At 50.4% G+C, this 60,948-nt stretch overlaps 2 protein-coding genes across 2 annotated transcripts; both read left to right on the plus strand.

Moving 5' to 3' along the window:
- Window positions 1–10,353: 10,353 nt before the first annotated feature.
- IFNLR1 (interferon lambda receptor 1) lies at window positions 10,354–31,824 on the plus strand. The gene is given in 8 exon segments (XM_005607353.3): window positions 10,354–10,509; window positions 13,939–14,062; window positions 20,986–21,170; window positions 25,484–25,626; window positions 26,733–26,892; window positions 27,198–27,331; window positions 28,484–28,712; window positions 28,715–31,824. Coding segments are annotated over 8 exon segments (1,557 nt in total). The 5' UTR covers window positions 10,354–10,451; the 3' UTR covers window positions 29,239–31,824.
- Window positions 31,825–38,608: 6,784 nt separating this feature from the next.
- On the plus strand, window positions 38,609–57,767 carry IL22RA1 (interleukin 22 receptor subunit alpha 1). The gene is made up of 7 exons (XM_001501288.6): window positions 38,609–38,744; window positions 42,927–43,059; window positions 43,995–44,173; window positions 46,040–46,215; window positions 50,790–50,928; window positions 54,652–54,773; window positions 55,767–57,767. Exons 1-7 carry the CDS (start codon window positions 38,702–38,704, stop codon window positions 56,718–56,720), a joined length of 1,746 nt encoding a protein of 581 aa, XP_001501338.2. The 5' UTR covers window positions 38,609–38,701; the 3' UTR covers window positions 56,721–57,767.
- Window positions 57,768–60,948: the final 3,181 nt, after the last annotated feature.

Here is a 60,948-nt window from a genome sequence, read left to right on the forward strand (position 1 = left end):
GGTAGGGAGGGAAAGAATGGAGGACTATGAATCTGTGCTATTTTAACTTGTTAAAAGGAAAATGTGTTCATCTATTGCTTGTGTAATTAAAAATTCATTGAAAAGAAAGAGGTGAGAGAAAGAGAGGGAGGGAGGAAGGAAGGGAGGGAGGAGACCCCCAGGAGGATGTAGCACACAGTGGGCCTGCAAGGACAGGCAGACAGGAATGGAGGTCTCAGTGAGATGGAAGAATCCGGGTGGGAGCAGAGGCTCAGGCGCGGAGGTATGCAGCCCGCGGGCCGCAGGTTCGCACAGGGCCCCTTGCCCCCACTTTCCCAGAAGGAGCGGGTGGGCCTCAGGGCCCTAGGCCTGGTCCCGGCACGTGAGGTGTCAGTCCCTACACGCCTGGTGGCCAGCATGCCTGGGAACCACTGTCATGTGCCTGGGGGACTTCGAGGCCTGGAAGTAGCAGATAAAGGCAGATTTGGAAAGAGCCTGGCTGTTCTTACAGGAAAGGGAGAGGGGGCTCTCCAATGAGAGTGGCCCCGCCCCTCCTCTCCCACTCCCTCTCTGCCCTCACCCCCAACCCCATCCGATGGATGAGCAGGCCACACCTGGAGTTTTCCTCAGGGCCCAGAGTGGGCAGCAGGGGAGGCCAAGGCCAGAAGGGAAGAAGGAGCGGGCTTGTCCACAGTTAAGGACTGAGCCAATCACAGACTTTCTCCAGGCTGCCCCTGGTTCAAATCCCAGCTCCACCTCTCTCTCTTTGTGCCCTTAGGAATCTCTCCTTTTTAATTGAAATATAATTCACCTACCATAAAATTCACCCTTTAAAAGTGTACAATGTTTAAGATATCCACAAAGTCATGCAATCATCACCACTATGCAATTCCAGAACATTTTCATCACCTGGAAAAGAAACTCCATACCCACTTGCAGTCACTCCCCCATTCTCCTCCCTTCCCCCAGGCCCTGGCAACCACTAATATACTTAACATCTCTATAGATTTGCCTATTCTGGACATTTCATATAAATGGAATCATACAATACGTGGCCTTTTGTGTCTGGCTTCTTTCACTTAGTGTAATGTTTTCAAAGTTCATCCTTGTTGTAACGTGTTGGTACTTCACTCCTTTTATTGCTAAATAGTATTCCATTGTCTAGATACATCCAATTTTGTTTATCTGTTCATCAGTTGATGGAAAGTTGGGGTGCTTCCGATTTTTGGCTATTATGAATAATGCCGTTATGTACATTCATGTACAGCTTTTGAGTGGACATGTTTTCAATTCTCTTGGATATATACTTAGGATTACAATTGCTGAGTCATATGATAACTCTATGTTTAACTTTTTGAGGAACTGCCAAATTGTTTTCTACAGCAGCTGCACCATATCACATTCTCCAATATTTCTGATTGGTTCTTCTTTATAGTTTCAACCTCTTTTGTGAAGTAGCTCCTGAATTCATTGAACTGTCTATCTGCATTTTCTTTTAACTCACTGAGTTGTTTTTTTTTTTATAATAGCTATTTTGAATTCTCTGCCACTTAGATTATAGATTTCTGTGTCTTCAGGATTGACCTCTGGGTACTTGTCATTTTCTTTCTGGTCTGGTGATTTAATATATGTTTTCATACCACTAGGTGGCGTGAATTTGTGCTTCTGTATTGTGGTAGTATTTGATCGCCACTTCCTCCTGCTGCCACTGGGTGGGGGTCATGAGCTGCATATTCTGAGCCCACCACCATCCACTGCTCATCTCCCCACTGCTGATCTGGGGTGCCAGGCTAGGGGGAGGGGTGCTTTCTTTCTCCTGCTGAATCTTGAGGGCTTCTTCCTCTGCCCTCACTAACTGCTCCCCTGGGGTGTTAGCTTGATGGAGACACCCCCACAATAGCTAGTCACCTCTGTGTGGGGCTTTCCCCCAACTATGAGGGAACTTGGAGGGTGATGGTGTTCCCATGGAGAGCTGCCCCTCCCCACTTTCCTCTTGGAGCTTTGTGTCATCCCTGGGTCACCGCCCTTGGGAGGGAGAGAAGTTTTCTCTTAACTCATTCCACTTCCCAGGAACAGAAGGGTGCTCCAGCGCCTCCAGTTTCCAATGGATGGCTGCATGGGTCTCTCAAAGGTCTTTTGTGTTGTGCAGGTGTCCTCTGCTGGAATATGAATGTCCTTTTCGTTGTTTCTTAAAGGGGAGAGTTTACAGGGAGAGCTCACTCCCCCATGATGCTGATGTCACTCCAGGCCATATCACATTCTCATTAGCTCTGTTTCTTAACCTCTCTGGATCTCAGTTTCCCATTGGGAAAGCATCAGTATTGATCCTTCCATTATAGACTGGCTGGAAGAGTTAGGTGAGATAAAGTAGCACTCAATAAGTAGAATTATTATAATTAGAAAACCCATAAGATTCTGAGCCTGTTCCTTTTGGTTCCCTTCAAATCTGACTGGGCATCTACTCCTCATTATCTCCACTCATTTACCTACTTCTTGAATTTCCCTTGAATAAACTTTACTGTGGAGGAAAATTCCTGCTGCCTGCACACACGCACACACACACACACTCTCTCTCTCTCTCTATTTAATAAAGGCCTAAGCCCAAGCTAAATGGAAAGGTAAAATCCACATACACACACACAACATGGTATGTTAGAGCTGGGATCAACTACTACAATGGTTCGCAAAGTGTGGAACCCAGACTGGCAGCACCTGGGAACTTATTAAAATGCAAATCCTCAGGCCCCACCCCTGAATCAGGACTCTGGGGATGAGGCCCAGCAATCTCTGGTTTAACACATCCTCCAGGTGATTCTAACACACACTAAAGTTCCCAGATTACAGAGGAGAAAACTGAAGCCCAGGGAAAGGATGCAGCTTGCTCAAGCCCAGAAAGTGATAATGAATGAAGGCTCTGGAATTGTGTGGTCCTGGATGGAAATTCCAGCTTCCCCATTTCCAGTTGCGTGACCTTGGGCATGTCCCTTAACCCTTCTTTACTTCAGTATCTGTCTCAGTCGTTTTAGGCTGCTATAACAGAATACCATAGACCGGGTGGCTTAAACAACGTTTATTCCTCCCAGGTCTGGAGGCTGGGAAGCCCAAGATCAAGGCGTCAGCGATTCTCTTCCTGCCGAGAGCACTCTTCCTGGTTCGCAGATGACAGAGGTCTTCTCCTTGTATCCCCACGTGGCGGAGAGAAAAACGATCGCTCGTGTCTCTTCTTGTAAGGATGCTAATGCCATTCCTGAGGGCTGCACTCTCATGATCTTAGTACTTCTCAAAGGCCCCCCCTCAAAATACCATCACTTTGGGAGTTAGGATTTCAACAGGTGAATACTGGGGACACAGTATCTCCACGTCTAAAATTGGGGATTAATACACCTTCTCCGAGGGTGGCCACTCTTCTGCATTAAAGGCACAATGAGGGCGGAGTTCAGGCCTCCTGATGTCCAGGCTGGTGCTCCTATCCGCCAGGAAACTGGCCACCTCTACACCATCTCATAAGAAGGATCCAGAGACCTTAACGCGTGAAAGGCTGAGTGGAGAGGAGGGCTTTGTTTTATTCTGTGAGGCCCCAAAAGGAGATGATTGGGGGAAGTTACAGGGAGGTAGGTCAATTTAAGGGAGATGTTGCTAACTGGAATTGTTCAGAAACAGAATTGGCAGCCCCAAACCGTACTGAGAGCTCATCACTGGAAGATTCCAAGCAGCGTCTGGATGCCATCTTTCCAGGATACTGCAGAGGGGAACCTTTCAGGATAGAAAGTTGGCAGAGATGTTTCTGAGGTCTCTTCATACATAAACCTGTGAAGCAAGCACATACCGTCTTTCTCTGCAGCATTCATTCTTTCGGGAGCTACCCTTCCTCCATTCCACGTGGTTGGGGGGCTGTCAATCAGGGTGCTCCATTCACCCCTCCCATCTCAGGGGAGGGCATACTACCCAGTCTGGCCAATTAGAGTATTCCATCCTCCCTGAGCACACCGATTGGTTCAGGGGACGGCGTATGACTCAAGACAGGCCAATCAGAGTCTTTTCCTGCTAGAGCCGTCACATAGCCACACCCAGCCTTGAATTTCCCAGTCTGTTGAGCGTATAGAATTCGTTTTTTGCTTCAGCCAGTTTAGAGTTTCTGTCTTCGCCGCTGATGAAGTCTTACGTAATACTACCATATAAAAATGGGCCTTCTCCTTCTTGTATTGGAGCCTGCCTCCCCCCTAGCATTGCATCAAAGCGACAACAGCAAGAAAAACAACATAGTTTCAAACCATTTAAAAATGCCTGAAGGGATTCCAGTCCTAACAGAGCAAAAAGTTTTAAATCCATTGTCTCCACCTCTCTCTTCATGCATCTCATACTCACGGCAGCTGGCCCCTCAACTTGCTCCTTTCTTCTCCAAATGCCGGAGCTCCAGTTGCTTCTTAGCTTTTTCCTCCTCTCCTGCCATTTCCAACGTTCATCCATCCAACCTTGCTGGACCCTTTTGTGGGCCCAGACAGGAGAGGAAGAGGCTGTGAATTCTCACACAGTCATGTGGTTTTATACAGGTTATCTCAGGGTCAAGGGAGAGGCGTGGTCGTCAAATTTCATCTATGGAGGGAGACGTGACTGTGAAGTTATACTTTCAGAAGAGATACTGAGGTCTTTTAAGTATGAGTCACACGCCAAGGTTAGCTCAGTAAACATTGCGTGAGTGGCCACCAGGTGCCAGCTAAGAGCCAGGAGTGGGCCTGAGTCATTTGGGGTCTGGAATTGTGGACTGAGCCCCAGACACTGAAGATTCGTTACTCAGTCTTCTTTGGTTGCCTACTATGCGCCAAGCCCTGAGGATGTATCCAGGAAGAAAGATATTAAAGGCACTAAAATGATTTCTATGAAGTGATGATTAAGTTCCACCAAGGAGACATATATGGGGATTGGGAACACATCAAAATCAGGGGTGAAGGAAGGCTCCCTGAGAAAGTGACACATGAGCTGAGTCTGGAAGCAAGACTAGGAATTGGCCAGAAGACTAGAGGGAAGATGAACCTGGGAAGGGGGGAGAGAGAGAGAGGGAGGGAGGAGGGAACAAGCAGGACTCTGTGAGGCTGGATCATGAAGAAGAACTGGAAGGGAGCTTCAAAAGGCAGATGGAGGAACCCCTCACATGAGGGAAACAATAGAAAGAATAAACAAATGGGACTTCATCAGACTAGAGAGCTTCTTCAAGGCAAGGGAAAACAGGATTGAAACAAAAAAACAGCCCACTAATTGGGAAAAAATATTTATAAGTTATTTATCTGACAAAGGGTTAATCTCCATAATATACAAAGAACACACACAACTAAACAATAAAAAATCAAACAACCCAATTACACAATGGGCAGGGGACATGAACAGACATTTCTCCAAAGAAGATATACGGATGGCCAGTAGACACAAGAAAAGATGCTCATCATCACTAATCATCAGGGAAATGCAAATCAAAACTACACTAACTTATCACCTTACACCTGTTAGAATGGCAAAAATATCCAAAACCAAGAGTGACAAATGTTGGAGAGGCTGTGGAGAAAAAGGAACCCTCATACACTGTTGGTGGGAATGCAAACTGGTGCAGCCACTATGGAAAACAGTATAGAGATTCCTCAAAAAGTTAAGAATAGAAATACCTTATGACCCAGCCATCCCACTACTGGGTATCTATCCTAAGAACCTGAAAGCAGCAATTCCAAAAGTCCCATGCACCCCTATGTTCATCGCAGCATTATTCACAATAGCCAAGTCATGGAACCAACCTAAGTGCCCAGCAACTGATGATTGGATAAAGAAGATATGGTATATATACAATGGAATACTACTCAGCCATAAAAAAGGACGAAGTTGTCCCATTCACAACAACATGGATAGATCTTGAGGGTATTATGTTGAGTGAAATAAGCCAGACAGAGAAAGACGAACTCTGTATGACTCCACTCATAGGTGGTAGTTAACATATGGACAAAGAGAACTGATCAGTGGTTACCAGGGGAAAGGAGGGTGGGGGGAGGGCACTAGGGGTGAAGTGGTGTACCTGCAACATGACTAATAATGATGTACAACTGTAATTTCACAAGGTTGTTAACTATCATAACCCTAAACAAAAAGGCAGATGGAGGCTACCGGGAGCCGTGGCTACATCATTTGATCGGCTGTTTGACAGGGTCCAGCCGATTAACGCCTAGGGGTGCAGGGTCGCCCCTTGGTGAAGAATAACCGGCCAGCCTCTCACATAGTTCTGAAACCTGTGCTGCTTCTAATTGCCCTTCATTCCTTTTCCTTTCTTAACCTCCAGTTTTCACTCCTTTGGGTGGCTGCTTGGGAGGCACTACATCCCGGGAAAATTAAATATAGTAAGAGAATGTGACCACCTGCAGGTAACTTTCAAGATATTTTTCAGTTAATTATTGGAGGAGCACACAGTCCCATTTGAGACAAGCAGAAAGGAATCCTGCCCAGATGAGATGTCGAATTAGGTTTATGGCCTCTGTCTGGTTAATGTTTCCTTCTCCCTCCAGTTCTTTGTCTAAATATATATATGCATCGTCCTTCTAAGTTTGCTGGTTAATTGGATAATCAAGAAGTATCTATATATTATTCTTGACCTTCTGCTTTCTGTTAAAATGTTATAGAGGTTTTCTCCTAAAAGCAATAAATAATAAACAATTGTGAGTAGAAGGGCCGAGGGGTGCAGGGATGCCCCTCGGTGAAGAATGGCCGGCCGACACCCCTGATATTTTCTGAATTATATGCATGCTTTCTAGCAAGGTTATGTCTATACTTATTTCTGTTTTTTATTCTTGAAGATATATAGTTTAGCTTAGCTTTTCAGCCCTTTACTTGACTAACAAAATGATACTTTCTCCGGCAGTGTGCTTAAGGGACTGTTAGCTCCACAATCTAAAAGACAAAGGAGTGCTTCCACCCCCTAAAGGGCGCGAAAAAGTAAAGATGTTTAACTGCCCGCTGAGAATGCAGATAGCCCTGGGCATAAGATACCCTGGAATCGCCTTTTGTTCCCATTAACCATCTACACTAATGGCGTAAATGATTGAGGGAGGCAGGCATGGCTCCCCCAGGATGTAAACAGACGGACTGCTGTCCTGTCCGGAGACCTGGACCTTCTCTCTTTGATTTAACTTTACCATGAATTACAACAGGTGTCTAGGTACCTATCTCTTTTTGCTTAGAGACAACAAACACTAGTTAGTTGCGGAGAAGACGATCATTAACCTTATGCTATATAGAATGGAATGCTAATAAATATTCTTGTGCTCTTTTTTTTTACTTCCTTATCTCTCTGAGATATTTGTAGAACCATTTCTGTACTAATCCTGAAAAATATATAAACGACACTTGTGCACAATAAGGGGGACTTGCTAACACCAACCCAAGTCTCACGTCCTCTGTATTTTCCCCTCCCTCAGTTTTTCGCCGACGCTGTCTCTCCCGCGGGAACCTGGACTCTGCGGAGGCTGGACCCCGGCAGGAGGCCATGTTGTAAAGCCTTTGCTGTGGACCAGAGACTTTCAACACGAGCCCCATAGGCCACCTAGGGCGTGGGATGTGGTTGGCTCTAAACTTGGGAAAGCTGAGTTATGGTTCTTTCACCCCATGGTGTGCTGAAGCCAGCTGGTACAAACTTGGGAGAGCTGATTATGTGCATTTCTTCCCAACTCTCTGTTCAGTGACCTCACATTGAAACTGACCATGGTGGAGGTATTTAAAGGGCAGTACAGACAAACGTCACCAAGCAAGGCTTCCTCTGCTGCCCCAGACCCAGTTGTTAAATATTCACCAGCACCATTGCTGCCACCTACTAATCCAGTCCAAAGAGGAACCTGGTGCCCAGCTCCCACGTGGCTGCGCATGAGACTTCAGTGCTCTGATCTTTGCAAACCCGAAAGTGACAGACACAGGGGATTTTTATTTTTGTCGGCCCTTAACCATCTGGAGGCTGAGAAGCAGAAGTTTTAAACCCACAAGTTTTGAGGACAGCCAGCCTGGGGTCTGAATCCCAGCCCTGTCACTAATTAGCTGTGTGACCTTGGGCAAGCAATGCAACTTCTCAGAGTTTGACCTGTTAAAAGGGGATATTGATACCTACCTCATGGGGTTATTGTGCAGATTAAATAAATTTAATATATGTAAATTATGGTGCCTGCTGGATAGCAAGGACTCAATAAATGTTATTGAGTGCTGTTTTAGATAAAAGAGATTTCAACAGAGATATACCCATTTTATTCCAGAATGGATTTATTCTCAGTATTTGAGATACCTGAAAGACACTGGAGCAGCACACTGAGGACCTGTGTACAGGCCGGGTTGTGGTAACTGGCTGAGATTTTCTGACCTGTGTCCATGATGACTTTTTTTTAAAGATTTTGAGAGATGCAACTTGCCTGAGTTTGTGGTCACAAATGTCCTTTTATACTCATGCACCGAGGCATCCAGACACATAATTTCCTAACTTGAAGTTATGTGGTGGAGGGAAAGGGAGCAGAGGAGAACAAGCCTGCAGCAAATTTTGTCAAAAAGAGCAGGTGCCAGATTCAGGCTACCATCACACAAGCAGACGGGGTGGAGCAGGTGCCAGATGAAAACCCCACTGTCCCCCCTGCGGAACTGTTCCAAGTTCAGTGGGATTCTGGGTCTGAAAGAGCTGCAGTTGGTCAGATGAAGTCACGATTTCAGAGAAGGTTCCGAGATACTTAGGCGTGCCTCCCACCTGAGGTCTCCTCCATCTGCCTTGCCTTTGAGGTCCGAGCATGGCCTCTGTGAGCCCCTGTTAAGGAGCGCTGACTGGGCTTGATGCAAATCCCAGAGGCTCCTGGAACTTCCGAGGGTTTGCACCCATGGCCAAACTCAGGGCGAGTTTTGGGTCCACCAAGTTCTGTGAAAATGCATTCTCTCTCCCACAAACTGCTGGGGTCCAAGCTGAGAGCCAGCATCTGCGACAGAGGCGAGCTCCAGGGTTCTCTCTGCTACACGTCTGGTCCTAGTCATGGGCTTGGTCACAACTGACCAACAGTCACCCAGCTGTCAGTGAGACCCAAAGAGTGAACAAAACAGTACCCAGAGGCAGTGTGGCCATGGACTGAATCCAGAATCCAGCACCTGCATAAGTTCTCTGCTTTCTCAGAATGACAGTTTCTTCATCCGTAAAGAGGAAGCAATACCTCCTTCCAGAGTTGTGGAAGGACAGAAAAGACGTTTTTTTTTTTTTTCTTTTGAGAAAGATTAGCCCTGAGCTAACATCTGCTGCCAATCCTCCTCTTTTTACTGAGGAAGACTGTCCCTGAGCTAACATCCGTGCCCATCTTCCTCTACTTTACACGTAGGACGCCTGCCGCAGCATGGCTTGACAAGCAGCGCGTAGCTCGGCACCGGCCACCCAGGCCAGCCCGAATATGGGCCATGGAAGTGGAATGTGCGAACTTAACCACTGTGCCACCAGGCCAGCCCCAGAAAAGACCATATTTAACAAATGAGAGCTATGATTATTTTTAGAATAAAAGTGACTTTTCTTGGTGGAAAAGCAATACATATAAATTATTGAAAAACACAGAAACTAATCATGAACAGAAAGAAAACTTTAAAAAAAAAAAATCCTCACCACCCAGAGATACCCACCATTAACACATTGGTGTTATATCCTTCCAAATCCATCGATGCCTAAAGACAGTTTTTAATGGGCCCATATTTTGGTACTTGCTTTTCCCCTACTGAGCCGGTATTGTAAACATCCCCAGTCACTACATATGCCCCCAAATATCCTTTTTAATGGCTGTAGACTATTCTGCGGGGGCGACTGGTTCCATTATTTGGAAGCGATTACTCCAGGTGACTGGTCACACCCCGCAGGCTTCGGTGTCGGAGGGACCCGCTTTCTCAACAAGCCATTACGCTCTGGAGGCTGCCACTCCCCATGTGAACAATGTAGAGAATAAGACGGCCGACCCACCGGACTCTCGCGGACATTAAAGTAGATAATGTGTAAAAAGTGCTTGGTTTAGTACCTGGCACGTAGAACACGCTTAAATACCGTGGCCAGTGCTATTTGAGACTGTAGTCAAACGCTCTGAACGCTTCTCTTAGTCCTGTCCAAGAGTCCCATCTTGGAATTCCTAACTGTGGTTATTGATAACAGAGTTTCTCTCCCCACCCCTCCCCTCCCCCCATCAGTGATTTACTCCCCACCTCCCCGCCTCCCGGGATGGAGCAGAAGTGGAGGTACTGGGAAGCTACGGGCGGTTTTGCAGGTTTTCCAGCACAGGCGGCACCGGGAGCCAGTGCGGCGCCTCCCTCTGGGCGGGGCTGCCCCGGGGGGAAACCCTCGCAGAGTCCTGGCCCGCGAGGGGCGGGCCCGCGGCTCGCCCGCCCATCACCCGCCCGGCGGAGGGGCGGGAGCCGGGACGTGACCCCGCCGGGCTGGCCGCGGAAGGGCCGACATGGCGGGGTCCCGACAGTGGGCCCCCCTGCTCCTGTGCTTGCTGCAGTGCGCTCCAGGTGAGGCCGCGGGGCGCGGGGTCCGGGGCGCGGGGAGGGCCAGGGGCTGCGGGCTGCGGGGTGCCCCGACCGGGCCGTGCCCATTCTCAGACCCGGAGCTCCGAGGAGGGAGGGAGGGACGTGGTCCTCAGCCCGCCCGCAGCTTCGGGAGCTGGGTGCGAAATCGGCCCTGCCCACCCACCACCAGTTTTGTTCCAGGGGCTAAACAGACCTACAAGAGTCTTTGAAATTCCTTTCTGGGAGGAAAGTGATCCAGTAATTTCCTCATGCCAGTTGAGCATCGGGAGAACGGGGGAAAAAGAGACAGTGGCAGTTTAAAAAGCAGTTCCATTTATTTAAAAAGTGCTTTTTAAGGTTTTTTTGAAAGCCCAGTCCGCTGGCATTAATACCACATTTACCCTCGCTAGTAGGGGCAATCAGACGGAAGTGCCCCGCCCTCCCCCGCAGCCTGCTCGCGTTCCTCTGCTCCCTTCCTTCCTGGGGCTGGGAGTGTCAGATGCTCCGCCAGACCTGAGGCAACCGAGCTCTTACTTGAGCCTGTGCCCTGCTCTTGTTCTGTCAAGCCACCTTTTTTCTGAGCCCCCACTGACAGATTACAAAATACCTTGAAATAAGACCCAACCACCAAGGCCCAACCACTCCAGGGAGAAGGTCCCAAGATTGCCCCCAGGATGTCCTCCTAGTCTTAGACTCACAATTTAAGAGCTAGCAGGGCCCTCCGACATAATCTAATAGTAACATCAAAAGCCAGCATTGATTGAGCAACTTCTTTGTGCTGGCTCCACATTATCCTATTTAAGCGTCACAACCCAACTGTCTTATGAAATAGGTGTTATTTGCTCCCTTTTCAGCTGGGGAAACTGAGGCTCAGAGCAATTAAGGGAATTACCCAAGAAGGAAAGCAGAGGTGAGACACACAGACCAGAGAAGACTGAGGCTGAAACCAGCATGGCCAGCTTTGGTCGTAGAGTGAGAAGCTGGAGCAGGACCATCCATCCAGCTCAGGGATGCCCCAGCCCCTGGTGTCCCGGCAGCAGTGAGTGTCATTGCAGCTGATGAGGGACAGTGTTTCTGTGGTGAGGTGGAGGGGGTAGTCTGTGCCCCTGTTTCACTGTCAAACTCAATAGTTTTCCTGCCTGGACTTAGCTGTGCTTTGACCCAGGGATGTTTTCTGTGTGCGACACAAACTGTCGTGTGATGGTTTAGGGTGGTGCACAGCCAGATCCAGGTTCAAATCCTGGCTTCCCCACAATCTGGCTGTGTGGCCTCAAGCGAATTATTTACCATCAGTCTCTGAGCCTAGTGCTGCTGCGTGAAAGGGGAATGACACCCACCCCATCAAGTGGTTTGTCTTGAGGATTGAATGAGGCTTTGTGTATAAGTGCCAAACTGTTGCCTGGCACCCTTTGAAGGCTCCATTGGGTAACTCTTCTAGCTGCTACTTCTCCACTGTGGCCAAGCTCAGACTTTGGGCCTGTCCTGCCTGCGGGATACCTTATAAGCCGCTTACAGACACACTTTGGCCTCTTGCTAGTCACCTGCTAGAAAGCCCAGAAGCAGGGAGCAATGACAGCATTGGCATCCTGGTGATCCAGTTCCAGCTAGAGGACACAGGATGGGGTGGAAGTGAGCACCCATATTTGGTCTAAAAGGCCATGGGTGGGAGCCGAGCTGAGAACCATCAGAACTGGCCCCTCTCTCCCTGATGCCATTCTGTAACCTGTATGATTTCCGTCATGGCCCACGTAACACTGCAGGGCACTGAATTCTCCATAGGATCGTGAGCTCCTAAAAGGCAGGAATGGAGTTGTATTCCTCTTTGAAAGGTCTGGCACACAGTGGTCAATAGATCTCATTGACCAATAGTGGCCCACAGATGTTAGAAGAATAAAGCTGAACAGGCCCCAAAAGAACCCAGAGGAGGAAGTGTGGTCAAGAGCTCAGACTTTGGAGTCGGCTGGGCCTCCATTTGAATTCTGATTCTATAACTTATTAGCTGAGAGGGCCTCAGTTTCCTCATCTGTAATGCTCATAATTAGTACCTGCCTCTTAGGGATGTGGGGAGGATTGAAGGAGAAAATGCAGGTGCCTAGTGCCCGACGCATAGTTAGGGCACAGTACACGTTAGCTGCTCAGTATTAGCAGCAGCATCACCACCACTTCTTCAAGAAGTCAGGGAAGACTCCCCGGAGGAAGTGACATTTGAATCCAGTCTTTAAAAGATTAGATGGTGAATACCAGGAAGTCAGAGATACCCAGGTTCGAAGACACCCACAGGAATGCAGTGGTTTGAGAAGGGCGAGGAGGAAGGTTGGCCACAGCCCGGTGAGCGTGTCAGGGAGATGTCAGAAGAGGCCAGTGAGATGGGCCGGCCAGGCCACACTGGGCAGGGCCTCACGGACCTCGATCAGGAGCGTGGACTTTATTCCGAGGGCAGGGGAAGGGCATGAAACTGGGAGTGGTGTAATCAGATGCTTATTTCAGAAGATGAGGGTGAGCAGTGGGAAGGGGGAGGTGCCAAGGAGGGGAAGTAGAAGCCTGTTAAAGGTGACAGCGACGTCTGAGCAGTGGTGCGAAGGAAGCAGAGGAGTGAGTCACGTGGATATCCAGGGGGAGAACAGTCCAGGAAGAGGAAACAGCTCGGGAAAAGACCTCGAGTTGGGAGCGTGCCTGGCGTGCTCTAGGAACAGCAGAAAGGCCAGTGCGACAGGAGACGGGGCACAAGGGGCAGAGTCACGGTCAGACTGGGTAGCGTCTTGTGGGTGATTGTAAAGACTTCAGATCTTACCTTGAGTGAAGTGAAGGCCATTAGACAGTGAAAAGCCGAGGAGTGACACGATCTTTCCTTCTAGCCCTTGCTGCCATGTAGAGAATGGATTGAGGGGGCAAGGCTGGAAGCAGGGCCGCCAGTTAGGAGGCCTTTGGAATAATGCGGGTTATCACAATATTCGTTCATTCACCCCCCACACATTAGTTGTGCATCTGCTGTGTGCCAGGCTCCATTGCAGGCAGGCTCTGGGGACGTGGCTGAGACCAAGACAAAGCCCCTCCTCCTTGAGACCCTCAATCCTCAGGGCTGTTCCCTCCTGGAGTCCGGGGATCCACTAGGTGGATCCTGTCCTGCGGTGTTCTGCTGGGACCCTCAGCTACCAGAGTGGGCCGGAGCTTCCTTTCATGGCACAGACGGGCACCGAGGCCCGGGGAGGGGAAGGGGGGGCAGTTCAGCCGGTCAGAGGCACGGCTGTGACTGGAATCCTGACCCCCGGGTTCCCAGCCTGCATCATGTCCCCAACGCTTCAGCCGCCCCAGATGACCCCTGGTTCTCAAACTCAGCAAGCACGTGACTGTGCGCTGTGCCCTCTTCAGCTCCGCTTGGCCATGTAAAGACCAGCCAGGAGCTCCAGCTTCATGACCTCTTTCTCTCCACAGGGAGGCCCTCTCTGGCCCCTCCCCAGAACGTGACGCTGCTCTCCCGGAACTTCAGCATGTACCTGACGTGGCTCCCAGGGCCTGGCAACCCCCAGGACGTGACCTATTTTGTGGCCTATCAGAGGTAGAGGGGAGCCTCCAGGCTAGCGGGTGGGGAGAACGAGGAGGTGGGCAGGGGCCAGAGGGCCCACTCTGGGATGGCTGCATTCACTGTGGCAGCATTTGCTGATTCTCAGGGTTCCGTGGGTGACAGCATGTGGCAGGTATTTAGGGAGGGCATTTGGTAAAGGAAGTGGGAATGATATTGAATGGAGAACAGGGCACTGGTGACAGGCCTGCCGGGAGTGGGGTGGATCTTTGAGAAAAGTCCCAGGGGGCTTGGGTGGAGCTTTGAGGGCCAGGATGTGGTGCTTGGACTTGTTCTAGAAGATAAGAGAGGGCAGATGTATGTCCTGCAGAGCCGTGCCAGGCATCGCTGGATGATCACACTTTTCCCCACGGAGCCTGCACAGAACCTCGGGGTCCTTCTCAACTTGGCAGCCCAGGCAGCCACTCTTAATCCAGATAAATCTGCAAATGGAAGCAGATTCACCATCCATGCCCGTAGGTGGGAATCATTTGAAGTTCTTAAGTAGGAGAGTACAATGATAAGAGCAGATACTCAGGAGGATTCGTCTAGAATTGGTGACGAGAAAGAAATCAGAAGGGGAGGGCACTGCTGTGTACTCAGGACCCACCCTGCGCCAGGCTGAGTGCTAAGGGCCTTACATGGTTATTTCACTTCTCCCTCCCAGGATCGCTGCATTTCCCCTATTTCAGAGATGAGGAAACTGAGCTCAGAGAGGTGGCATGACTTGCCCAAGGAAGCTGGTGATGGAGCCAGAAGAAAAACCCAAGTCTGTCTGACTCCAAAGCTTGCGCTCTTCCTGTTCCATCACCGTCCCTCCATCTGGTGCATCCAGATGTGGGTGATGGGGGCCTGACTTGCAGGACAGACTGCAAGAGAGCTTTCAAAAGAAAGAACTGTATAGAACTATGTTGGAGGCAGAAAACACTGAACGTGTGCTGTGTGTTTGCTGTGTGTCAGCACTGTCAATACACGAAATGTACTTACTTAATCTCGCATAGCCCTGTGAGGTAGGATTTGGTAGAGGAAATTGAGGGATCGAGAAGGTATTTTGCTCAATCACACAGCTGGGAATAGTGGAGCTGGGATAAATTTATTAAAGGGTTGAACGCCCATCCTCTGGACCTTTATATTTTCCTTCTCTTTTATGCTTTTTAAACACCTGTGAGGGTTGCAAAATGGTGATATTCTAATTGTATTCTTTTTTCCTTTGTTCATTGGAATTATTTTATAAAGAGATGTCTCCTCTCATATGGTATTTGATATTCAGTGGTACGATTCAAATAGGCAAGACAAAATAAATGCTTGATTTTTTTTTCCTTCTATCTACCAGTTTTCAAGATAATGAATTGGTTCCCTATCATCTCCCACGGGTGATCGATTCATTTTTCTTTTTATCATTATGAATTCAGCTATTTAAACATGTCTGATGGTTTCAATCCACTGCAACTCATTCTGCTCATTGAAGCTTGAATCGTCCCATCTTTGGCCAATGAAAGTCTCTTCAAGTTGGCTCCTGAATCCTTTTAACTTGGCCCCAGTTCGTTGTTATCTTTATTGCTGTCTGTTATGATAACATGTTCCAGGCTCACTTGCACAATTCCTGACCTAAAACCTGAAAGCAGCCATTTCTCCATTTAGTAGGAAGTGGTTTTAAAGAGCTCAATCTGTGTGCTAGCTGTGCGGATCACTACATAGCTGCTGCTTTTAGGCCTTTTCAGTGTACAGAGTTATGGTGTATATATTGTTATATATATGTGTATGTATGTACATGTATAATAACCCATCTCTGTTCCTGGCTTCTACCAAGGTGGCTAATTAAGCCCATGAGTCACACCCAAGATCTCGTTATCAAATGATTTTCCAGCCACAGCCTTGGGGTTCTCTCCAGAACATGCTTTCTTATTTTTTTGCAGAATATGTACGCTGAGAATTTTCCAGTCTTCAAGTTCTGGTTCCTTTGTGCATAGCAATTCCTTCTATTTATTTCTCTCCTCTCTCATTTTACTACAAACAGTGAGGAGAATCCTGGTCACATCTTTGCTTAGAAATCTCAGCCAAATATCCAACTTCATCATTTTTAACTCCTACTTTCTGCAAAACACTCGACCAGAATTCAGCCAAGTTCTTTGCCACTTTTTAACAAGGATCACCTTTCCTCCAGTTTCCAGTAAGACGTTCCTCCTTCCTATATGAGATCTCCCCAGAATCACCTTTAACATCCATGTTCCTATGAGGAGTCTTTCCAAAATAGGCTTTTTCTAACATACACCTCAAAACTCTTCCAGCCTCTACCCATCACCCAGTTTCAAAGCCACTTCCACATTTTTAGCTATCTGTTACGTTAGCACCCTATTTATGGTACCAAAATCTGTATTCGTTTGCTAGGCTGCCGTAACAAAATATCACGGACTGGGGCGCTGAAACAATGGACGTCTGTTTCTCACAGTTCTGGAGGCTGGAAGTCCAAGGTCAGGGTGTCAGCAGGTTTGCTTTCTCCTGAGGCCTCTCTCCTTGGTTTGCAGATGGCCACCCTCTGACTGTGTGCTCACATGGCCCTTTCTCTGTGTGTGAGCATCCTTGGGGGCCCTTCATCTTCTTAGAAAGACACCAGTCCTGTTGGGTTAGGGCCCCACCCTTATGACCTCATTTAATCTTAATTACCTCTTTAAAGGCCCTGTCTCCTAATCCAGTCATATGGTATGAATTTAGGGGGAGTTCAATTTAGTCCATAATACCTGATAAACTGGAGTTCATCAAATTTAAAACTTTTCCTCTTCAAAAAAAAGCCTGAGGAAAATGAAAAGGACAGTCACCAAGAAAAAAATATTCTCACGATATAGACACTGACAAAGGACTTGTATCCAAAATAGATAAAGAACTCCTACTTCTCAGTAATAAGGAGACAAATCACCCAAAAAGATTTGAATAGTCACTTCACTAAAGAAGGTATATGAATGGCCAATAAGCACGTGAAAAGATGTCCAACGTTACTCGTCATTAGGGAAATGCACATTCAAACCACAGTGAGTTACTGCTACACGCTCCCTAGAAGGGTTAAAATGAAAAGACTGACAATACTAAGTATCGCCAAGCATGTGGAGTCACCAGAGCTCTCGTATACTGTTGGTGGGAGTATACAGTGGTACAGCCACTCTGGAAAACAGCTCGACAGTTTCTTGTAAAGGTACACGTTCGGTTACCAGATCGCCCAGATTCTACTCCTAGATGTTGATCCGAGAGAAATGGAAACGTGTCCATACAAAGACTTGTGCATGAACGTTCATAGCAGCTTAACTCACTAGCCCAGTTATGGACTGAATTGTGTTCCCCCATATTCTTTCCTGTGTGGAAGCCCTAACCTCCACCCATGCGACTATTTTTAGACAGGGCCTTTAAAGAGGTAATTAAGATTAAATGAGGGGGCCGGCTCCGCGAGTGGTTAAGTTCGCGCACTCACCCTGCGGCGGCCCAGGGTTCGGATCCTGGGCGCAGACATGGCACCGCTCGTCAGGCCACGTTGAGGCAGCGTCCCACATCCCACAACCAGAAGGACGCGCAACCAAGATATACAACTGTGTACAGGGGGGGTTTGGGGAGACAAAGCAGAAAAGAAGAAAAAAAAGATTGGCAACAGTTGTTAGCCCAGGTGCCAATCTTTAAAAAAAAAAAGATTAAATGAGGTCATAAGGGTGGGGCCCTAACCCAATAGGACTGGTGTCTTTCTAAGAAGAGGAAGGGACCCAGGAGAAGGGACCCCATGCTCACACAGAGAAAAGGCCACGTGAGGACACGATGAGAAGGTGGCCAACCACAAGCCAAGGAGAGAAGCCTGAGGAGAAAGCAGACGTGCCGACGTCTTGACCTCAGACTTTCAGCCTCTGGAAATGGGAGAAATAAATGGCCGTTGTTTGAGCCCCCGCCTGGTAGTTTGTCACGGCAGCTCTAGCAGACTCATACGTCCAGTTTCTTTTCTTCAGTAGCAAAAGCTTTTGGTGTTCTGAGAAATATTTGCCCGACTCAGCATCATGAAGATACTCTTCTATGCTTTTTTCTAGAAGTTTCGTAATTTTAGTATTTAAATTTGTTTCCTTTTTATTTTTAAAACTTTCCTTCTTTTCACTTTCTATTTCTTTTAAGGCATAATCTGTTATTAATTTGCTCTTGTATTCCTTCTAATTTATTCTTCATTTCTGAAATGAGGGGTTTTTTTTGAATATCTGGTTCTTTCCTGCTACCTCCTTTCTGTTCTGCTCTCTCCTTTCTGAGTTTCTCTAATTCTGTTTCGTATTGTTCTTTCATGTCTAGTATCATTTTTAAGTGTCTCTTACCCCATTTTGGAGTAGTAGGTTACAGGGTTTTTTGTTTGTTTTTTTTTTGAGGAAGATTAGCCCTGAGCTAACATCCACTGCCAGTCCTCCTCTTTTTCCTGAGGAAGACTGGCCCTGAGCTAACATCCGTGCCCATCTTCCTCTACTTTATATGTGGGACGCCTACCACAGCATGGCTTTTGTCAAGCTGTGCCATGTCCACACCCGGCATCTGAACCGCCAAACCCCGAGCAGCGGAAGTGGAAGGTGTGCACTTAACCGCTGCGCCACTGGGCCCGCCCCTAGGTTACAGTTTTACTCTGTTTATGGATGTGGTTTTTGATGTGTGTTTCTGACTTCAGTTGATTGCTTAGTTTATTAATTTCTGTCCTTTCTTATTTTCTGTTATAAGTATTTGAAGCTATATATATTCCTCTGAAAATTTTTATTTCTATTATTTTTGTGGTCAGTTTTAGGTATTTACTAATTCCCATCATAATTCTTTCTGTTTTTTCTGTTTTTTTTTTTTTAAGATTGGCACCTGAGCTAACATCTGTTGCCAACCTTTTTTTTCTTCTTCTCCCCAAAGCCCCCCAGTACATAGTTGCATATTCTAGTTGCAGGTCCTTCTAGTTGTGGCATGTGGGACGCGGCCTCAGCATGGCTTGATGAGCAGTGCTAGGTCCACGCCCAGGATCCGAACCGGCAAAACCCTGGGCCACTGAAGCGGAGCGCGTGAACTTAACCACTCAGCCACGGGGCCAGCCCCATAGTTCTCTCTTTAATCCATGAGTTATTTTAAAACATTTAAAAATTTTCAAACTTTCCTTAGTTTTCTTTCATTAGTGACGTTTAACTGGGTTATGTGGAGTCAGAGGGAATAGTGAGATGACTATTCTTTGAAATTTCTTGAGAGTTGCTTTATTTTGGTTAATGCTCATTAACATTTTGTTACTGTGTTGTTAATGTTCATGTGTGGCTCACCCAGTTTCTTCAGTTTGTTCTATATATGTTCACTAGATCAACTTTGATAATTATGTTGTTCATTTTTTTGACATATTGACTATTTTTCTTTGCTCAATCGTCAGTTACTGAGTGAAGTGTATTAAAATTTTCTCATTGTAATTGGGGCTTCTCTGTTACTCCCTGTAGTTTTGTCTGTTTCTGCTGTATAGAGTGTGAAGTTATTGAGTAGGCACATATGAGTTAGAATTTTTATATCTTCCTGGTAAATGGAATCATTTATCATTATGCAATGATTCTTCTCAAGCTTTAGTATTGCTCTGGACTTTGAAGTCTGTATTTTGTCTAATATTAGTATAACCACACCAGTCTCTTTTTTTGTTAGCGTTTACATAGTATAGCTCCACCAAGAAACAAAACAGAGGGATTCTCCCCCATAATCTGTCTTCTTTGCCTGCATCTCAGCTCTCCCCATTCACCCATTGCTCAGTCCCCAGACCCAGGAGTAACCCTTCATTCTCCTTCTCCTCACGTTCCACCCCCAATCCGTGAGCAAGTCCTGTTGGCTTTACCGGCAAAATATGTCCGGCATCCAACCCCTTCTCGCCATCTCCACACCGTTCTCTCTTGGACCACGGCTGCAGCCTCCCAGCTGGTTTATCAGAGTGGTCTTTTAAAAATATAAATCAGATCACCTCAGTTCCCCTATTTAGAACCTTCCAGTAGCTTCCTGTCACACCTGGAATAAAATCCAAACTCCTTACTGGGAAGGCGAGGTCCTCTCACTGCCCACCCCGCTCTCCACCTGCGTCTCCAGTCTGTCCATACTGCCCCTCCCCGTCCACTGGGCTTTGCCACATTGGCCTCCTTGCTTTTTTCTGGACAGGTCAGCTGCTTCCCTTCCTAGGGCTTTCGTTCTTGCTGTCCCTTCCCCTAAGCCTTCTCTTGGCTCCCTTGTCATCATCACAGCCTTGGCTTCAGTACCATCTTCCTGGCCTTTCCCGAGCCACCTTTGGAAAGCAGTCGCTCCCACGCTACCCGTGTCGCTGCACTTACCAGCTCCTGGATTTGTCTCGTTCATGTGATGATTGTCTCCCTTCCCCTCCCACCAGAGTGTCAGTTCCCAAGGGCAGGCCCTCATCTGTCATGCCTTGCCGATTCGCCAAGAATACTGCCCAGCGCACAGGTCCCTTCTTTGGATCTCAGTGTTCTTAGGACGTGGGACATGCATGTTCCCCTCTGACACCCACACAGCACCCAGCGTGGTGCCTGGCACACGGCAGGTGGTCCACAGATGCGTGAATGGATGAACATGTGGAAAAGGGTTACGAGCGCCAAGAATAGCGGCTGCCGCCGCAGCCCTGTGAGGGAGGCATGACAGAGGAGGAGCCTGAGGTTTAAGGGCAGTGACCTGCGTGAGGCCCCAGAGCTAGTGAGGAGCAGAGCCAAGAGTCCCGCTACGACTCTCACTCCAGAGCCTGAGCTCCTAACTGGACCTGCTCTTTCTGGCTCGGCCGATGGCTGGCTGAGCAGATGGACAGATAGACGATCAGGCAGAGTGGAGGGAGGAGTGCTCACCTGTTCCCCAAGTCCCCTGGCCCCGAGAGGCTGAGTCCGTGGCCCACGCTCTCCTGTCTCCTCCCTCAGCAATCCAATCACCAGACGGTGGCGAAAAGTGGAAAAGTGTGCAGGAATCAAAGAGCTGGCCTGTCCTCTGATGTGCCTGAAGAGACAGGACCTGTACAACAAACTCAAGGGGCGCGTCCGGGTGGTTTCTCCCAGCGCCAAGTCCTCCTGGGCGGAGTCCGAGTTGCTGGAATACCTTTTTGAAGGTAGGTAAGGGACCTGCGGGAGGCTCCCTGTCCAAGAACCTGGCTCTGTGGTGCTGCTCTCCTGGCCATCTGTCTCCTCCCCCCAGAGCAGAGGGCAGCCCTCTGGGGCAGCCGCCGTGGGCCCCGGCCGTGTCTGAGGAGCCTGACTTCGTGGCTGGGAGCTGCAGAGTGCCACCAGCACCAGCCAGTCAGTTTGTCCCTCCTCTGATCACGTTCGTTATCTTCAGTTGAGCATGACCTTGGTCGTGGACCACACAAGGCATTTTATAGACTTATTCCTGTTTTTCTTATGTTCAACCTCCCTCTTTAAGAAGCAATTTTTTAAAATTCTGGTTGCAAAAGTAATTTCTATACACTGTAGAAATTTGGGGCAAGGGGAAGAAGACGAAAATAGAGAGGAAAACATTCCCCATGCTCACCACATCCAGGAATCACCAGTGTTAACGGTGAGTGAGGAGAGTACTTTTTTTTTTTCCAATGCATTTTATTTCTAATTCTCAAAACAAACTGAGGTTTGTTTTCATCAACCCATTTTTAACAAGTAAATGAAGCAGGATTCACGGAAGTTAAGTAACTTGCCAGGATGGGCAGCTAGTAAGTGTGGAGATGGGATGTGAATCTGGATCTTTCTGATCTTGGATGAGGCACTGGGCCAGATCAAGAGTGCGGTGGGGTGGTGAGAAGGAGAGAATAAATACTCAGGCAGTTGCCTCCTGGAGCTTAGGTCTGTAACTTGTTGTCCAGGCTTCTCAAAATGTTTGAGGGCAAAATAGAGCTTGAAGGGAGAGGAGGAAGAGATTGAATGAAGGATGGCAGGAAAGGAAGAAGAGATGATTCGGATGGGAAGAAGCTGGCTGGGTGGATGGATAAAAGGAAGACAAAGGTGGATGGGTAAGAAGAAAGGAAGCATGGAGAGGATAGAGGCAGAAATGATGGAGGAGTGGGAAGGAAGAAGGCTAGGTGGAAGGACAAATGCTTCCTAGGAAGGAAGCAGTGTGGATGGAGAGATGGCGGATAGGAAGAAAGGCAGAGGGATGGAACCGTGGGTGGATAGTGTAAAAGGAAGGTTGGCTGCCTGGGAAAGGACAGAAGAGCAGGAGGGAAGGAGAGGCAAAGGAGGAAGGCAGGCAGGCAGGAAGGAGAGATGTATGGAAAGAAATGAAGAATGGATGGATGGGGAGGATGGAGGAGTAGAAAAGCAGGCTAACTGGCCAGATAAAAGGAAGGAAGAAAGTATAAATGAACAGGAAGAAAGGCTGGAGAGGAAGGAAGGAATATTGGTTGGAAAGGAAGGAAGGAAGGATGGTCGGCAAGCTTGGATAGATGGATGGGAAGGCTGTCTGGCTAGAATGAGGGATGAATGACTGCAATGGGTGGATGGATAGGAATAAGACATTGGAACGATAGAGGGAAAGATGCAGAGAGGTTAATTTTTTTTTAATTTTTTTTTCTTCCTCCTCCTTGAAGCTCTCCTGGTTCTTCCGTAGCACAGCCCAAGCCTGAATGATGCTTCCTGCCTTCTTCTGCCCCCAGCTGTGCCCCTGGTCACTTTTTGTCTTCAGTTTTGGTAGCTTGCATATTTCATTTCCCCCTAATTTCCTCCGACTCCTGGAGGTCAAGATTCCTGGAACCCTCATCTCCCCATTCCCCTCATCTCCTCGCACGGCTTAGTACATATCAGTGTCCAGTGGATATTTCCTGAACACATAAGGAGTGGCATCTCAGGGAAGCCACATCTTTGCCCTGAGCACATAGATGAGGCAAGGGTGACCAGTGTGGTCGGAGCTCCTTGCTGGCTGGGAGTCAGAGGATGTTGCCTGGAAAAAGCAGCATTTCAGCTGGACCTTGAACAATGGTGTGTTGATTTTCTCTTACTGCCTTATTCCTTGTCACTTGCCCCCTCTATCTTCAAACCACTGGGCAGGCCTGGATGATCTTGACATCAAGCCTAGACGATCTTGACATCGAGCCTAGATGATCTTGACATCGAGCCTAGATGATCTTGAACAGACTGTCAGGAGAAATGTGGACATTAAAGACTGTGCCATTGAGGGCTCAGAAGGCAGTGAGGAGCCTTGCAGAGACAACGCAAATCTCCTTTAAGAATACTTAAATCATCGTGAACAGATTGTTGGTAGAAGTATGGATGTTAAAGGTGCTGCCTCACGGAAGGAAGTAAGGAATATGTTACTGAAAACTTGAGGAAGCGATCTCTTAGATACTGGCAGAAAGCTTGGCTGCATTGTGTCCTGCAGGTGTGTGGAAAGTAGGACTTGTGAATGATGAATTTGGATATTTATCAAGGCGATTTCTAAGCAAAGTGTTGAAGGCATGGCCTGCTTTCTTCTTGCTACTTACAGCAAAATGCAGAGAGAGAGGGAGAGAAATTGAGGGAAGAACCTAAACAAAAAGGCACCAGGATTTGATGATTTGGGAAATTCTCAACTTATCCAGATGGCAAAAGATGCTAAAATTAAGAAACTGCTTCCAAAAGTGTGACATAAAGAAATAGCTAAGTTTGTGGTTCTAGAGTCTTTCGCTAAAATCTCAGGAAGATCAAAAGATCAAAGTGTTCCGTCAAGGAATTCTCTTGGAAAAGATTCAAGAGTGTGAGTCACAGTTCCGCTCAGTCAAATCAAGGGTCCTCCACAAAGCTGAGGAGTGTTATCCCTCAGCCATCTCAGCTAAAGCCAAACATAGAGAAGGGCTATCTCAAAACGATTTGTGGACCTGGCTTCCGTCTAATGGAGTGGAGCCCCATCACATCCACAGGAGACCCATGAAGTTCTTGAGAATCTTATATCAGCAGAAACACTGCCAGCTTGGACTAAAAGGGACAGAGAGAGTAGGAAGTGAAGGAAGGCTATTGGACTCCCAGCTTCTACTGGCAAGAAGTGACTGGTAAAGCTACTTACCTGCAAATACTTGCTTCCTTTCATGAAAAGGAAGGATGATCCACAGGGCAGAACCAAGAGCCCAGAGAGCAGTGCTAAGAGCCCAGGAGAAGTCTCCCAGGCCTTGAAACCTAATGGAGTTCCCCTGGCTGGATTTCAAAACTGCTTTGGACCAGTAACTCCTTCTTACCTTCTATTTCTCCCTGTTTGAACCAGAATGTCTGTAACTGTTATCCTGTGCCTGTCCCACCTTTTCGTATTAGGGGGCAGATAACTTGTTCTTTGCTTTCACTGGCCCAACAGTGGATGGGAATTGTGTCCCAGGAGGTGGACTGAATGGATTGTACACAGATTCTCACCTGAACCTGATTTTGATGCTTTAGATGATGGAATTGTGGAATTCGAGTTGATGCTGTATGGGATGAGACCTTGGGGGAACTTGGGATGGGGTGCATGTATTGTGCACTTGAGAGGGACATGAATTTTGGGGGTCCGAGGGAGGACCATGATAGGCAGAATGACCACCCCAAAGATGTTCATGCCCTGACCCCTGGGACCTGTGAATATACTAGATGTTAATATTACACGGCAAAAAGGATTTTAGTACGGGGCCAGCCCTGTGGCCGAGTGGTTAAGTTCACACGCTCCGCAGCAGGCGGCCCAGTGTTTCGTTGGTTCGAATCCTGGGCACAGACATGGCACCGCTCGTCAGGCCACGCTGAGGCGGCGTCCCACATGCTACAACTAGAAGGACCCATAACTAAAATATACAACTATGTACCGGGGGGGCTTTGGGGATAAAAAGGAAAAAAAAAAAAAATCTTAAAAAAATAAAATAAAAAATAAAAGATTCCTATTTTTTTAAAAAAAGGGATTTTAATAAAGTTTATGGACCTTAAAATAGTGAGATTATCTTAGATTATCCAAATGGACCCGATCTGATCCCGTAAGCCCTTAAAAGCAGAGAACTTTGCAGCCGGAGACAGAATGGATGGAGAGGAAGGAAAAGCAGAGGGATCTGTACTGTGAGAAGGACTCAGCATGGCGTTTCTAGTTTGAAGATGGAGGGGCAACTTGCTGAGAAACGCAGGTGCCTTCGGGAGCTGTGGGGGGCTCCAAGCTCACAACCAGCGAGGACACAGGCCTCAGCCCTGCAGCCACGAGGAACTGAACTCTGCCAACACCTGATGGGCAGAGGTGAATTCTCCCCTGAGGTTCCTGAGAAGAGCCCAGGCCGCCCAGCACCTTGATTTCAGCCTCATGAGACCCAGAGCAGTAGGTGTTTGACAGACACTGGTGCTGCTTTCCCCTTTCCAGAGAGCTCTCTGGGCTGGGTGAGGAGCAGGCCTGCCTGGAGGCAGGGGCCGGACGCACTGTGGCCCCCAGAGTATACTGACGGATCCTATTCTGTTTCTGCAGTGGAGCCGGCCCCGCCCATCCTCGTGGTCAACCGGACAGAGAGGATGCTGAGCGTCAATGCCACATACCAGCTGCCCCTCTGCATGCACCAGCCAGATCTGAAGTATGAGGTGGATTTCTGGAAGGAGGGCACCAGGAACAAGGTGGGAAGTCCCTTTCCTGTCCCCAGGCTGGGCCCTCCTGCCCCACTGCCCCACCAAACCCCAATGCTCCTCACCCCGCCAGCCTCCTCCCTGTAGCCTCCTCCAGGAAGCTTTCCCCACATACCCCTCACTCCTGGCAGTCACCCCGCTACTCTGTACCGTGCAATTAGCCTGTGGCCCACCTCTGCCCTTCTCTACCTTTGCAAGAGGCCAAGTGCAGCGCATCCTGTCCCTGTTACAAGTAGTGACAGCACAGCACTTTTCTACCTAATATATTTTTTAAATTTATGAAAGCCTTTTTTTTCCCCCATAAAATCTGATTGAAGTACGATGAGCTACAGGAGGCCTGCTTGCCCAGGCAGCGCTCTGGATCCTAAGGATATAGATGGTCCAATGTGGTCCCTGCCTTCCAGGACCTCACAGATAGTCCAGACCAGCCCTGCCCCATAGAAATCTACTGCGAGCCACACGTGTAATTTTCAATGCGCTACATTAAACTAAGTAAAAGAAACAGGTGAATTTAATTTTCATAATAGATTTTATTTCATCCACCAGAATGTTATCATCATTTCAACTTGTAATTAATATAGAAACTATTGAAATGTTTTGGTTTTTTTTTCACTCAGTCTTTGAAAGCCAGTGTGTGTTTTATACTTAGAGCACATCTGAGTTTGGACCAGCCACACGTCAAGTGCTCAATAGCCACGTGGGGCCAGTGGCTACTGTATTGAACAGGGCAGCCCTGGAGTTTTCTGTGTCTGTAATGGCTGAACAATCCTCCCCTCCTCCCCTAATAGATTGGGAGGCCCTGAAGGTAGGAAGCCTGAGGAATCTGCCCCTCCAGGTGAGGAGCAGCAGGCCCTGGGGGTGCGCACAGGACTGACCCTGAGCGTCAGGCTGAACCCAGACCATCATCCTGACCTTGAGACTCAGTGGAAAAGAAACCAGGTCGTGTTGGGAAGTGCTCTCTTAACACTTACACTTTAATGCAGGCAAAGAAGATGCAGGATCACAGCTGTATCCTGCCTGCCGACCACACGCCATCCCGGCTGTCTAGAGCTGGTCCCCACACGTATCTGCTCATCCCTGCTTCTCTCTCCACACAGACCCACTTTCCTGCCACTCCCCATGGCCAGCCCGTCCAGATCCCCCTCCAGCCAGCTGCCAGCGGACGCCACTGCCTCAGCGCCAGAACCATCTACACCTACGGTGCCTCGAAATACAGCGAGTTCTCCGAGCCCACCTGCTTCTCCCTGGAGGGGCCTGGTGGGTGTCAAGTGATAGAGAAGCAGCGACTTTTCCCCTGGGCCTCAGGATCTACATGATAGGATGCTTAAGAGCATGAGTCTGGAGACAGACTCGCCTCCATTAAAATCCCAGCTCCACCACACTCACTGTGTATCTTTGGACAGCTTACATGACCTCTCTGAACCTTGGATTTCAGTCTGTAGGATGGGTTTATTCTTAGGAGGATTAAATAGGGCAATGTGTGTGAAGCCCTCAGCACATACGCAGTTGGTAGACAGGAGCCATTGTTGTCTCCCTCGTTGTTGTGATTTCTCCTTCCTTAGGAGCCAGCTGGACCTTCCTGGTGCTGCTTCTGCTTCTGCTGCCACTGCTTGTGGTCATTGCCACCGGGCGTGTGATCTGGAAGAGCTTCACAGGGAACCTCTGTTTGCAGCGGGCCAAGATGCCACAGGCCCTGGTATGGCCAATCTGGGGGTGTGCGACGAGGGGGAGGGCTGTTCAAGAGGAAGGGACCGAGGTTAGACTTAGAGGTAGTTCAGGTAGACTATCAAGATGGTCCAGCCTGCAAAACAGCTCCTATCTTCATGTCTAAATTTCCACCATTAGTGATTCATTCCTTTGGCATCAAATGCAAATAGCAAATATACCTAGGAGGGAGGAGTGCCTTAAGTCCCTTTAGTTAAATAATTTCATCTCTGCTAAGGATTTGTCAGGGGCCCAGAGCAGAGCCCCCAGCCTTGAGATTCAGGAGAGATGCCCAGAAGGGGAGGGGGAGAGGGGTGGTGCCAAAAGAGAACGTCTTGAAGGATCCCAACACTTAATTCACAGTTTGACCGAGGGTGAGTCTTGCCCAAGCCAACCCTGAAATTTCTCACTTGTCTTCTGGCTCACTCCCTTAGAAGGTGGGGGCCGGCTGGGGCGGGGGAAGCCTGGAGAGGTCAGATGGGTCAGACTTGTTCAAATGAGGGCCCGGCAAGGTAGACTGAGCCTTGGGTGTCGCTCAGTGGGCACTAGGGTCGGGTAGGGGCCGTGGGCATGGATTCTGAGTGTCCCTGCCCAGGGAAGTATTTTCACAGTTCCTGGCTTCGGGACCTGCAGGGAAGTCACACTAAAGAATGAAAATCTCTGTGTTAGGCGCGTCTGCACCCTGCCCCATCGCTCCGCCTTCCCATTGCATGGAAAGTCGCCAGCTTGACCTCTAGTAGCCAGCACCTGCATCCTGGGGGCTGTCTCTGGCGTGTGGTGTCCACTCTGGCCATGCACGTGGCAGGCTGCAAGTGTCAGGAAGTTAGCACCATCACACCCCTTCCACCCGTCACCCGATGTGCTCTGAGGAGTGTGCGCTGCGGGCTCCCTGAGTCCCCAGCAGGGCAGGGTTCAGCTCCAGCTGCTGTGGGGGGAACTCGCCTGATAACACCCCTCTATTGGCTGCTCCCCCCCGCTCCTGTCGCATTTTTCCACTCCCTCGCTGGCGTTTCCTGGGATCAGTTCCCAAAGAAACTGCTTATGTTTGAATCTTTGTCTCAGGGTGTTTCCGGGGGAACCCACATTAGAGCCATCCTATTTCAGGAAAGCCTGAATTTCCGTTCTTCTCTCCTCCCCAAATCAGGACTTTTCTGGACACAGACACCCAGTGCCAACCTTTCAGCCCAGTGACCCAGTGTCTCCAGATGACCTGATCCTCTGTCCCCAAAAGGAACTGACCAGAAGGGTCAGGGTGACCCCTGGAGTCAGAGCCCCAGCCACCGTCCAGGCAGGATCAGAGGACGGTGCTGAGCAGGAGGAGGACGACGAGGAGGACACAGACGACAATGTCAGCTTCCAGCCTTACATGGACCACCTTCCTTCCTGGGGCAAGAGCACCAGATCCTGGAACCCACTGAAGCAGGGGGCTCCTGGACTCTCCTGGTCCAGGCTGAAGGCTCGTCTGGTTGTGATTGTTCAGACAGAAGCTGCACCAGCACTGGGGGCTCCTCCCCCTGGGATGAGGCTGGGTCCTCTGGCTGTTTGGCCAAGAAGGGGCCAGGCCAAGGGCCGGGTGGGGACGAGTGTCAGGAGCCTTTCCCACGACCCAAATCCTCTGAGGATTCGGGTTCCCTGGCCGAGCCGCTGAGAGAGGACCTCTCCTGGGCCAGCTGGGGCTCCTCGTCACCAGGTCTGAAGCTCCTCCCCGAGGAGCCCCCAGTTTCTCTTGGGACACTGATCTTCGGCTGGGACAGCAGCGCCGAGGAGGAGGAGGAGGAGGAAGAAGAGGGTGGGAGGGAATCGGAAATTGAGGACAACAGTGCCGGCAGCTGGGGGGCTGACGGCTTCCAGAGGACCGAGGTCAGGGGCAGTACACTGGGGCATTACATGGCCAGGTGAGCTGTCGCCCAGCTTCCCACCGAGTCTGGTGCTGCCGAGCTTCCCAAGGACCCAAGATGCCACCGAGACCTGAGGGACTGGGAGCGGCATCGCTGAGGTGCAGCCCCAGCTCAAGGCTGTTTGTCTGTTGGGTTGAGCATTAAGAAGCCACCCCACCCTATGACCAACCGGCTTTGGACTGAGCTCCAAGACGGATGGAGACAAGGATGGGCTGAGGTCAGAGGCTGGGTGGGAGTCAGATCACCCCATTGTCCCTGGGCTGATAGGCCAGGTGGAAACGTCATCGCTGGACAGTGTGAAACAGGTGAGGTCAGTCACACTGGACATCAAGAGCTGCCACCACAAGGGGCCATCTGGCTTTGGGGGAAGGAAATTCGGAGGCACGTCTGTATCAGAGTCGTGCCTTTCTCCAGCACCCACTGAGGTCCCTCCTCCCTTGATACTTAGACTCCTGATTCCTGAGTGTGGGCCCTGGTAAAGGAAAATCCAGTTAGCTGAGAGCGTGGGAGGGGAAGGGAAAGGGTGGTCATCATTCAAACTGCAGTCTCTGAGTCATGGAATTGCACAGTTTTTAATATCAGACAGACCTGGGTTCAAGTCCCAGCTCTGCCATTTACTCGTTGTGCGACACTGGGTTAGCCACCTTCTCTCTACCTCAGTTTCCTCATCTGTAACTACCACCTGGGGTGTGATGAGGGTTCCAAGAGAGAGATGTGTATAGCATGTGCCTGCTGCGTCGTTGGCACTCTGCATCGTGGCTGGAGGATTCTCCAACCCACCCAGGCTCTGAGGAGATGGCTGGGCGTCTGCCACCTGTGACCCCTAACCTCAGAGCGACTGGAAGCGGCGACCTCTCAGCTTGTCCGCTTCTAGTCTACCTCCTTTCTTCCACCCTCGCTGCCTCTCCCCATCACGAAACGAAGCTCTCAGAAGGCAGAGCCCAGCCAAGGGGGACCCTGGTCCCTCTCCTTTTTCCCAGCAAAGAAAGAACCAAATGGTCCACCTTCCAGGGGGTGGGGTGGCAACCTGGCAAGGCATTGGACTCCTGCGCTTGGCATCCCTGTTTCAGACAGAACTTGAGACCCTTTGGTTGATGACTGTGGTTGTAAAGAAATCCCATTTTCCCTTCCAGTTCTGAGAAGCCAGTGTCTTCTGGAAACGGTGGCTGTCCTTACCTGGGGGTATGATGGGTGTTCTCAACGCGTTTGTTAACCTGCACCCACCAGTGTATGGATGAGCCCAGCCGAGTTTTCAGCCACAGGGACCAAGATTTTTGTCAGTTGTGTGGCCGGAGAGCTGAACAATCTTGGCTTTGCCATTTAATCTGCCGGATTTACATTTCTCCATTTGTGAGAAAAGCATCTTTGTATCCGTTTTACTCACAGAGCTGTGGTGTTTTGAAGCCAGTATGAGAGTATAGCATTAAATGAAAGATGTGGAAAAGCTGCTCGAGGGCGTCTGGTCTGGGGCTTCTCAAACCATGTTCCCAGAAGGCCTCAGCTTTCGTGGGGACAACTCTCAGTTGCAGGGGCAGCCATGGACTATAGGACCCCCTGACTTCCCCCAGAGTGGTTGCCCTGGGCTCTGATTTACTCCAGCGGCCTTCCACATGAGGTTGTGCTTTGGCTCTTCCGCTGCTAAAGAAAAAGTTAGCAAACCACTTTTTAAATGGAACACCTGTCTTTATTTCAGACAAAGAAGCTGAAATGGTGGCTTACTATGCATATCCTTAAGGGTGAGATCTTTGGTCTCTGGCCAGCTGGCACAACCTTTATGCCCTTGGCCTTGTCGACACGGTACCGAGGTCTCAGCAAGGATTTCTGAGGGGCACTGAGCTGACAGGAGGCCTTCACCACTGCTGGGCCTCACACACACGCACACATGCACACACACGTGTGTGCATTTCTACACCTTCCACGGAACATTCTCTGGCTGGCCTTGCAAACCCACTGAGCACAGGGGAGGCAGGACAAACCCTGGAACTGGGGAGAGCTGCAGCTCAGGGCCAGTTCCCCGGAAGATGCCTAGACCAAGGCTGATGTTCTTTCTGGAACCCAGCCTAGCTGCTTCCTGGAGGTAATTTTGAAAAACTAAAAGCTATCATCGCTGTGCTCTCAGGCTTGTGTGACGGAACCACTTTATTCTTAAACTTTGCTTTTCTTTTTTAAACATTTTTTCCAAAGTTTCATTTCTGAGAGAAGCTGAGCTCTCTAGGAATTCTAAATTTTAGCTCCTTTAAGGTCATTAAGTCATTCATGAAAAGCGGTGGGAGGCATTACCAAAGGGCATGGCCATCGATATAATACCTAACTGTTTACAAAGCCCCTTTCGCCTACAGGGGCCTGGGGAACTGCGGAGCGGGAGCCCCGGGGCCACCCTTAAAGGCCATGGGGGAAACATGGGTGCTGCCTTAGGCGAGAGCAACAGTGTAAGTCGTCAGAGTACTGAGAAGATTATATGTTGTTCTTAGATATTTGTATTTATTGTGAATTTTGTTTATATCGTATTTAAATAATTCCCTAATTCTTTTTGGTATCTACCCTAGACTGTTTTCAATAAAGAGCTCTATTTTTAGAGAAAAAGGCAGAATTGAATGGAAAAGTGTGTGCTCATTTCTCAAAGGCTCCTCCCCACTCATCTGGCTGCTGAGACTACAAGGGGCTTGGAGTGGGTTCCCAGCAGCAGATCCAGAGACCAGGACGTGGGGGTATAAAGTAGGGCAGTGATTCCAGAAAGCGCGGGGAGACTGAGGGAAGGCAGCCGGTTACTGCTCTGGGCAGCTGGGCCCTGTCCCCCTGGGGGGCTTTGGGAGTTCGCTGTCGGACCCTCCAGATTTGTTCCCCTGCCAGGGGCAGGAGCTGGGGGATTTACCCACCTCCTCCCTCAGTCTGTCCTGGGTGGAGGGCCGCTCCCTCCCACAGAGTGGCAGGTACTTGCAGTTGGAGTCCCCCAAGCTGAGTACAGGAAAGGTGAGTGCCATGGGGGTGGGAATAGGACACCCACATCGCCTGCTACAGTGAGGCCGGAGCTGTGCCCACCACCCTGGCAGCTCACCCTATTGCAGCCATGGTCCAGGGAAGGACACAGAACATTCTCTTTGCCTGGCCTTGCACACCCAAACTCATTCCGGTAGGTTTCTCCCACAGTAATGGCCCAGCCCTGTGGTTGCAGATTGTCATCGTTTCCTGGTGCCAGGGCAGGTGCTAGACCCAAGCTGAGCTGATTCACCAAGTTCCTTTCCCCGGAATTCCTGTCTTCCTGGCTGGCTGCAACAGGTTGTGTTCCAACCTGCTATGGCCCTGTTTTCCCACTCTGAGGAATGGGAAAGCCCGGTATGCAGAATGGGGCCACCACATGAGCTGCCAAGATGAGAAGTGATAAACCCTGATTCTGGTCCACTCCTGAGGCCCAGCTGCAGCCATCGCCTCGGCTTTCCTGCGTCCTGGTTTTTTAAGCCATCTCCCAGGGCCTTTTGTTGCTTGGAACCAAATATCCTTGTCAATGCACATTGCGTGCACATTGCAGCTGGTGGTCAGGTTGGGCCATCTGTCCCCTTGAATGGATGTGCGGTAGGTCCTTTCCAAAAAACTGGGCAGAACTTCATCCCCAGGTGACTCCCAGCCATCTCCCAGCCTGCCTCCCGCGACTGGTCACCTTTTGAGCCTTTCTTGGCCTGTTTGCTGCCACCTTCTGGACAGTGGTGGGATAGCAGGGCTGCAGGATTGCAAGGGTTCTTACCTGATCGGAGCTAAGGGCAGCTCGGAGAGAAAGAGTTGGGGCAATGGATGTTATGTCCTGAGAGCTCCTTTAGGGAAGGGACCCTTTTCCTCCTGGCACCAGCACCTGGCACAGCATGCGAGTTTTGGTCTTAAACAAGTGAATGAATGGATGGGTGAGTGAATTGTATGAATCGGAGTCAGTAAGGGGCTGGCTGCAGCTGACTTACGTGTAAGGTGGCTGGAGATCTTGCATTAGACTCTATCCCAGATCCCAAATTCCTGTCCCATGCAGATGATCATCCTCCCTCAACCCAGCATCTTCTCAGAAGGGGGATCAGTCCTGCTCCGTGAGTGAGATGGCAAGAGAGGAGACAGAAGTGGGGGACAAACCAGTACCTTAATCCCCCAATGGTAACTTGCTGTTTTCCGTATGAGTTAGCACTTGGTCAACGGCTGCTTGCTTACAGTTTCCTTGAGCTCATTCCTGAGTGCACAAAATGGGACTAAAGTGATGAGAGTTTCAAGGGTTAAAAAAAAAAAACAGACCAGAAGGTATATCTGTATCTAAATGAGTGAGTCAGTTCCATGAGTCAATTACTCCAGAAACACTGGTTGGCACCAGGACCTGTTCCAGCCCGGGGAGCCCCACCTCTCGGCAAGTGATGATACAGCGTACAGAGGTGTGACAGCTTTTATAAATGATGAAGTCTTTTTTTCCCCTTTACTGTTAGTTGTGAGTTGGGAGGAGAAGCTGGGGGTCCTGAGGCAGGAACACCTCAGAGTACACCGTCCTGGTGGGAAAAACCATCAGCAGGTGGTGGGAGGCCCCTTGCAGGCCTCCAAGGTGAGTTCTTGCACAGCATAACCTAAGGGAACACTTGTCACTGCCCTCATCGCCCCCTCCTGCACCCCCACGCCTGCACACCCAGGAGTCTGGGTTCTCGCAAAAGTTTTTAAGGAAACTCACTTGGTCCTGGGTTCCTCATCTCTTAACAGAGGAGACTCAGTGCAGGAGGTCTCCTCCTCAGAAACTGTCCAGAGACATCGACTCCTTGAATTCACCCAGCAGTACTGAGTAGAGACTAATATTTCCCTCTTGTAGATGAGGAAGCTGAGGGTGAGAGATGAAGCGAACTGCACACTGTGGGCAAGTGGCAGAGCCGGGATTCGAAGCCGGGTCTGTGCCCAAAGCCCATATTCTGTTCACTGCTTGGTGTCCAGGGGCCATATGAAACTGTTCCCTCAATCCTGGCGTGAGACACAGGATCTTCTTAATATTTTTAAGAAGGATGGTCTTAGAAGCGTGTAACACGCTTCAGCAACTCCTTACCCTGAGAGGGAGCTGAAATTGTAGGCAGAGTGGAATAAGTGCTGAGCTGAATTTGTGCTTGTGTCACCAACCATTGCCTTGAAGGGAATTCTGCGATGTCAGGGGAGGTTTCCAACCCCAAAGTGACATGGATGCAAAGGCCACTTGAGCTCCAAGGGCCCTTGGAGGCCTTCTAGACCACGACTCCTGTACAGACAGAGAAACTGAGGCCCAGAGAAGGGACAAGACTACTCGAGGTCACCTGGAGTCAGGTGCAGGATTGGGACCAGACCCAGCCTCCCTACATGGGACATCTGAGTCAATGTCCCTGATTGACACAGCCCAGGCTTAGAGCCAGATGGACTCAGAGGGGGTCTGATTCCCAGGCTTTTCTCTAAGAAGAGGGTCCAGGGTGGGTTGCCAAAGCTTTGCTCCTTGCTCCTCCTGTCCAGGAAGGGCCAGGGACCCCCCCCCCCCCTTCAGGCTCTCTCACTGCTGTGTCACCAACCTCTCCCCTCCAAAGTACACCCCACTGCCTTTTGATGTTCATGCTTCTGCAGAACAGGTTCCCGCATCCCTGGGTGTTGAAAGAAGGGACAGGAGCAGCTCACATTCCTAAGTATTTGTCATTTTAGGATATGCTTTTTCTGCAGCTTAGGAATGTCCCACGGGCAGTGTTGAAGCCCTGGCCAGCTCCCCCCAGCACACTCATTCACTCAGCAAATATTACTAGGTACTCGCTCTATGCCAACTCATGCTGGACACTGAGATATCAAAAAGAGCAGGTTACACGCCTTGGCCCCGGAGTCGGCAATGGGGCGAAACAAATAACATGGTGCGATACACACTAGGATGGGGCAGCTTCAGGGGCCACTGGAGCACAGAGCTGGGGCTCCTAACCCAACCCCATGAGCGGCTCACATAGGGAAGCTTCCTGGAGGAAGTGAATTTGAGAAGAGATCTGAAAAATGAACAGGAATCAGACAGGAAAAGGGAGTGGAAAGCATGTTCCGGGCGCCGGGTGCAGCCTGGACAAAGGCTCAGAGGCAAGACAACACAAGGTGCATCAGAGAAATTTATCAGAGAGAAAAGAAGTGCGTTTTCCTGGCAGTCTGAGCCAGAGGGAATCGGCAGGGTGACTCTGCTGCTGTGAAGGCCAATTCTGTATAAGTCAGTGTTGGATAATTGCTCTCTATTCAGTCACGTGGAGAGAACAGAGAAATGCAAGGGCTGCTCTTTGCTCTGAACGTTTTCTGCCTCGCTGGGGAGACAAGGACCATTGGATTTTACAGACCAGAGAATGCGATTGTCTAGCAAACAGCTACCAGTGGTCACAACCACTCACCAAATCCCCCCAGTAACCAAGAGCAGCGCATCCTAACGTCAGCCTCCCCATTGTAGCGAGAGCTATTTCCTTAAATCAGAAGAAATTTGCCTCCCTAAGATGTCCCCTCTCTGCACCCCGGTTTTCCTGTTTAGAGGTAGTTACAGAAGGCGGAGAGATCCTTCTCATGCAACAGCCCTCCGACATTTGAAGATGCTGCTGGTGTCTCACCTCCGCCTGGCCTGAGTTGCTCCTTTCCAGTCTTCAACATGAGCACAGCTGAAGAATAATATTGGACGATGCCCGATGCGCAGCAGACGGGAGCTCTAGAAGGATTTTTAAATTAAGACTGCGGTGAGCTGGAGCTGTCATGAGCATCTTGCAGGAGGAGAAATCATCCCAGACGGCTTTGAAGAAGAGGGAATTTAGCTAAGGGAGAGGAGACGGCATTCGAGGACGGGGTACAGCCCAGACAAAGACTCTTCTTTAATGCCTATTTGTTTTGTTCAGTAACCTTGCGTTTCCTTAATGTAAAATAATATATTTCCTATAAAAGCTGTAGAAAGTCCAGATGTGGGGCCAGCCCGGCGGTGTAGCGGTTGGGTTCATGTGCTCCACTTCAGCAGCCCAGGGTTCACAGGTTCAGATCCCAGGCGTGGACTTTCACACTGCTCATTAAGCCATGCTGAGATGGGGTCCCACTTATAAAATAGAGGAAAACTGGCACAGATGTTAGCTCAGCGACAATCTGTCTCACCAAAAAAAGAAAAGAGAGAGAAAGAGAGAGAGAAGAAAGTACAGATGAGCAATGGAAGGAAAATAAAAACCACCTGTAATTGTATTGCCACCCAGGGATAACTCCATTAATATTTTCGCATTATAATTACATCCTTCAAGACTTTTTTCTCTGCATGTGTATGAATGTGTTTTAACCAGGCTCGTACTAGACATAGTTTATGCCATGCTTCTTTTCATTTGGCAAAATATAGAGAATCTTTGCCAGGCCACAAATCTCTTTTCTCCAGCATCATTTGGAAGGCTGCATTCATCTTGCATCGGGTGGACAGACTGTTATTCATTTAAGCAAACTCATGTTGTTGGACATGAAAGCTGTTCTCTTTTTTTTCACTATTAGAAATGAAGTCTGGATGTTCCCAGTTCCTTAACAATCCAGGCAGGTTCCTTCCCGTTAATTCCCACATAACCAGAGGCTCTCACAGCTATGGGGAGTCTTCTTCTTCCATCCAGCTCTCTCCCCCAGGTGTTCTCGGAGTGGCCAAAGAAGGCTTCCCGTTCCACGGAACTAACTTCCTCTCGGACAGCCAGCCAAGATTGCTCCAGATTGCTCTTCCCCCTACAGGTCACTTCTCGCCATTTTGTGACCTGTTTCTCTGCCCATGATCTCTCCACACCACCTTGTCCCTAAAGTTATCAAAGGCCCCGTATCCATCATGGTCCATTCAGGAGCACAGAAACCTCTCGAGGCTTTCAAACCAAAGGAGTTTCATACAAAGGGGTTGGTTACCCGGGTGATGGAAGAGCTGAGAATCCATTCAGGGACCTGGAGGCAGCCCAGAGATGGGCCACAGCAAAAAGTTGCCTCATCCTTCGAGTTAAAGGGAAAAATGGCGGGGTGCGGGGACGTTGTTACCAGAGCCCAGGAGCTGGCCACCTGACAGAAAGATGGTGGTGGCTGCCTGGCCAGAGGGAACTGGAGCTCCAAAGGACACACAGCCATTGCTGGGGTGCCACTCAGGGCAGAGAAAGAGGGGTAGGACTACCCCGACTTCTCTCCTCCGCTCTCCTGGCTTCCTCCAGTGCCTCCCGTTGGGTGAACCCATCAAGAAGCAGTTAACAAAGGAGTCTGAGAAACATAATTTCCTGCAATTACAGGAAATGACCGGCCCAAGCCGTACCTTAATCCCTCAAACCATAGCTCAAATTCGACTGCTTTGTCAAACAAACCTGGCCAAAGACTCAGGGCTGATGGAAAACAATTACAACATAGAAAAGAACAACTTGAATACAGCTCCCTGGATATCACGGCCTACTACATCTGAAAGCTAGACCCAATCGGGTCCCTTAGCCAGCTCTCCTGCTATCAGGCTCAGCCTGCCGTTGTGTGACTGGGACCAGCCAAACTCTCCCCAGGGGCAGAGGGCTTTGATTGTGTCCACCCTAACCAGAGTTCAGGCTCCTTCAACCTTCTCTGAGGCCCAGCAAGGAGAAAATAATTCCCTAAACACCCATCCCAGTGGATTTCACAATAGTCCCTGTGGATACAGCTCTGTAGGGCAGTATACCGGGTGAGCAGTTTGAATCTACACAGTCCTAAACCAAAGGTCCATTCATGAATTTTACTCCCCATCTCTAGCACAGTAGAGTCACTAACGTTTCGGATCTGTTTTTTCCTAACCTTTTGCAGGTCCCAGACTCCAAAGGCTCAAGGTCAGGGTGCCTGGGCTTCTCAGACTGTCTAGGAGGACAGCTATCCCCAAGCCCATCATCCAGGCTGGGGGACCTGCTTTGATACGGGGCACAAAGAGGGGCAGCAGCATCCTATATGTGCTCCTGCCAGAACGAAGCCAAGGAGTCATAGCTTTTCCTTTGCCACAAGGAACATTCTGGAATGTATTTTCTGCTCCCTTGTCCAGTTATTTTCCTCAGGGTAAATCCCTGAGAACAGAATCACTGGGGCAAAAGATATGCACGTGTTTCAGGCTTTTGATACACGGTGCCAAACTGCTCTCTGATAAGGCTGTACATCATGGATGATTTTTGCCTTTTCTGCCTCTCGGTTCCCTGATAAACCACTAAAGAGTCTTAAGATGAATCAGCTGCCAGACCAGATAAACAAGCCGACCTGTCACTGTGGCTGTTTTCTGCAACTAGGAAGGGAACTCCCTCGGTTCCCGCCCAGGCCCTGGAATTTCAAAGCACGTAGGCCAGGCACCTTTGTACCCCACTCTCCACTGCTCTGGTCCCACCCTCCCCTTCTTTCCCCGCCCCCGTGCCCGGGTGGAGCCAGCTGCCAAGGCGGCAAAGCTTCCCAGCCCTCCCTCGGTGCTCGGCCCACAGTGGAGGCCCAAAGAGGGCTCTGTGCCCGGCCCGATGAGGATGCTACTGACCATCCTGGCTGTGGGATCCCTGGTCGGTGAGTGCCCCAACACCCTGTGGTCAGACTCCTTCCCACCCCAGGGGCCCATGATCAGGGTTGTCTCCCCCACACCCCACCCAGCCTCAGGACAGGCAGTTTCAGTTTCTCCTCTGCTAAGGGCTGAACTGGGTGCCGAGTTTCCTTGGAGAAGTGGATGCCAACTCAGGTTATGGGGGAGGATGAGAGGGTCTCCCTCAGACCCTGGGTTCTTCCAGAGACTCAACTGACCTCAAGACTCAGGGAGGCAGCCAGCTGTCTGAACAGGGGGTGCTGGATCCCCTGCCGCAGAAGATAAAGAACTGGCTTGAGGGAAGCCGGCATCCTTTGATCCTCAGAATGTTCTGGTAGAAGTTGTGCCATCCATTCTCTGCTTCTGGCTGGCACTGACCTGACAAGGGGAGGCAGGGGAGGGACCGGATGGATAAAGCTTGAGTCTGGCCCTTGACTCCCTTCACGCCGCTCCAGGGGCCTCTTCCAGCCCCTCTTGCTAGATCTAAAAGAGCATTTTCTCCCACAGTGGCCAGGTCTGCTGCATTCATAGGTCCTAAAACACCAGGGTCCTTTTGAAAACAGGACTAAAGGGCACCATTTTCAAATCCAACAAAGTGGATTTTGTTGATCCACCGTTAAGGAGAAATTTCAGACAGACACGTGAGATCCTAGATCGTGTCTCTGCTCCCTGAGAAATTTAATAAAATTCAGGCAGCTTTCTCGAGAAGTGAAAGCATAGTCCTGACTGAAGAGGAGGAGAGATGGCCTCTACAAGGCCCTTTCTAGCTCACGTGCAGAATGAGGCCCATGAAGCCCCAGAGCATCCCGGTCGCCTGTACTCACGTCCCCAGCCAGTGCTGACTGGATCCACAGTGTTTCCAGCTGCTTCCTGGGCACTTCTAGCATCACACTAGGCCCTCCACTCCACACTGGGCTCGTGAGAAGCTCAGGAGACTTGATGTGTCCCCAAGAGACCCCAAAATATGTTCCTTTAGACCCCCACTCATTCCGGTTGAGAGTCTTGGAGGCTCCTGACCCTTTAAGATGAGGGACCCACAGGAAACAGCCCTTGAAAGACGGCTACGAGTCTTTAATCTCCCTCAGGGGACCCAGTTCCCCATCCCACCATGCCTAGGCTGATTGATGAGCATGTCGAGTTGTTTCTGTGTGTTTGTTTTTCCTTAGCTTCTCAACTGGTTGACACAGAATTGCTTTTTCATGCAAGTAGGAAAACTTCCTTTTATCGAATCTGTCGGTCTGTTGGTCTCTGGACAGCACGGGTCTCCTCAGGATTTCACAGTGTAGACGTTCATCTGGGACGTGCAGAAATGACACGGGCTGAGGAACGATGGTTTTGAGGAGGAAAAGGATCAAATACGGTGGGAGGAGAGGGGAGATCTTGTTAGCCCTCAACACCTCCTAAAAGAGGGGGACCAGCCAAGGTCTGTGCACCCCAGTTCAGGAAGCCAGTTTCAGCTCCTTCCTGGAAAGTGGTGCCAACCTCCACCTGACCTGGGCCCTTTCCCTCCTGAGCATGTCCCAGCCTCAGCCTCACCCCGATCCACATAGCCTGCCCAGGATACTGACCCCCAACCAGCAACCTTCCCACTGCAGACCCTAACCTACCACTAGGAGAAGCTAAGCCCACCCCCAGACAGACCCTGGCCCTCTCTCAAATCCCACCCTCTCTCTCTCCTGCCCTTGACCCCCTGCCCTAAGCCCCCATGACTTTCTGACCCCACGTGGACTCCTTCCCTCAATTTAAGACCCAGCCTTGAATCCAGGATCCTCCCTCCAGAACTGCCCCCAATGCTGCCCTCATTCAGATTCAGACAAGATGTCAACCACACCTTGGGGCTCAGCAGCATAGCCATCACACTGAGTAGATGCCGTAAGACCCTGGCAGTCCCCAAGACCCCATGCTGGGGGCTCCAGGAATCCTAGAAGACAAATATCTCTGCAGCTTCTAGGGCTGACCAACCCAGAGTCAGAGAGGAGTGCAGCCTTAGATTTCGCCAGTGGGTGCACAGCAGGGTGGACTGTCCTAACAGTGTTTCCCACCCCCACAGGTGCCTCTCCAAGCCTGTGGGCCCCTCTTGCAGAAACACTGCATGCACACTCGGAGCAGGGGAATAAGCAGCTATCCACTGCCTCACAGCTTGGGCTGCTGGTGGTCACGGTCATGTCCAGGAGGAGCACACACACATCAAAGGCACACATATACACAAGGCCTCCAGGCCTCCACTCAACTGCATCTGCAGTTGTTTACTTCCCGCCCCAGCCAACCAGACCCTTCTGAGCATGCTCAGAGCCACTGCTGGCTCTGGCCGCCATTTTCCTGCACCCTCTTCCTCTCCACAGACCTAGCTTGGAGGGCTGAGGGGAGCGTTTTACAAGTCAAAAGCTCTTATTTCCGATGAAGATCGCTTCAGAGGCAGCAGCCCCTCCGTAGTCCCCTTCCTCGGCCTCTGGCCTTTACTACCCTTTCCTTGACATAACCAACAGTAGACTTGGCAGAGGCCTAGGCTGGAAGAGGTGGCTGTGAACTCTTCAGGGCCAGCTTCTCCTCTCCTCTCTCCTCCCTTCGCTGGGCCTATTATCAGGGGCTCAGGCCACCGAAACTCCCCAGGCGGAAGAAAGAGTAAACAGGACAGACCCCTCCCTATACCGTGAGTCTCTTGCTTTCCCAGATCCCCTGTCCTCGCACTCAACACACACATATAAGGACTTCCTACGTGCTAAAGGCTCTCATAGACGTTGCCTGTTGCATCCACCCCACAACCAGTCCAGCACTGCGATGGATAGTGTAGGCTCTGTCACTCCCTAACAGTGATACTGGGCAAATAACCTTCTCTGAGCCTCAGTTTTATCACCCACAAAATGGAGATAATGATAGTAGCTGCCTCATCAGGTCTTCAGGAGGCTTTAATGAAGTAAGAGCCCTGTGTCCCTGTGCATTTGAGGTCCATTTCATACACGTCAGCTGCCGGTGGTGTTATTATTTGTATTTAGTAAGTCAAATCACTCCCATTTTAGAGACGAAGAAATTAAAGTTCTAATAGCTTTAACAGCAAGGCCGCCCTGCCTGTATATGGCCTCAGTCAGCATCCGTCCGCACTACGAAGTCCACAGAGCTGCCAGGTGCCTCCGCCTTCCTGAGAAGGCACGGGGTGGGTGGGCAGGGATGGGTTCCGCCAGCAGAGAGGCAGGAATTCACAGACATCTTCTCCACCCTTGTTTGAAGTTATTGACTCTGGCCAAGTTACTGCTTAGACATCTGAGCTGACTCTCTCTAAAATACGGTGCCACTCTCTCTAAAACACCAACTTCAGGTGGCGTTAAGAGGTGAGTGAGAGACGATAACGAGTATTGGCAAGGAGGCGGGATCACTGGACCACTCAGACATTGCTGTGGGCCTGTAAGATGGTGCAGCCACTTTGGAAAACAGTTTGTTAGTTCTTCAAATAGTTAAACATAGAATCAGCATATGACCCAGACAGTCCACTCCCAGCTGTACACCCAAGAGAACGGAAAACATATGTCCACTTAAAAACTGGTACACAAATGTTCACAGCAGCATTATTCATAATAGCTGAAGAGTGGAAACAACCCAGATGTCCATCAACCAAGGAATGGATAAATTAAACGTGGTATAGCCACACAATGGAATATTATTCATCCTTAAAAAGGAAATGAGTGTTGATTCGAGCCACAATATGGATGAACCTTGAAAACATGATGCTACATGAAAGCAGTCAGACAGAGAAAAGGCCACATATTGTGTAACTCTGTGTGAAAAGTCCAAATAGGCAGATCCATGGAGACAGAAAGCAGAGTAGTGGTTTCCCAGGGCTGGGGGAGGAATAGAAAGTGACTGCCTGTGGACACAGGGTTTCTTTTTCGGGTGATGAAAACATTCTGGAATTAGAAAGTGGTCACAGTTGCACAACTTTGTGAATATGCTGAGAAACCACTGAATTGTACACTTTAAAATGGTGAATTTTGTGGAATGTGAATCATAGCTCAATGGAAAGAAAAATAAGCAGGCCGGAGAGCAGCGATGGGTGGTGGACCCAGGCTTTCGTGAGTGGGTACTACCACTCACTCTCCCTCACTGGACAGTCTGTTAGGAGGCTGGGGGGCAGGGCCCACGAGCCCACCGGCTCACAGTGCTCCCACTTCCCGCAGGTGACATTGCTGAGGACACCTTGGATCTTCTTCAGCACGTCAAATTCCAGTCCAGCAACTTTGAAAACATCCTGACGTGGGACAGCGGGCTGGAGAGCGCCCCAGACACGGTCTACAGTGTCGAGTACAAGACGTAGGCTTCCCTCCCAGCATGACCTCTTTCGACTCTGCTCTGGAACCAACCCCTCCAAGAAAATCGCCCCCTTCCATGAGTCCCCACAGCCCCCACCTGGATTGGTGTTACACAGCTCCCCCCTCCTACTCAGCTATAGCTTTGCTCCTGTATGTTTTTTGCGGAGGGAGGAGAAAATCATGGATAAAAGTGCAGGCTCTGGCGTCAGACAGCCCTGGCTTGAACTCCAGCTCTCGCCTATATAACTTTGGGCAGTTGGGTAACCTCACCAGGCCTCAGTTTCCCCATCTGTAACCTAAAAATAGCGATAGTACTTTCATCATAGGGCTGTTAGGTAGATTAAATAAGGTGGTCATTAGCACTTGTGCCTGGCAAATTATAAGCTACTGATAATTGTTTTATTATTATTGGTGAACATAGGTCAACAGAAAGTTGTGCCCACCGCCTCAGGCCCATGCCCCCATTCCCCTCCCTTGCAGCAAGTAGGGCTGGCATGGGCTCAGGAGTCTGCAAACCTGGGTTCCATCCCTGGTCCTGCCACTTCGTCCTGTGTCTAGTCACTTTCCCTCTCTGAGCCTCAGTCCCCTTATCTGTAAAATGGGGATAACAATGCCCACCTCAAAGGGTTGTGGTGATGACAGGCCCAGAACGTGGACTCAGACTGGCTGGGTTCAAATCCTGGTTCCCCACAGGCGTGCTTCAAACCCCTGGGCAAATTCTACTTCTAAGCCTGAGCTTCCCTGTTTGAACAGGAGGGAGGATAATGTCTGAGCATCACAGATCATGGTGAGGACTAACAGATCGCCCACACAAAGGGCCTGGGCCACAGAACGTGCTGAGTAAATATTAGCTATCGTTATCGTTATTAATAAGCCGCAGGCCCAGTGCCAGGCCTGCTCAATAAAGGGGCGCTCCGTCCCCTTCCTCACCTGCAGGTACGGAGAGAGAGAGTGGCTGGCAAAGGAGGGCTGCCAGCAGATCACCCGGAAATCCTGCAACCTGACCGTGGAGACCGGCAACGTCACAGAGCTCTATTACGCCAGGGTGACCGCCACCAGCGCAGGGGGCCGGTCAGCCACCAAGATGACCGACCGCTTCAGTTCGCTGCAACACAGTGAGTAGGAGCCGCTCTTATTTCCGGGGATGGCCCAGAAGGGACTGTGGGGGGATGGGAGGGCAGTCAGGGCTGTGACTTTTACAGAGCATCCCTGTGAGGTTGTTCGTCTTTCTCCATCTCTATCCCCATCTCCCTGGTTGAGACCACCTTCATCTTGCCTCTCAACTACAACCAAGGCCTCGAACTCCGTCCCCCCAGTCCCGCCTTGACTCTTCCAATCCATAGTCTTGGTCTCGGTTTTGGTGTCACCTCCTAAGTGAGCGTCCCCACTCCCAGCCCTGACAACCCGATTTCACTAGGCCACCACCTGTTATTTTCTGTCATAATAAACTCTTCATTGTCTTCACAGCTCATATCACAATCTGCGATTATGGTGTTTGCATACACATGTATCAGCTGCCTCCCCCTCTGACACATTAGCTCCACGACGGCGTGTGTGGGTGTAGAACCCACCATGTTCCCAGCCCCTAGCATAGTGCCTGGCACGTGGGAGATGCTCCATACATAATGGATGAATGAACGAATATGAGCTGCCGAACTCCCCACCCAAGTTAAGCAGGTGGTGACGTTCACCAATTGACTTAAAAGCCACATGGTTTTTTGAGAAAACAAAAAAATGAAATTAAACAGATTATTTTTTTCTTGGCTTGTTCATTAATACATGTTTATTATAGAAAATTTGGAAAATACAGAAATACACAAAGAAAAATAAAAGGAGCCCAGAATAACCTGAACAGTAAACATAACTGCAGAGACTAGCAACTGTGTCTACTCTTGTAATCTGGTTGGTTGTCTCTCTGAACATTTGCCTGTGTCAGTAAATATTTTTCCACAACGTGATATTTCGTGGCTGCAAGATGATCCGTTCTGTGGGGGCACTCTGATTTACCTCCCTCCTTCCTTTTTTGAGGGCATTTAACTCAGTTCTTCAATTTTATAAAGAACATGACGGTGAGCAGTCTGCTAGCTAAGCTGTTTTTAATGTTGGAGGTCAATGGACCCTTGAGGGATTTTTATAAATTAGCTTCAGCAGAAGTGGGGTTCATGAATCCCTGAAATTGGGTGCAGGATTTCTATACATGTACATTTTCGGGGAGACAAGATCCACAGCATTGGGGCCGGCCCGGTGGCCGAGTGGTTAAGTTCGCGCGCTCTGCTTCGGCTGCCCAGGGTTTCGCCGGTTCAAATCCTGGGCGCGGACATGGCACTGCTCATCAAGCCATGCTGAGGCGGCGTCCCACATGCCACAACTAGAAGGACCCACAACTAAAAACATACAACTATGTACCAGGGGGCTTTGGGAAGGAAAAGGAAAAATAAAACCTTTAAAAAGAAATAAAAGATCCATAGCATTTATCAAATTCCCAAAGGGGTCTGTAAACCAGTAAAGGTCATTTAGTTATTTGGAAAATTCCATCTCGAGAGAGACTGAAGTCTTAGGCGTGGCCTTTGAGGCTGAGTCAATAACAATGGGTGCCCAAACAGTGTTTAGGATATGTGGTTGAACCGTCAGTCCCCAAAGCTGCCATTGCTGATAGACCAGGGGAAGGGTGCTCCGGGCAGACTCAAGTGGGCATGTGGAGGGGCTGGGGCAAGAGCCTGATCCACATAGGGGGCTGGTGCCCCTCTCCCTGGCTCTTCCCACCGACCCTCAGTCATCCCTTTGGCAGCCTTCAAGCCAAACACCAGTTCTTGCAGAACTGTCCTCTTCTCACTGCTGGCTTAGCTGATGCTTTCAGAAGCGTAGCTGGGGTCCGGTGGGAGGAGAGCAGAAGCAGTCATTCCTCCCAGCCCAGGGCAGCCTGGGACATTACTGGCTGATTCTGACTTTTTCTCTTCTCTTTTCTCTCTCTCTTTTTCCAGCTACCATCAAACCACCTGATGTGACCTGTATCCCCAAGGTGAGATCCATCCAGATGATTATCCATCCCACCTCCACGCCCATCCTCACAGGGGACGGCCGCCGGCTGACCCTGGAGGACATCTTCAAAGATCTCTTCTACCGCTTAGAGCTCCACGTCAACCAGACCTACCAAATGGTAAGTACATGTGCCGCCCCGGTCCTTCCCGGCCTGGGAAAACCGTGTCCCTCTCAGTTAGAGTGGCATTGCTTTAAGTCAAACGGAGCTGTGTTATATAAGTCAGCATTCCACAAAACACATCCACAGCCTCCCTCTTGTCGATTCACACGCACATAACATGCTAAAGTCCCTGACAAGTCCTGCAAAGCCGAGACTCCAGTTTAACCTGTTTGGCCCAACTTCTCTGAAATTTATTTGACCAGAGAAACTCCTTTTGTTTTGCATTATATTTATCTTTTTTCCTTTTTTTTTTTTTACTTTATTTTTTGCCTAATGCCTTCTAACATCCTGGGAAACAACCTCTATTAAAATCCTAAAGTGTCCACTTTAGAAAATGCTACGATTAGTTTCTACCGCTGTGGTTCTTTTTGCTGGTTCCCCACTATTATTGGAAACTGGATAGAGGCAGTGTCTTAAGATCAGTAATAATGAAAGATGGAAGGCAAGGGCATAAACTGTCAAATGATATACAAGTTATTTCTTTTTGTATTCACAAAATATGCGGTGTTTTCCCCCAGCATGTGCCACTAATCCATAATTCCACTGAATGACTCCTCCTGCACTCAAGGAGTTTATAATCTAGTGCGTGTGGGAGGAATTAAAACAAGAATTCAAACAGCTACAGGTAGAGGGACATAAGGTTATTGTGTGGGGCTGAGCAGGGGGATGAGAGAGAGGAGATGTCAACTTAGAGAGATCTAGAAAGACTTCCAGAAAACTTTCTGGTGCCAATACCAATTTCCACTATGCCAGGTATCTAGATATGCATATTATGTCATTTAATTCTCACCGTGAGGTAGGCACTATTACCTCCATTTTCCAGATGAGAAAACAGAGGCTCAGAGAGGTTAAGTCACTTGCTCAAGATTGTTCAGCAAATAGTATAGTCAGGATTCAAATTCAGCTCTGTTCAAAGCCCACATTTGCCTCCCCCCCCCGCCCCCTCCCCCCTCCCGGCTTACACAATCCCACCACGATCAAAGAGAAAAGCAGGAAAACTTAGGACATTGTCAGAAAGCACAAAACTGCCCAGTTTGGCTGGAGCACAGGGACATGTAGAGCAGTTTCTCAAAACTTGGTTCCAAACCAACACCATCAGAATCTCCTGTAGCTGTTGTCGAAATGCAGGTTCAGGGCCGGCCCGGTGGCGCAGCAGTTAAGTGTGCACGTTCTGCTTCGGTGGCCCAGGTTCACCGGTTCAGATCCCGGATGCGGACATGGCACCGCGTGGCAAGCCATGCTGTGGTAGGCGTCCCACATATAAAGTAGAAGAAGATGGGCACGGATGTTAGCTCAGGGCCAGTCTTCCTCAGCAAAAAGAGGAGAATTGGCAGCAGATGTTAGCCCAGGACTAATCTTCCTCAAAAAACAAAAAAGTTTAAAAAGAAAAAGAAAATGCAGGTTCTGGGGCCCCTTCCAATCTACTTAATCAGATTCTACGGTTGCACCCCTGGGACCTGAATTTTAGTGCTTCTTACTCACCCTGAAGTTTGAGAACCACCGAGGGAGAGGAACCATGGGAGGTAACCCTGAGAAGACAGGCGGGGCCGTGCTGACGAGCTCCGCGGTGATGGATGGAGGAATTTTTGTTTATTTCAGTAATCGGAGGAGGCAATTAGAGATTACTGAGTTGGGAGAGTCCTTATCACAACTACATTTGGGAAAATATTTGGGGTTTTACGAAATATTTCATTGTTATTGATTTCCGATTTGACTCAGTTCGTGGTGAGAGAACACACTCTGTATGATTTCAGTCCTTATAAACTTACGGGGACTTGCTTTATGGCCCAGCATATGGCCTATCTTGGTGAACGTTCCATGTGCACTTGACAAGAATGTGTATCTTGCAGGTGTTGGTGGAGTGCTCTATAAATATCGATTAGATAAAGGGGACTAATAGTGTTGTTCAGATCTTCTATTTCTTTCCTGCTTTGGGGGAGGTCTGTTGTTCTTTTAATTGCTGAGAGTATTAAAATCTCCAGGGAAGATCGTGGATTTGTCTTTGTGCCCCTTTAATTTTGTGTGTAATTGAAACTCCATGCTCAGACACATACACGTCTACGATCGTTACGGCCTCCTGATAAATTGACCCTTTCATCATGATGAAATGTCCTTTTTTATCTCTAGTCATACTCTTTGTAGGGAAGACTATTTTATCTGCTATTATATGGCAACCCCAGCCTTCTTATAGTTTGCATCGTTTATCTTTTTGCACCCATCTGTGGACCTCTCTGGTCTGCGGTTTCTCCCCTTGCTTTCCAGCTGCTGTGACTGCCCTGACTCCCTCTTCTGCTTATTCAAGCCAGTAAGATTACAGAGGTGCTGCCTAGGTTTCAGCCATCTCATACGGTATAGACGAGAGGCCTGCTTTCAGGCTAAAAGACCAAAAAAGGGGGACATTCTCCCAGTGTCATTTCCTTCCTCCTTTCTCCAATATCTGCCCGCTTTTGCTTACTTTCCAATGCCTGTAGGAAGTCTTTATTCTGGCCAGAGTTTGTAGTTGTTATTTTAGGGAGGGTTGGTCCAATAGAAATGATAAATTACCGAGAGCAGAAGGGAGAGAAATTGAACGTGGGAATAAAAGAGAGATCAGGTGGGAAGTCAGGGGGGCTATTGCGATGGTGTAGGCCGGAAGTAATAAGGGGCTGAACCAGGATGGAGGCAGTAAAAACGTGGGGGAAGGAGGACGCTCAGGGCCCTGGCAACTCCACTGGCCTTGTATCACGTGATATTTAAAGTGTGCAGTTTAACCACATGAGTTTCACAAAACAGTAAGTTGTAAAATCAGTTTATGTACTTCTTCACCCAACTTCATCCCTCTCAAAGGAAAAACCAACAAAGAACCACAAACTTTGGCCTCTTTGTGGCTGGAAAAGGCAAGGCATAGCCGAAATGCAAAGAACCAAAGAAGATTCTTAGCTTTTGAACTCCCAGGAGCACAGCTTGTGGCCCTTTAAATGATGGTTTATGGATCATTTCAGAGCATTAGGTACAAAGGGTGTGAGGGGCATTGGTCAAAAGTGGCTTTAAGGGTTGGGCCTTGGGTATTATAACAAGAAAGTCTCTTTTAACAGAATTAAGGAATCAAGAGCAGGGGTGGGGTTGGGGTTGGGGATGGGGCAGGACCCACAGAGAGGAGATCAGCATGTTCGGCCACGGTGAGGCAGAGATGCCCAGAGAGTGCTGTCCAGGAGGGAGCCAGCAGAGCGCGTTAGGAACTCCACAACTCTCAGTGAGATGGGCTTGGGAGTTATCCACACCCTGGCGATCACAGGAGCCACGGGTCCAGATAAGACCACCAAGTAAGAGCGGATGTGGAGAGAGTAGAAAAAGTGGACGAGGAGCGAATCCCGCAGAACAACACTCAGGGGCTGAAACCAGTGAAAGAGCAATCAGAGAGGTGGGGGAGAGCTGGAATGATGGACTGAGGCAGCCGAGGGAGGAGTTCAAGGTCAAAGAGGCTAGAGCCATACGGGAAGGTGAGAACTGGAAAGCAGCTCCAGCAGAAGGGTCTGCAGACGCAAAGGAGCACGGGCTTGCTTCCGCAAGCAAGGCGTTTGCAGGAGAGACAGGCGTGCCGCATCACCAGGGCCCAAAGGGCCAGCTGGGCTCTAGAGAGAGAGGAATGGGCAGGAGGCAGGGACCAGGATTTTATCCTGCAGTGTAGGCCAGGCCCTCAAATGATTTTGAATAGAGGAGCGTTGTAATTATATTAATCCTTTAGAAAGATCACTGTGGCACCAGGATGGATATGGAAGTGGACAGGGGCAAAAGCAGAGACAGGCGACCAGTTAGGAGGCCACTGCAAAAGTCCGGGCTAAAGATGTCGAGGCCCAGTTAAGGCAGAAGCTACGAAGAAGGCAAGAGAGGGGGGCCAACCCGGTGGCTGAGCGGTTAAGTGTGCACGTTCTGCTTCAGCAGCCTGGGGCTCGCCAGTTTAGATCCCAGGTGCGGACGTGGCACCACTTGGCAAGCCATGCTGTGGTAGGCTTCCCACATACAAAGTAGAGGAAGATGGGCACGGGTGTTAGCTCAGGGCCAGTCTTCCTCAGCAAAAAGAGGAGGATTGGCAGTAGATGTTAGCTCAGGGCCGATCTTCCTCAAAAAAAAAAAAAAGAAGGTAAGAGAGGGATGGATATTCAAAGGCGTTTTGATGTCTAATAAAGAAGAAAGAGGAAGAGAGGAGGAGAACTCGAAGAAGGAGGGATGATGGTGATGGTAGTGATGGTGGCGGTGCTGCTGATGGCGGTGATCATAGCAGCAGCTAGTACTTATGGAGTGCTTACTACAAATTTCCTGGAGTGCCAGGAAAGTGCGTGGAGCTTGGCAACTGACTGGATTTGGGGCTGAAGCACAAGGTAGGGGAATGGGAATGGAGTATTGGAGACTGACCCCCGGTTTCTGGTTTGGCCAGCTGGTGGCACCATTTCAGCAAGTGTGGTGACCCAGGCAGGGGCCTGAGCACGCGTACTTGGGCTCTCTAGGGAGCTTGGCTTGTAAGAGAGTCACTCTGGGTTCTCTGTCAAATTCAGTACCTTGCAGGGCCGAAGAAAGAATACGAGTTCATGGGCCTGACCCCTGACACGGAGTTCCTTGGGACCATCACGATCTCTGTTCCAACCTGGTCCAAAGAGAGCGCCCCCTACGTGTGCCGAGTGAAGACGCTGCCAGGTAAGGAGCTGAGGCCAGAGGGAGGCGGGCTCCTGAAGTCAAGTCCTGCCTCTGCGCTTTCCTCCCTGTAAGCAAGGGGAGGATGGCGGTGCTCTAAAAACCTGCACGATTTATTAGTTATTAGTGTATTATTGAATTCAAGCTTTGTTTATCCATAAATGAGCTAGCTGATGGGTTATCATGGCACATGTTTGATCTCCACCTTCCAGCTTGTATCTGGATTTCCTCTCTCTGGCAAGCTTTGTGTGTACCCTGGCAAGGCAAATTTACCTTAATATTAACCCAAGTGAGATATACTGGAAAATAGTCTGCATAAGGGGGAGCAGAGACGATAAAAAGATCCCTCAATATCTTCCAAAGTCAAATAACAATCACAGTGATGGTAACTAGCATTTCTGCAGGGCCAGCCAGGACCCGGCTCTACTGAGCGCAATCCTCGTGAGCAATCTATGGGGCAGGTATTATTAGCATCTCCGTTTTACTGGGGTAAGTGAGGTTCAGAGTAGTTAAGTAACTTGCCTAAGGTCGCACAGGTGGTGAGGGCTAGAACTGGGTCTCGTTCTGGAGACCACATTCTCGCCACTGCGTCACCATAGAAACAGTTTTGAGTCATTGCTAGTGAAGTGGTGTGCCGTGCTCCCTTCCTCTAGCACACTGACACTCGACTCTTCATAAGCATCATGGTCTTGTTCTTAGTGCTATCTTCCTAGAGATAGGAATGTTGTAATGCTCAGGGCCGCACGTCTAGACGATGGAAGTGATAGCAGTGGCCTGGGTGGATTTGGAGAAACAGCCTCCCCCTTAGTCATCGTGCTCAGATGGATGATGTCAGTAGGTGATTTCTAGTCTCATGAACAGAGCGAGGTGCTTGCTACAGGCTGGGCCCTAGGGTGTAACTGCAGCTGCATCGAATCATCATCGAGTAGCTTCTGGTCCTCACCTTTGTTCAGAAACTCAACTCATCCGTTTCCCCAAGAGGCTCCGGGACACTGATCTCTCCCCCCGAGTCCCAGGGCATTAATTTTCAGGGAACGTTATACCTGGCCTCCTGCTCGGGGCACGCCCTCCTGGGGAACGGGCTGCTGGGGAGACCAGAATAGAACTTGGCAGGAGGACGAGAGGAAGGAAACCAACTCTACAGACACTCAGCTGGGAGAATACACGTGACTTGGGATCCTCTGCCCCTGACTGTACCAGACAAATCTCGCCCATTCCTGCCCCGCCCCTGCCCCGCCTGCTTTTTGACCACATGCAGACTCTCCATCCTTATCTTTCCGTTGCCTTGTCCTTACGTGACCTAGCTCATGATATCATACTATTTTTTTCTAAGACTTTAGCTGCCTTTATATATATATCACATTTCTTGGTGGCTATTTCTTGCTGACATATAGAAGGCACTTTATCCTTAAAAAGAAAGTATGTTAATAATTCCTACCATTTATTAAGTACCTATTGCCAAGCACTGTGTTAAATGCTTTACCTATATTATCCCATTTAATCTTTAGAACAATCCTGCAAGTTGAGTAGCATCATCCCCATTTGACAGAGGAGGAACGCTGGCTCAGAGAGGTTAAGCAACTTGCCCGTGATCACACAGCTGGTCAGTGAACCTACTTAGGGCCATTCGATCCTGAAGCCTGGGCTTTAACTACCACTTTGCAATTTTGTTTACAGCTGGTCCCCTCTGCTGCACACTTCCCCCTCTTACTTCCATTTCGGAGTGATGTGTCCTGCCCTTGACCTGTATTCTGAGGTCTATCTTATCCCCAGAGCCCAGAATCCCCACTTTATCTACCTCTGTGGTCATGGAGCATCACCAAGAATCATCCCGGCATCTTGATGCTGGAAAGGGCTCTAGGTGCCCCAGCCTAATTTTACAGATGAGGGAACTGAGGCATCACTGTGTCGTGGCTGTGAGGATGAGCTTTGCAGTTATACATGTCAATCCGGGATTCTCCACTGAGTAGCTGTGTGACCTTGGTCAAGCCACTTAACCTCTCTGAGATTCAGCTTCATTATCTGTACGAAGGGAGCATCCCTGGCCCTCTGTATTTGGTGGGATAACATAGGTAGAGCACCGCGCACAGGGCATGGCATGTAACAAGAATTCAATAACCGCTGGATACTGTTATTAATAAATGGGAGACCAGAGAGGGTCGTGAAGCAGAGAGAAGGATGATCAGCATATGCATATCTGGCTGAGCCAAACCTCTAATACCCTACACTCCTTACTCCCAGGCCAGTGTAATTTTTATTATTCCATCCCGCCTCCCCAACGGTGACGTGGTGTATGGGAATGTTCTAAGTTCTGATCCTGTCCTGGGACAAGGAGCAGTAACATTAGGCATGTCATGTAGAGCCATTCAGGTCCTATCTTCTCCCTGGTGCAGGGACAGAAGTATCACCTGACAGGGGACAGGGAATCACTGACGCACGAAGCTGACCCAGAGAGGCCTGCGCCACAGGGCGGGGGGGAGCAGCGAGGAGTGGGCTACAAGTAGAGGCTCCCGCAGTTCTCAGGGGTCACAGTTGCCAAGGTCATTGGCAGCTGGAGGCCAACTTCCCAAGCTGAAGTCCCATGGGGGCCAGGAATGGAAGGAGGGTGACTTGGAGAGTCAAGACCCCTGCATGATACAAATTGCCAGTTTTAACAAAAACTCCAACTACGTCTTCCTTACCAAGCCCCTCACCAGTCCCACTTGGGCTGGTGACAGGAAGTGTGTTGTGCTAAGAGCTGGCTGCTGCCTGCAGGGCCACAGGGAGAAGGCTCTCCGCTGAAGCCCTCAGCGGTCGCTCTCCTTTTGCGGAAGGGCAGTGCCTCTCCAGGCCCCTCCTGAGCAAGGTCTTCCCTGATGCCCAGCCCACGACCTTGGTGGGAGGTAGGGAGGACAGGCCCTTCCTGCTGCCACCTCTCTCCTCGGTCTGCCTCTGCCCTGCACCGCCTGCAGGGAGGTGAGACTGTCCTCAGACCCAGGCAAGAGGGCCCCACTTTAGAAGGCCCTGCCCCGGCCCTGCTCTGGCCACGGCCCTCCCCACAAGATGATGGGTCCTTAAGTCCAAGTGGGCAGATGCTCCTGGAGCCTGTGGTCTCCTTTCCAGACCACGCTCTGAACACCTGAGACCCTGAAACTCCCCGTTCAAATGTCCTGTGTCCAGTTCAGGCAGATCTCTTCCTTGGGTCCTTCTTCTGGAGGGCAGACGCTCTGTTGATGGGCAGACCCTGGGCCCAATGGGTGGCCAACGAGCGGCTATTTGTCGGGGGCATGGATGAGCTTGGCTGTGTGGTCTGGGGGTCCGTATCCCTGTGCGCCAGGCCCCTGGAAGTGTGGGATGGAGCCAGGATGGGCGAAGGGCCTGTGGCAGGCTCTCCCCGCACCTCCGCATCTCAGCACAGTGCCCTGAGGGGCCAAGAATTCAAACTTCAAAGCTGGCCTTCCAGGGTGTGATGAAAAGTCTATTTATCAAGGTGGGAGTGTAGAACATATTTTATAGGACCGTGTAAAACATGATTTATAAGTTTTGAATATTTAGACATGTGGTACGTGACCCTCCATCTGTACTGTGGCCCGGCCCTGCAAATGTCGGGGGTAAGAGAGGCCTTCCCAAGCCTGGCCCAAGAGGGCAGGAGAGGAAAAGGCCAGGTCTGCAGCACCCACACTTAGGACGGGGTCCAGGTCAGATGCCAGCCTCACCCTCCCTGCCCTGTGCTCTTTGCTCGCCCAGACCGGACATGGACCTACGCCTTCTCAGGTGCCATCCTGTTCTCCACGGGCTTCCTCGTCGCAGGGCTCTGCTACCTGAGCTACAGATATGTCACCAAGCCGCCTTTGCCTCCCAACGCCCTGGTGAGCAGTCGCACCTGGCAGGGGGAAGGGAGGTCCAGGGAGGGCATGGGCCCAGGGATTATGGCTCTTCCTGAAGTGCAGGGACCAGCCCGCAAAGCAGGGAACTAGGCCTCATTCCTCCCTTCCAACCCAGAATCCACGAAGCCGTGGTCCAGCAGGTCTCAGAGGGGATCAGAGAGGGGTAGGTGATCAGAAAGGGTGGACACGGAACAGAAAGCCACTCACTTGAAAGGGCCAGGCAGAGAGAACAGGCCGCTGCCAGGGGCTGAGAAGTGGGGGGCACCCAGGGGAGACCTGGAGCTCAGGCCCTGTCCGAATGGGCCGCCAAGCTGCCACCTGGGAAGCCAGGTCCGGCGTGGCCAGATCTTCACATTTTTTAAAGAGAAATCAGAATTTCATATTATAACATGAAATCTCCCAAATTTCAAATGTTGGCACCTACTTTTTAAAATGTAAAGCCCTGTGTCAAGCACACAAGTCACATCAGCAGCCCCAGTCTGGCCACCAGCGCTGCTTCTGCTAAAGCAGCAGGGCCCGCTGCAGAGGGGGTATAGAGGCTCCGGGAGCCAGCTCTCGCCCCTCCGAGGGCTTTGCAGTCGATGTCGAAGCCCCCATGGGCCATTTCCTGTAAAACTCTCCGGCCCCCCATGATCCCCCATCCTTTCCCAGCTTGCCCCCTACATCAGGCCCTTAGGGACCCGTGAGCAACGAGCCGTGTGGGCCACCACCTCGAACCTCCCCAAACCTGAGTGAGCTACTTCCTGGACTGTCCACCTCCTAGAGACCCACAGCCCAGCATTTATCTCTTTCTCCCTGAGATAACCCAGTGGCCCTCAGCGAAGGGCCCAGCATTCAGAGGAACCCCCAGGAAGTGAAGGGGACGTGTAGCTATGCATCTTGAAGAAGCACCCGAGGGAGGACCTCACCCACCCGCGGCACCCCACGGAGCTCAGGACCGGCCCTAACAGGTGAACTGTCGTTGTCTCCGCGCAGGACGTCCAGCGTGTCCTGACCTTCCAGCCTCTTCGGTTCATCGAGGAGCACATCCTAATCCCCGTCTTTGACCTCAGCGGCCCCGGCGGTCTGACCCAGCCTGTCCAGTACTCCCAAGTCAAGGTCTCTGGGCCCAGGGAGCCCCCAGGAGCCCCACGGCAGCACAGACTGTCTGACGTTGCCTACCTTGGGCAGCCGGACATCTCCATCCTCCAGCCCGCTGGAGTGACACCTCACCAGACACTCTCCCCCCTGTCCTATGCCCCGCAGGCTGTCCCTGACGTCAGGCCCCCATCCTACGCACCTCAGGTGACCCCAGAAGCTACACCCCCATTCTACACTTCACAGGCCATCTCTGAGGTCCAGCCTCCCTCCTACACCCCTCGGGCCACTCCGGACAGCTGGCCTTCTTCCTACGGGATATGCGTGGAAGGCTCCAGCAAGGACTCTCCACCTGTGACACGCTCTGGTCCCAAACACCTCGGGTCTCTAGATCAACTCCAGAAAGAGTCACTAGCTGGAAGCTGTATCTCAGATGGCCTTTCCCTGCAGGGGGTGACCTCCTTGGCTATGGAGGACCCCCAAGAACCAAAATCCTTCCAGCAGCATCTGGGGGTTCACACGGACAGCACACCTGACCCTGATGTGCTACACAGAGGGGAACCAGGGCCAGCAGGGTACCTAACGAGCCAGCTGCCCCTCCTCTCCTCTGTCCAGATCGAGGGCCACCCCATGTCCCTCCCTTTGCACACTCCTTCCCTCCCATGTTCCCCTACAGACCTGGGTTCAAGTCCCTGGGGCCTGCTGGAGTCCCTCGTGTGTCCCAAGGATGAGGATCCAGTGTCGGAGACTGAGGCCAAGAGCCTAGCCCCTCGGGGCTCAGAGCTGGAGCAGCCTGTGGAGCTGGACTCTCTTTTCAGAGGCCTGGCCCTGACCGTGCAGTGGGAATCCTGAGCAGAGAATGGGCAGGCCTGGGGCTTCTTCCTTGTCCCCATCCCAACGTCACATCCGTAGCCATCACTCCCATGCCCAACCAGGCTGCACACTCTGCAGCCCAGCCTCAGGTGGGTGCCCTGGAGAGAACCAGAGGCAGGCGGACGCTGGGCCCTGCCATGGCTGAGCTCCCGTTGGAGCAAAAAGACATGATGGGCACTCCAGCCAGAAGAGTTCCAGGAGTGCTTCGTGTGCAAGTGAGCATGTGCAAATGTGTGCACACAGAGCCCTGCAGGGCGTGACAGGACAGTCAGAGTGTGGAGAGTCAACGCAGGGAGACTTCGGGCCCCAGGGCCCCAGCTCCCTGTACGCTGGACACAAAGTTCTCCGGGAGCCCACCTCGCTTCCCCCATTCCCGGCCAGTTTTGTAATCTAGTGTGACAGAGAGTGAGGTCTCTGCCTCCTCTGTGATTCCCCAAAGGTGAGAAAAGGAGTCTAGAAAAGGACGCCTCATAGCAGGCTGGGCAGAACCAGAACAACCTGCATGTCTGCCAAGGCCAGAGGCTGCAAGACGGCGAGACTCCAGGGCGGGGCGCAGCCTGGGGTTCACTCCCAACCAGGCTACTGCCTGACGCTGCACCATTTCAACTTCATTCCTCTGCCAGAGGCTTTGCCCCGAGTGAAATGCAGGTCCAACTGGGAGGGAGAACATAGAAGCCTTTTCTGCCGGCAGCCATTTCAGACCCTGTCTGGAGAGACGGGTTTAAAAGGAACAGGGCGCCCCCCGGCCTTGGAAGGAGACACAGCAACAAACTGTGCTTCCTTCATGATTTTAGAAACCCAGCCGTGGGTTCAGCCCATCTGGGTTCAAGTTCCAACCACACTACTGACTGGCTGTGGGACTTCAGGCAAATGAATCAGTGTTCAAAACCTCAGTTTTCTCATCCGTAAAGTGGGGATGATAACACCTACCTCACTGGGTTGCGGTGAGGAAGAAATCACATGGTGTCTGTAAGGGCTTAATGGTGTCTGGCACATGGATGGCGCCCAATAAATGTAGCTACTTCCTGTTGTGGTTTTTTAAAATCCGACGGCACAGGGAGTGACCGGCTCCCCAGTCTGGGTGGGCCTGTGCCGGGCGTTTCTTCTGGACTCGGATTATCCGGATTTCCTCAGGACTGCTCTGGCCAAGCCCGTGGGGCTGGGCTGCCTGACGGGGCAACAGGGAAGGGATTGCAGGCCCTTCTGGAAACAGGGTCCAGAGACAGATGGAAGCTTCTCCCTGAGGTCACAAGTGGAAGCTGTTTTGGGGGTGGCAGCGCACCCTCAGAGCCCCCAGGCCTGCCTCCTCGACGCCCCACCAGTGGTAGAGTGGTGCCACCAGGCCCTCCTGCCCCTGCATCTGCTCCCACGTAAGAAAAGAGCTCCCTGCTCTGTGCTTTCAGAGTCTGTGCTGTCACATCCTTTGTATCATTTGCATGTCAGGTGACCCCTACGACGGGGAAACTGAGGCCCACAGAGGATAAGGAACTCACCCAAGGGCCCCCCATTGAGGCCATGACACAATTGGAGATCAAATCTAGCACTTTTTGTCCTCATCAAGAGAAGGAACTTTTGGGCGTGGCCCCGTGGCCTAGGGGTTAAGTTTGGCATCCTCTGCCTCAGCAGCCCAGGTTCCCAGGTTTGGATCCTGAGTGTCAGCCATGTTGTGGTAGCAAACCACATAAAATAGAGGAAGACTGGCAACAGATATTAGCTCAGGGTTAATCTTCCTCAGCAAAAAAAAAAAGAGAGAGAGAGAGAAAGAGAGAGAGAGTAGGAACTTTCCACACTGGTCTGAATTCTTGGAGGATGAAACTAATGGGGCATAAGGACGGGAGGGCCCCAATGGGATCCAAGCACCCCGTCACCTTCCTGTCCCAAAGCCCTGTCTGAACGTTTTTGAGAAACAAGATCAAAGTCCAGCCGCCTCAGTGTGACCCTTTCTGGAGTCTACAATGGCCTCCTTTCTCTGTACCCAGATATGTCCCCCTCTTTCCCTCCCCTCCCCTCCCTGCGACACAGCACCAGGTGGTGGTGTTCTTATCTGTAATTAATATTTAACCTCTCTTCAGGGTCACTGGCTTAGACCCAGTATCCCCATAACAGGGGGGGTGGGCCGTCCTCCTGAGCACCCCTGGCCCTTTCTCCCCTCCCTCCCCCACACCACAAACAAGTCAGCTTCCTGTCACTTGGGGCAAATTTGGCCAAAGGTTGACTGTCTTCACCTTGTTTAGTAATGAAAAACAACTTAACAGCTGGACTGTTCTCACCCGGTAAGTGAGACAGGGAGTCACAGAGGTCTTTTATTAAAAGCCATAAACATCTTTTCAACTCACAGGGCCACCAAGCTCTCTAAGCAACTCAGGTGGCAGTCATTCCATCCCCCATGACTCTCTGAGGGTGGAGTCTGAGTGCCTGAGGAGACAGGTGATGGCTCAGAGACCTCTGGACCTCCCAGGCTGGCCGGGTCGCCACTGAGGGGCAGGCACCAGGCTGCAACACCCCTCGGGTCTTGGGTCAGCCCAGGCCTGCAGACACGGCTGGAACCACTAGAGGGCAGAGTGTCCAAGGCCCCGAGAGCTGGGCTGGGACCTCAGCATCCCTGAGTGTCCTAGCCCCCAACCCCCTCCCCAGGAATCTCCACGGCTCCCCCACCCAGCCCAGGGAAAGGCAAGTCTCCAAGGTGTCACCTGCCTCCGAGGCCCAGCAGAGCCAAGCCTGGGAGTAAACCAGCCGCAGGAGGGAAGAGGGGCAGGAGCCCAGCCGTGTTGACGGGCAGTTTAGGTTCTTGACCGCTCATCCTCCCGTTAGCCTTCCATGATAGGTTGCTTTATTGACATTTTGCAAAGGAGGAAGTTGTGGCTCGGAGGGGTGACCTGCCCAAGTTGGTTTCCTAGATTTGCCTCAGCATGAGAATCCCCTGGGGAGCTTACTGAAAATACAGCTTCCCCAGCACTCCCCGCCCCGCCCCAGACCTGCGGAATCCAAGGCTCAGGGGGAATCTGGATTTTTAATAAACTCATTTGGAGACTCCTCCTGGACAAATGGAGAGAACACTCACACCCACAGTTTCCCTATCATGTCCTCAAATCACCTCCCTGGAGTCACTCCCAATATACCCTGGATGGGGGCGGGGTAGCGGCGAGGCTCCTTGGGTGGTATCTCAGCCTGTGATGCCTGGAGACCCCTGGCCTCCAAAGTCCCCGGCCCCAGGAACATACAGGGGTTGTCAGAGTCTCCACCCAGAGAAGGGCTGATGGGACCGGGGCTTCTCCATGGTCCCAGAGGGCCAGATCTCTCTGTGCCCCACCCCCCCACCCCCAGTCTGAGTGTCAGCCTGGACAAGGAGGCTCTGGCCATATGTCACCACCAAGGCTTGTCCCATGTTGCTATCCCCACCCTACCTTCCAGAACATGGGACAGACAGAAACAGTGAACTGAGGCAGGAAAGGCCAGAGAGATACAGACAGCCTCTGCTCGTGCTGGCGGGACACAGCTCTGAGACCCAGACCCCTGCTCAGCCTCCGGGCTGCTTGAGCCCATTTTTCCTCCCCACTCTAAGAAGGAAAAGGCATAAGGAAGCTATATTTTGATCTGTAAGTGTGAGAAGAACAGAAACTTGAATTAACTGAATTGGGAGAGTGACAGAGGGAGGGAAAGGAGACTGAAGAAGGGAGGGAGGAAGTCGTGGGGAGAAGGCATCTGGCCGGACAGTTCTCCACTTGGCCCCCAGGGGGAGCCATCAGCCAAGCACAGTTTGGTCGCTGTCTGGAAAAATGGTGTGGCGGTTCTGGATGGTCGGTATGCGAAATAGGGTTCAAAGTACTGTGCTTAAAGTTCATAAGTCCAGGGAAGACAATGAAAGGAAAAAGACGAGAAGGAAAGGGGAGGAAGAAGGAAATATTTTGAAGAGTACTGGCCATGAGCCGGGTACTATACCCAGCATTTTCCGCATTTTTAATCTCATTTGAATCTCACAAACATTCTGCAGGATGGGTCTTCATTCACTCATTCATTGATTTTTAAACGAACGTATATCAAGGGCCCAGGTGTACGCCAGGCATTGTCCTTGGGGCTATGGGTACAGTGAACAAGACAGGCAGGCAAGTTCCGTGTTGTCTTAGAGCTTATCTCCCATTTACAGATAAAGAAACTGAGGCCCAGAAGGGAGGCCAAGGTCCCCCATTAGTGAGTAGGGGTGCCAGAG

Source organism: Equus caballus, chromosome 2 (assembly GCF_041296265.1).
Source record: "Equus caballus isolate H_3958 breed thoroughbred chromosome 2, TB-T2T, whole genome shotgun sequence".
In the NCBI taxonomy this organism is placed as follows: domain Eukaryota; kingdom Metazoa; phylum Chordata; class Mammalia; order Perissodactyla; family Equidae; genus Equus; species Equus caballus.

What these genes read in the sequence shown, in the direction of transcription:
- IL22RA1 (XM_001501288.6), top strand. Translation starts at nt 38,702, where the DNA reads ATGAGGATGCTACTGACCATCCTGGCTGTGGGATCCCTGGTCG. An exon ending in CCGAGTGAAGACGCTGCCAG is followed by an intron (nt 50,929 to 54,651) that starts GTAAGGAGCTGA and finishes TTGCTCGCCCAG; the next exon opens with ACCGGACATGGACCTACGCC. An exon ending in CTTTGCCTCCCAACGCCCTG is followed by an intron (nt 54,774 to 55,766) that starts GTGAGCAGTCGC and finishes GTCTCCGCGCAG; the next exon opens with GACGTCCAGCGTGTCCTGAC.